Source organism: Pelecanus crispus, chromosome 5 (assembly GCF_030463565.1).
Source record: "Pelecanus crispus isolate bPelCri1 chromosome 5, bPelCri1.pri, whole genome shotgun sequence".
Classification (NCBI taxonomy): Eukaryota; Metazoa; Chordata; class Aves; order Pelecaniformes; family Pelecanidae; genus Pelecanus; species Pelecanus crispus.
Window position 1 is genome coordinate 25289891 of NC_134647.1, and position 71839 is coordinate 25361729.

Below are 71839 nucleotides of genomic sequence, written 5' to 3' on the forward strand. Positions count from 1 at the left end.
AGTCTACCAGTAATGAAAGTGTCTCTTTCTGGCAATGAAATGCCACTGAGCAGCAGCTCAGAAGTGCTAAGTATGGAGCCTTACATTTTATTATCCCTGCTCTTTCCCAGCAGGGACTGATTCCTGTCTGTGAAACTTTCAGAGGCTGGCCAGGTTTTGATGGTTAAGATACTTTCAGATGTTGACCAGGGTAACAAATACTTTCCAGTTGATGTTCATCCTTGCTGATTTAATTCAATAAGGCGACCAGCAAATACAGCTAATGTTCCTATAATACAAACTAGCATAAATATTCCAAGGAGAAGGTGATCAACCACCATCGCAACAAACTTCCATTCTTCTGCAGCCTGGGAAAGAAACAAAGGAGATGGTAAAATCTCTGCAGAGCCATGTTTGTTATGGGCATTCTTGTAATTTACTGTCTTGAACAACGGAAAGGCTCAGAAGTTCCACTATTATTATGCAAAAAATACTCATTTTCTTCTCAAAAGCAGGTCAGTGGTTCAGAAAGGCTAAGCAACCTAGAAATGCAAGTTTCAAGACTGAACTGTTTAGAAACCCTGGCAATTTAGTGAACAATTTCATTAAAAGAAATGTTTAAAAGCTTAATTTTTAGGCAAATCATTGCTTTTGAAAGAGAGTTTGAAAACACTGAAAGCAAAATGCTTAGTTTGACACAACTGGCTTTTGTTTTTCTGTTGCTTTTGCATTCTCATGGGGTATCTAAGCAATTTCCATTAATTTAGCTCTAGTCCCTGCTTTCAATGCCTCGTATATACTCTAAAGTCTGGCAAAACCTTCTTGGTAGCTCCCTTAGTCTTTTTTCCAGTTGTGGGACACCACGAACCACTTGCTCTGCGACTGCCTTTTCACTGGATGCTTTTGGTGGGAACCCAGCACTATAAGAGCCAGCAGAGTGCGAGGTGCTCAGATTTCCACCCTGTAACTCTGCCTTATGGAGTGACACATACTGGCCTAAGGCACCCTCTACTTTTGCTTTAGTTGCCCTAGAAGGAGAAGAGGCTGTTGTATTTTATCTAGAGGACACTGATAATCAATACTGTTTTGAGGTGGTTCATAAGTAAATGCAATGAAGTGGCAGCCTTCAGAAGCCACAACGTTCAGTTCATTTGGGGAACTTGACTTTCAAAACCCCCTGGAAGTGATATCAACAGTGCCCAGATGACACAAGCAGCTGGGCTCCAGTTCCGAAGGGAGCACTTGCCAGTAACCTGAAGACCCTCCTTGTAAGTCCAGAGGGAAGTGAAGGCCAGAGATGCTGAAGCCACGCCAGCCCTGCTGAGGGTAACGCTTTATCTGGAGAGAGGCACGGGAGTCATGGGGAACATGAGACTACAGCCAGAGCCGTTCCACATGCTCCAGGAATTTGGTCACAGGAACAAACACCATGGTGTAAATTCTGCCCATGGGAAGGAGGCGCCTCCTTTTCAAGAGCACGGGCCAAATTATTGTCCTAGAGAACTCTTTCCCCATCTTCAGGCTAGCCTGCAGCTCAGCAGGAAAAGTATAGATCATTTAGACAGGTGAAGTACCGGTACTGAATTATCCGTGCAAAAGCTGATAACTGAAATAAAAAAAGAGGGGTTAATTGCAGCGAATGTGCTAGAAGGAGGCAGAGCTAGGTTTTCCTGGGGAACACTGCCGTATGTGACTCTACACGCATTTATCCTTCCTTTGGCTTGCAATGTGGAAAAAGTCAGTAATCGGAGTAGCTCGTGACGTGCTTCACTTGCAGGGACTACTTGTAGCATTCAGGAATAACCCAAAACCTTATTGAAATTGGAATTATCATTTTTAAGTTACATTTAACACTTTTCAGATAAAACTGCTGGCCTTTTGGAGTCCGGCTTGCTTCCTGGCTGTTTAAAAGCAACAGGAGATTGCTTACTGCAGGGGGAAGATGCCCAAGTGGGAGACAGGAGGAATGTGTTTTGGAACTTGCTTACAGCTCTTGAAACTGCTTTGCTACTCACAGACACTCCATCTCTATGGCTTCACATACCACATTTAGAAAACCTTGGCACTGCCACATTTTTTTCTCTTTTCTCTCTCTCTCTTTTTTTTTTTTTTTTGGACCAAGATTCAATTGCCATCTGCAACTATTATCTGTCGGTCCTTGTTGACTGCATCAAGGGGAAAAGACTGTCCCCTCCTAAAGCCAAAACAGGGTTTGGAGTGTTTTTGTGAGGCGTGGATATTTTACCCACCCCCCCTGCCCCCCAAAATATGTAGCAATTTGAAAGCGAGAAATGAATCATGCACAAAAAATGCCTTACATTACTGGCTTCTTGCTCTGATTTCATGGTTTCTGCAATGTATTTTATTCCCTCTATAGCATTTCTCACATCTGGATTTTTGGTAAGCGGGGAGTAGAAGTTGACAGGCACAGAACCTGGCTTCCCAGAAATTTCAGAAATATCAATGTCTTCTGCAAAAATATTTTTGTCTTGTTTATCCCTGGACGGTCGTTTCATTGTAGAGAAAAACATGATGTTTGGGATTGTGTCAATAAAGATCTGAAAACAAAGAGGAAGAAGACGACAGTTGCTGGTTGGCGGGGCTGTGTTACAGATGCAGCTGTGTACTGAACAAAGGCAAGCCTCTCTGGTCCCAAATCGCTTCCCGCACTGGATCAGCTACAGACTCCCCCTCGGAGTATGTCACAGCCTGCACCTTAGTCACACTGGGGCTTTTGTCAGCCTTATGGCCTGGGGCAGATGGAGTCACCCACAGGCCTGTCACACATTTTCTGGAAACCATTTCCCCCTGCCATGTAGCCAACGTCTATACATGAAGGGGGGGTGCTACGTCATGGAGCAGACCCTCATCTAATTCGGAATATATTGCTTACGAATCTGGCTTGAAGAATGGACTACAAAGGATCTCTTTTGGCTACTTATGTTTGACTCAGCTATTACAAATGTTTGTTATACATGCATATAAGGTTTACAATAATTTCCTTTGGAATAACAGAGACTTGCTGCCAGAGCAATTTTAAGGGCATGCAGTGTTTGCCTGTTGAAATCTCTCTTCTGCAGGGATTGTTCATGCTGCAGTGAATCTGATGTAAGCTATAGCCTTAAAAGTATAATTAGAAATACACAGAACAATCTCCTATTCATGTCATGGTTTAATATGAACCCAGGCAGGCTTAAAGAAGGCAAGAATAACTGAATGGATCCCCTTTGGTACTGTCTCCCTGGCAAAGAACTTGTAATGACAGACATCCAATTTTTTTCTACATCTCGTGGTTACCATTTAGACTGCTGTGCAACTATCTCCTTGCTTCCCAAGGACTGCAGAGTAACTGTATTTGTTGGGAAAATACAGAGAAGATCATGCTTTTGCTAAACTCTCCTTTTGAAAATGGGATGCTGAATGCAGGTATCCCCAATGGCACTTGTGCTCTGCACTCACACGGGGTGGTGAACTTGGCCACTGGCAGGCAGCAGTGTTTTGCAGTCAGATGTAGAATTAGACCAGGAAATGTAATTTGAGTCCAACTGGCCCATTTTCTTTTCCCTGCACCTTCAGCTGCCAGTGTTTTGCCTCACCTGTTCCCTGCAAGACACTACCCCAGTGGACAGTTTTGTTACTTAAAGAGGCACCTTAGCAGTCTGGCTGACTTTATGCACAACTAAATAGTAAACACTGGCTCTTGTGCCTAGAGAGATTTAACGTGATGCATTTACTTCCCCAATTCTTGTTGACTTTTATTAGAAAACCTGCCAATAAAATAGGGAGTGCTCAGTGGAAACCAAGAAACATGCAAAGCTGTATAGCTCACCTTCCTGACCCACTGCGGCATGGTGTGAGTGCTTGGGGAGCGGTGGTGAGTGTTGATGACGATGACCGTGATGATGATTGAAGCGATGACAAACACCATTGTAAACAACATGTATTTGCCTATCAGAGGCACCGCACTGGAGGTGGAGGGAATCAGCTCCACAATGACCAGAAGGAACACAGTCAAAGACAGCAGGACAGAGATGCTGAGAGTCATTTTCTCACCTGCCGTGAGAAAAAAAACCAAAAAACCAAAAAACCCCCCCCCCCCAAAAAAACCCACAATAATACCATTGTTGCTCCGACCATTCAGCACGGAGAGTATTTATTTGAGAAGACAGGATGTGGATGATGGCTATTCACACATGTACATTTGTGTGCATCTGGAGTGCTGTCATCTCTCCCAGCATCCAAACCAGTTACTAGGCTGGCCAAACCTGAGAGCCTAAGAGCATCAGCTCCAGCATTAAGGTGGGAATCACCAGGTATGACTGGGCTGAGGTATGGGTGATGGATATGGAAAGCTTACTCGCCAGGAGCACTTCATGGGCTGTGCATTTTGAATGATGAAGTAATATGCACCTGATTAATGCTTACTCCACAGCCTCCTGGGGGGTTCGCTTGCCTTACTCTCTGGCAGGCTCATGCTGGGCTGAGTAGGCAGACAAAAATCACATCTGACACCAGAGGCCAGTTGCTATTTGAGATCTTCCAGTATGTAGGATGTCAAAACCAAACCACAAAACATGATTCACACATCTTTTTTCTATCCAGTTCAACTTTCTATAAAGCTTTCCACTGGAAAAAAAATACATCGAGTATTTCATGGAAGGGGCGTAATGAAATTAAGCAGTATGAAAAGCTGACACAAAGTAAAATGAATGAAGCAGAGGAAATGGTTGCAGGGAGCAAGAGATGCTCAGCAGGGACAAACGAGGCCAGAAGAGTCCAGGATTACTCTTTGTGTCACATGAGGTAATTTCTGTGAACAGACAACAAGCTCTCTGCTCTAACACCGTGCCAAAGGGCCTCACTCACCCCTTGTGTGCTCACTTACTGCGTGATGTACTGACATATTAACTACCTACCCATGGCAAAACATAACAAACAACTAGCTAAATCTTTGTTTTGCAGAAGTTAACTGGACAGTTAAGCAGCGACTTCTGCGGGAAATCAGCCCAATTTATTTATATCAGTAGTTTCAGCTTTCAGCACTTACTATTTATTTGCAGAATATTTTGAGCAATTATTTTAAGCAGAAATGTCCAGTTTTAGTAAGTGCTGCCCTTTAAGTTGACTGGTGATTTCAAATACTCAGAATTTCTCAGAAATTTATTAGAAGAGCAATTTCTATGGCGGTAGAATGAATAAATTCACGTACCTGAATCTGTGGGTAGATAAAAAACTAATCCAGTTAAAAAGGAGAAGAGCAGGCAGGGAATGATGACATTCACGATGAAGTAGAGAGGCAGGCGCTGCATGAGGAAGTGGTAGGTGATATCCAGGTAGGGGGTGTCAGGGCAGCAAGCGTAGTAAACCCAGTGCTTCCAGCCACGGTAGTCCTTCATCACCCACTCCCCACTCTCCATGAAGTTACTCAGATCTGGACGATCACTCTCCTGACAGCAAAACCCCCCCAGATTCTTAGTATTAGATGTTCTGAACAAAATCAAAACTTGGCAGTTGCTCAGGAACAGGTTTCCCAATAACTCAGGCACTTCATGAATTTTGGGAGCCAACTACTCTTGTCTATGTTATTTTGCCTTAGAATATCATCCTCTACACAGCATCCAACTAAATATTTTACAGAAACAGTCAGGGATAGTTGACTAAAGAGAAAGACTGATTAAATATTTACAGATAGGAGACATACCTGAGGGGATGGGGAAAGAGCCCTTGGAAATGGAAAATCATGAGCAGAGAAAAAGCACACATCCCCCGCCCCCCCCCCCCAAAAAAAAAAAAAAAATCCCACCCCAAAACCCAAACAAAAGCAGAACAGGCAGCACCATAAGGAGTGGTGTGAAGCTGATGGAGGACAGACAGGTAGGAGACCATTAGGGCACAGGAATTATGCATAAGCAGAATTTTAGAAGCCAAACCAGGAAATTTTGTGCTAGATCTACAGATACGGCACTTATATTTTACAGGTAGTACCTGCTTGTTTTTCAGTCAAAAGAAGGTTATATTCCTTTCTAAATCTGAGATGTCCCTAAAAACATATCCACATCTTTACTGCTTTTCCCAATTACAAACTCCTTGCTTACCGGGTTAATAACAACCACTGTACCATCATACGTCCAAGTTCCCAACTTCACACTGCAGTTCTGCTGGTCAAATGGGAAGTGCGTGACTATAATTTCACAGTAACTTTTAAAAATAGCTGGTGGTGTCCAGGTGATCAGGCCTGTGTGCTCCAGAAGGACTTTGGTGTATTTAACGATGGCGAAATCACCATCTGCGCTGCAAAAGGAACAGGGACATTAGCAGCAATATGGGTAGCATAATTAACATAGTCACAAAAGGATTTCTCTGGCTGCAGAATGGCTGGTCCCCTCAGTGCCATCACACCTGCTCCTGGAGAAGCTTGCTCTGAAGCATGCTACCCACTGGCCCAGATGTCGTGGAAAAGCAGCCCCACCACAGTGGTGCCACGGGGCAGAGCTACCCCTCCCTCCCCAGGCAGCTCGCACCCCTTACTTGTTGTAAAGAACAAGGTCTGGCCGCCAGATATCATCTGAGGGGATGCGGATTTTTTTCACGCCACCGTAGTCGTCTGGATTCCACTTGAGGTTGACGTCCGTCCATTGCTAAAGAGAGGGGATTTCGGCCACTGAGAGCCTCTTCCAGCACTTACGGGGGTAGTTTTGGTACTTCCTAGAAACATCCACCTCCCTTGCTTTGGGACAGGCAGGTAAGCATAAACATATGCTAGTGGCATCCCCAGCCAATTTTTTACATTATCTTGAATATTGGTTTAAGAAGCTTATTAAAAAAATAGGAAATAATATTAAAGATAAATATACCAGAAGTCTACTGTTTGAAATACAATGCAAAATGCTTTTCTTAAGGCTTTTGGTGTCTAGCGCATTTTGTTCTTGAGATCCCAGAAAGAAGAAAGGCTCTGCTAGCTCACCCACCTGTCCAAGTTGCCCCTGAAATTATAACAGAGTAGTTCATTCCTGGCTGCATCCAGTGCATTTATTTGAATTGGATGAAATGGTTAGCAATATTTAAAGTTACCTGTTTCAGGCGTACGTTGGTTGTTACAATCTGATTTACTTCATCCTTAAAAGAAAAAGAAAGAAAAGGAGGCAATAGCAGCCAACATCACCATTAAAGGAGAAAAATTGTTTCCTCAGAAAAATGACACCATTTGGCACTATCACATAAGCCAGCGGTTCAACATGTACCACGTGTTCATACCATACCACGTTAATAAGCTGAATGAGCTGCAGCCCGACGGTGACGACAACGGCGTCCCGATGGTCCTCCACTGGGCGCACCACCTTGTTGTAGTCCCTGAACAAGTCCTCGACAAGGCGAGTCTCGTGTTCATAGCACAGGGCCAGCCCAGCTGCAGAACAGCAGGGGTGGCATCAGTGAGATGGGACAGGGGACACGCTACAGCGCCGTTGGTCTGAGGTAGGCATGAAGGAAATACTGTCAACAGCAAGCTGCTGGCGGAGGGTGAACACCGAGACCTCTGTGTGACCACTCATTTCAGGTGTGCATTATGTGCATTGCAAATACCGTCAGCAGGTGTAACTATCTATCTGATCTGGAGTTCAGCTTAGGAGTAAGGCAACAACAGACTCCAACCAGGAGATGAACAAAAAGAAATAGCCATAATTGCGGACATCAGACTGAGCATTAGGAATCTTCTCCATGCTCTCCCAACCTGCAACTGTGCTTACATGTAATACTTGTGGACAGTTAAGCACAGAGAATACCCATAATCAGGGATTTCTGATGTTGTCTCCTCCACCTTCAATTCCACAGACTTGCTTGTAACAGTGACATTAAAGGACAGGGCCAAGCACAACCGTCCTTGAGGTGAAAGCACCATCCAGACTCCGTGCATCTAAGCAGAGCAGGAGCTCCTCTCCACAACAGGAGTTTCTGGGGTTGTGTTTGTGGGGAGAGAGAAGGAAACCGTTCACAATGTCGTCTCATATTTCCCTCTCCTCAGGGAAGGTCTCAACCTGTCCTTGGAGAGCTCTGCCCACAGACTGCTCAGCGTGACTCGGCAGCGCTACATGAAAGAGCCCTCGTAAGAAAAGCATCATGAGTGAAAATGGCAGGTAGCAGCTCTGTTTCAGTGCAGCTTTAGCAGTGCATGTGCATGGCATTGTGCTCCCAAGGGACGAGGGCTCAGATTCCCATCTCAAAGAAAAACAGACGAACCCCATTTCCAGATTGCCTGTTGCAGAACAAGCAGCTGCATCACGTACCCAGACTGTAGCTGCTTCACTGTTGCAGGGGAGTAAAGCAAATGGAATGGGGACTTAGGGATGTTTTTGTATGTACCCTCTTTTAAAGATAGTGAGAGGGAACAGAACAGCTGAGCCTCGCCACAAGCATTTTTGGCAGATCCCATCCTTGCCTTCCCCTCTCAGTTTGAATCCTGGGCCACTGAAGTCAACAGGAATTTTGCTGCTGACTCCAGCCTAAGCCAGGATTTCCCCTTGTTACCTAACTGACTTTTCATCAGCTCCCTTTATATAGTTGAGCTGAGATGCCAAGGATTCTGTCTCGGCCTTGTCCTGCCACGAGATGTTATTAAAATATTTGGATGCCATCGAGAAAAGCTGCCTGCCGTAGACAAGCAGTGCTTGCTTCCCCTGCCAGAAGGCTGGGCTGGGGTGGGCAGGAGTCATCTTTCAATTTTTAAGTTATGATCACAGCATCTTATCTAAGTCAAGCTCCTTTCTATGCTTTATTAATCCAATTCCAATCCTTCACATTGCTACCTTCTGGTGTGGGTTGGTAAGAATTTAGTATATTGTTTGAATTTGGTGAAATGTTTTTAGGATCACAAAATACTTATTCTTTTAAGGGACAGTTTAAAAAGAATTATCCTGGTACAACACATGCAGGTACAAATCAATTCTGCTTCCTTGTCAATAGTCCCACAACTTAATGAAATTTCTTATAATGAATTTTTACATTTCAAGCCATGTTCACTAGATCCTTTCACACATTTTGAAATACATGTAGCACTAGAGTAAATGGGAGCATGGCAAAAAGATGTCGGAGAGAAAAACAATTAAACACAAAAACCTCTCACTTCAAAATACCTGATGTCTGAAATTACAAATATCCGAGCTGTTACCAATGCACTCCAAAGCTCTCATTTAAACAATCCGAGGTGTTCATAAAACCTTATCAGCAGGACAGGCTTCTCCCAGAACACACCGATGTATATGCAAAGCCCTGCTCCTTCACACTCAGGAAGGAGCCGACCCCTGTTCAAAGCAATGGCTGTAACACCTTTACCTGCGGAGATGAGGAGGAGTACGCAATGGACCTTCATCATCCCGGCTCCTTCTTACTGCAGTCATACAGATGGAGGCACGGACAAAGCGCCTTTACAGTCTCTTCAGAGGAGGGCTGTGCTGCCTCCTGCCAGGGTGCTGGCAAAATATAATCACCAAGGTATTGATTTACAGCACCTGTTTTTGGGAATGACAGCTGAGGGCCACTGTGCCGCCGGGTTGGAAATGGGAGCACAATGTGTTTCACCAGTCAAGAATCTTCTGCAGCTTACAGGTCATTTTTTCTATGTGGCAATGTGATCTGTGACTTAATAAACAAATAAATATATAAATAAAGATAAGAAAGGATTAGCTGTAGAGTAACTGAACATCTCGGTGAGATCTCAGAAACTTCCCGAGCTGGAGACCTAAAGCTGTACGTCATCCTTTTTGACCAGAGCAACCTGCCAGATTTGGGATTTTGTTTCCCTGAGGGAAAACAGATCGCAGTCATTTATTTCTGAAGCACCCTCACCAGCGTACAGACTGCGTGCTGAGATGAGGCTGCTCCCTATGCTTCACAGATGGATGAGAAGTCTTTGAAGAAGTGAACAAACACCTTCAAGAGAGATCCATCTCCTTGAATCTACTGGGATTTTCAGAAGGTACTTGGTAGAGTCCCCCGCCTTGAAAGCTGTTAACTAACCTAAGGAGCCTGAAGTAAGAGGGAAAACCCTCTCATAGATACCTATAGGCTTACTGAACTATGAAAGGCAAATGGTAGGAATATATGTTTGGTTTCTATAGCAGGGCAGGTCCAGAGGATTCCTGCAGAGAATGCTAGTGCTTGCTCATCATTGTCATAAATCACCTGGAGAAGGGGTGAAAAGTGAGGTGTTTGGTAATAATACTCAGTTACTCAGGCTAGCAAAGAAAACAACCAACTGTGAAGAATTTTTTATATATATATATATATATATATATAGATGCACACACACACACATATGAGAGTTCCTCTGAGCTCACTGATACCACTCAGGAACAAAATCTTGAGACAGATAGTTCTGCAGAGTGCTCAGCAGTGTGAGAAAAGCAAGCCCATCGGTTCTTAGGTAAAGAGATGAAGCAAACAGGAAAGATGTCGCTATAAATCCATGGTGTCCCGAGTACTCTTTACAGTTCTGGTCCTCTGCTTTCAAAAGAAGACTTGGAAATGGCCCAGGAGAAAGTGACAATGACGTCCACAGTACAGACTGGCTTTTGTACCTGGAACAGGTAGATAGTATGAATCTTCAGTCTGGAAGAGAAGCCAGAGAGAGAAACAGCTTTGGTAGGGTCTGTAAAATCACAAGTGGTCTGGAGAAGGCAGATTTGGATTCACTCACTGTTCCAGTGCAAAAAAAAAGTAGAGGGCATCGAGGGAAACTCGCGTTGGCAGGCTTAAACAAGATGCTTCTTCACACCGTATGGCCGCAGTGGAACTCAGTGCCACAGAAATTTCTGGTTGCCAGAAGTTTGTGTGTATTCAGAAAAAATCAGTGTGACATTCATTTCATGCTATTAAATTTAGAAAAAAAACAAACCAAACCCCAAAACCAAAAAGACAAACGACAATACAAAACCAAGAAGTCTGTCACAGAAGTCCCAGAGTCACAAGTCACAGGAGGCTGGGGCAGTGTCCTGGAGAAACACTGCTAAATGCTTGCCCTGTTCTTGCACTTTTCCCTAGGCACCTGCTGTTTGGAGACATTGGACTAGGTGACCTGCCACAACCATTCTTACACACCACTCCCAATTTCCTTTTCCAGAAAACGTTCCCCACAAAAACCTTTCTTAGCTTTGCCTCTGGGTGACAGCAGACGTGCTTTCTATTTCTTATGGATAACCTTCGTGCTGTGTGCCAGCTGGTTGGGTGTTTCATGCTGGATGCCTTTATTATTCTTATTTTAATTTTTTTTTTTTTTTTTTTAAAATCACTCTTCCTCACCCACCCCCCTCCACTAACTCAGCATTCAGCCTCTGCATTTACATTTATCCTCCAGTAAAAACTCTCCATCTACATAACTCTGGCCTTGTTCCTGGCCTGTGCCTCGGCCGGCAGCTCCCACTGTTGCAGCTATCTTATTTCAAACAAGCGAGCAGCTGGCTGCTTCCAGCCTTTATCCTGGGCCAGGCAGCTGCCGTGCCCAGCGGAGATCCAATTGCACGGAGGCATTGTGGGAATGCTGATGATGGCCCTGTGGATCGTCTCAGGGTCTCTCAAAGCATTCCTGCCTACCCAAGGCAGGGCTGGCAGGTTCGCTCCGGAACAGATGGAGGAGAGTGTCACCACGCTCTTTGGCAAATTGTAGCTCTTGGGTAACATAAGTTTCTGTCCCCCCCACCAAAAAAGGTCTAGCTGCTTGGAACCAGCAGGATGCAGAATCCGTACGAGCCCTAGAAAGTCTGCAGCCTTTGCATGGATAATTTCTCCTGCAGCTGGGCTGACCTGAGAACAGCCCCTGACCTGAGCGCCAGCTCCACCTCACTGGCTGGAAGTCAGAGCTCACGCTGGAAGAGGCAGGAACAGGTATTTGCAGAAGGCCTTTGGGGAGCGACAGCTTGCCTGCAAGGAATGTTCACTGGCAGAGACACAAGACTCTTTCCCTCCCCCAAAAATCCAGGCAACCTGAGCTGCTGTTAAATATGGACAGAGAAGTGAACGCAGATTGTTGTTAGCAGGGGAATGCGACCAGTCATGACTGAGGTGAAAAAGCAAGGAGAGGGGACGAGTTATACTGAGTGCCTGAATTTGATCCATTGCTAAGACGGGTATTTTTTTTTTTTGCCTTCAGAGTATTCAGAGGGTTTTTTTGACAAATGTGTTATTCCTACACAGAAAACCCCTTTTCACATCTATTTCAACTCCAAGCTTTCTGGCTTGGTTTGTGAGGCCCCCCCAGAGCTCAGACGAACCCACTTCCCACCATGCTAACCTGGCAGACCAGGTCTCATTCGTATCGACCGGAAAGAAGCAGAACTCGCCGCTAGCTGAATTTAGGGCATCGCTGCTTCCATTCATGTACCAGGAACGAACGAGTGGTGCGGGGGCTTCTGCCCACTCCAGCCTGAAGGAAGTCAGCTGTGAACAAATGCTACTGCAGGTAAGTCTTTTTGGCAGGGTAACATCACACAGCCATGTTACAAGTGAGCAGAATACCTAATCCTTTTGACAGGGTGAGGAATACAAGATTTTCTGAAATCTTTGTCACAGAATTGTGTGCATAAATGCAATGCCCGACTGGAAAGAGCAGATGCAGGAGGCTCCAAGGGCTGCAGGGCCTGCACGGGGGAAGCAGAAGTGGAATTAATAGAATGAATAGAGAAAAAGTAGATATTACATCAGGGAAATTAAGGGCACAAAAGCTGAAAAACAACAGCAGTGTTCATTTGGGGGTTTTAAGCTTCCAAATACAGTATATGCACTTTTTAATGCATTTTGGTATCAGAAAAATGGCGTTGTTGGTGACAGCAGATTATGGCAGCACTGGATTAAAAAAGGCAGATGGTTAGACAAGTAAATTGTGAATTTGCCATGTGTTTGTTACCAGATTGCCCCTAGTTATAGACAGTATGGCACACATTTCCCGCTGGAAGCCATCTCACAGGAGTCTGGCGGCTCAACGCTATTGCCACCAGATGGCAACAGATGGCTAAAAAAGATGCAGTGGGCACACGACGGGCATTTGAGAGAGAACGATCGCAAACGATCCCTAGCAAGAGCAAAACAGAAGGAGTAAATATTTTCAAGAAGAAATGCGTTCAAGGAATTAAGACAATCTTGAGATGCTAATGGGCTGTACTTCCCCTGTTTATTCCAGTGCCCATAAGAACACGCTGAGCATTAATATACACATCACTACGTATTGACACGCAGGATTTAATTCCACAAACTGAAAAATCCAGAGTTGCAGTTTTCCATACTGAGACACACCTCAGCCATCCTGCAAATATATTTTATCCCCATGGACGTTGGTAGCAAATTTGTTTTCAGCATATCTTTTCTTTGTTTTCTCTTACACAGGTCAAACGAATTAAAAATACCAAAAACTCACTCAAAAGTGGTGATCTTAACCTCTGCAGTTACAGAGTTTAGGTATTATAGCACAGACATGGTGCACATTTATCTCATCAGAAGGATGATTCTGAAAAAAAGGACTTGAGTGTGGAAAGAAAGAGAAGAGCAAGGAAAAGGTCCACAATCAGAGAAACCACAATCACAAAATACATAGTTAAATCAGTGGCACAAGTGTTAACCTATTGCAGGTGAGGAGAAACACCACTCCTCTTTAAACAGGCATCAACCCTCACAGTCACGCTGCTCAGACAAAAATGACAGTGGCAACAGAGACTCATTTACCCAGCTTGAGCAAGGCATGTGCAGCAGTGAGAGCAGAGACCAGCAATAACTGAAAACAATCAGGTGAGACGACAGGCACGAGCTGACCAGCCACAGAGTGTCAGAGGAATTAGTCAGAAGGTTGCAGCTTCACATTGCCTTTCTGTTACGGAAACTCCAGGAAACCAGTCCTGGAACTGAATAAAGTTGCTGGATAAAGCAGTGGTAAATTCAACTCCAGCTATCATCCCTGACAAAGTTGCTGCCAGGGCTCCTATCTGAGTACTAGGGCCTATCTCTGGCACCTAGGTGAGTCACGCTAGAGAGAGAAACAAGACCACAAAAGAAGACAAGTCCATTAGATGTGAGGTTTCTCTGCCCTGCTCCTGCGGACCACTCTGTTAGCACAGCAGCTTGCATGAGCCATGCTAGAGTGACGAGGACAGCAAAGGAACGGCTTTGCTGGTCCATCCCCTCATGAAGACTTTCCTGCACAGCAGGACTCCTCAGATACTCTGCTTCTGTGGTCAGGAACATCTCATTCATACTTGGATGCAGCTAGGTGACACCTGTATTTATTAAAAACTCTGCCTTTCCCAGCAGCAAAAGTCACCAGCTGGAAAATGCACTCAGCCTGGTACAGACCACTACTATTACTACCTGTTCTGAACTTCATCTGCAACCATCAGGCATGAGTTCTCTCTCTGCAGATGCAGAAAAACTCCACAAAGCACAGAAGTCTGGCAGCTGATAGTAAAACTGGGCAGAGAGGGTGGGCTGTTGTCAAAGCTGGCATCTGGGTGGGCACTGCCAGCTCTGCCACATCCTGACAGCGGAGACATCCAAGGCAATGTTTAAACAAGTGTTGGCCACCCGAGTGCTCTCCAGGAAGTGTCTGCCTCTGGAGATGGCATTATATCATATATTTTGGGTACATATTTTGATGCTGATTTGCTTTTGTAAGTATATAGTTGAGTTACTACCAGTGCAGAAAGTAGAGCCTGGCATCGCCTGACTTCTGGAAATGTATGTATATCATATCATATCATATCATACCCCCACCCCATTTCATACAGTGGCTTTCATGAGTGGGACCACAGACAGCATTTAGCTTGAATTATATCTCTGGATGCTCACACTGACATGTTTAAATACACATATCTGGTTTTAAATACAGATGATTCTCCATTGGAGTAACTCGCAGTGCAGACTATTCAAGTGTAGCTTTACATAAAAGCAAACTGCTTGATCAGCTCCTACGAGATCTGACACATCTTGGCCAGTATTCTGTAGTTCAGAGTTTTCCTGTAGACATCTGGGGGGAGCTCCACTACACAGCCAGTGGAAAGAAGAACTGCCAATGTGGGAAGTATCTTTTAATGCTTAAAAGCTGCTGCACTGGTTAGCTGCTTCTCTTACCCAGTTACAGGGTGGGGAAAAAAAAAAAGATAAAAATCACATTTTAGCTCTTAACTCACACAGGTTCTTCTCTGATTGCTGTCCCATAAGGATATAATCGACTACAACCCTTTTGCAATGTCATGACTCCCAAATACAAAAGCAGTTAACTCCTGGAACATGGAGCACCCCACAGCACATTCCCCACATAGCCCTGGCTACGGGATGACAGCACAGACATCCATCTGGATGTTATCTGCTTCCTGTGGCATGCCTGCATCCCGGCAAGAGGCAGGCATACTAAACCATCCCACATCACACCTGTGGTAAGTGCAACTAGAATAAACTTTTGCAATCCTGAGAACGCCTCTGTAACCCTGCAAGAGCCCTGGGATATCTAGCTTTGAGGTGCAGATTCTCTCATTGCTAGTATTAGCTAGATAAACACGTAGAAACAAGTTTATTTTACTTTTAATTCTTCAAGTAGACAAGAGTGGCAGAGCACTTTCTCCCTTCGCACACAGTGCTTCCCCTCCATAAGTCCTCACTGATCCCAGAAAACACTGAATGGACATCTCTGCAAAGCATCCCTCTCACCTAGAGCTGCAGTGGTTGCCTTTAAAAAGTCAACATTTACCTCCCTGTGTTATCTGAGCCATCACAGCATTTTAAAGCAGGAAACACCATCCTCTACCAGTGCTGTCCATTAGCTCCCAGGGACGGCTTTCTGCTCCTGCACATGACACACTTGGATTTGTTGATGTGTGCATTACCTGGGACCGACATCATGCCAAAATACACACTTTTATTGCTTATGTTGGGATCTTTGCCAGTACATGCACACCATTTTGTTGGCAATTAGTGGAAAATACCGGCTTCTGTGGTTCCTGGCGTGTAGCTCTCACCTGTCACACAAAGTTTATTTTGCCTCGTTGGCAGGCTGCAAGTTCTTTGTCACGTTCCACTTGTGTTGGTCAACAGGGAACTTAAAAGCTTGTGTTTATAACTGATAAAACAGCAAACCAAAAACATACCCTCAACTCAAGAAACACCTTCAAAGTGATAACTAAAGTATTAAAAACCCCCCACTTTTGGAATATATTTTGCAGCACGTAATGACTCTGGTTCCCACAGGAGGGGTGGGGGCTCACAGCGGCAAGGCATGTTTGGGTGGAACCGAAGGCCAGGCAGAAGTCAGGAGGTGGTTCCCACTCCTCTGACAGCCCACACTAACTTTGTCCTCAGGATAGCACATGAAGCCAAATTCCAGATTTCCCTGCTCACCACTATTTGGGATTTGACAGGAGTTCAAAAGACCATGCTCAAGACAGTTGGGGGAATATCTTGGTAAACACACAACACAGCAAGGGGAACAATGTAAATGTAGCAAAAGCCGTGCAGGAGCAAAAGCCGCATAAGAGAAACTGGCATTGAAACCCAGAGTGGAGTTCCAGCTTAACCATTCTTAACAAAGTCTAGTTTTCAGATTAGCCTAATTGTAAAATTCATCCTCCTAGCAGACAAAGTCCATGTCTACACTGACTTGTCACACAGCCCTCGAGCTTGCATTTTGTTTTCAAGCAAACAGTCTGCATTCACAGCTAAAAGCTTACAGCACGCTGAAGTGCGGCTTGGCAAGTGGCTTTGTGGTGCTAGCAGCCTTTCGTGTCCAGATGATACGTGCCGTTCTGTACAGCATCCAGCCAATCCATGCTGCCTTCACTAAGAAAAAAGAGAATACTCCATGTGACCATTTTCCTTGGTCAGTTTTCCTGGCTACTTTAGGTAATCAGTTCTGAAAACTTTATGATATCTTTCCTTTCTTCTCTTTCTATGCCCCCTGCACTTGCAGGTCACGGGTGAGGTACTGGGATGGGTCTTGGGAGGGATGCTACACTGATCACTGGCTTTCCAGGAAAGTTATGACAGCAGCAAGAGCCTCATTTCTCTGACTGCTTCTGGTGTACTCATGTGCCAGAGTAGTGACGAAAAAAGAAAAAAAAATATTCAACATGTCACTTTTTGGTACACAGACCATTGGTGCCATCCAGCAGAGATCAGCTGAGAGAAGATAACATTTGCACTCCTAGGTTCTTGTTAGTATCTCTAAGTAAATATAAGCAGACTAAAAAGAACCAAAGAAATGAAGAAGGAGGTTTGGGCCATTTAAATCTTTTTACGATGCGGAGGATACAATTTCCATGTACATTGCAAACATTCACCAGCAGACAGATTAGCTACCTTCCATCCCGTTACAATATTAACATACCTACAAGAATTGGGCAGGTGTAGGGTGGGATGCCCCACTGACACCATGCTGGCCTCTTTCAGACTACTAAGGGAGACAGCAATGAATGGTGCCAGTACACCCACACTGCTTCTGATCCCTACCTACCAGCAGCCATAGTCACTTGGGAAGCTCTCAGCCAGCACTGTTAGGTGAAGCAAAGCGTTCCGTTTGTTACCTTCACCTTCCAAAGCATATTTGCCTCTTCATTTCCGACACTGAAAGGAGTCCTTGACTGGAGCCTAAGGAAGCTTTGGTGGTGGGGGGGGGGTTAGCTACGTCAAAGCTCACTGTTGAAGTTACTCGTAACAGAAGGCTTGGGTGTAGGTGTACTGGCAGATTAGTTTTCTGTTCTTAATTAACACTATTAGCAAACTGCCATGATGGCTTAGGAGCAAGGCTAAACCTGATATTAGAGCTGCAGATGGAAAAGGGAACATTAGTGGGGGTTTTCCTCCCACCAGTGCAAGAGGAGAATGTCAGATTCCTCCTCATGCTGGGAGAGATTTCCAACCCAAGGATGGACACAGACCATGGAACAAGCCAGCCCACACTTTCTATGGTAGTACCTCCAACTCCTTCTTTAGCCTCCTCCACTGCCAATATCCTCACCAGGCAACGCCAAGTCGCTTCTTAGCTGTAACTTCAGACCAGCCCTTCTTGATCTACATTACAGAGAGAGAACTTCAAAGTAAGCCGTGGGCAGACCACAACTCTTCCTCCAATGAGTGGGCATGAAGGAGCTGGAGACACTCAGCATTGCACCGTATTTGAAATGATGAAGAAGGGTGAGCATCTGGGTTGCCACACATGGACTACTGGTTTGTTTGGGTTGGGGTTTTTTTTATTTGGTTTTTATGAACAAGATTGAAAACCAGTGTATCCACTGTATTGTAACACATTTGGAAATAATGCCTTTTCCCTGAAAGGCAAGATTTTGGCTGGGTTGGAGAACTACTTCCAGAAGTTCAGAGTTTTCTGTGAGGAACCGATTTGCAAGTGTCATTGCAACTCACCTAGGGAACAGCTTGCGACAGATGCTATGACTCCTCCACATGTATTTGGTTATTGGCCTCTGCCTGCTTTTAATAAAGGTGCTTAGCTGGGCTTTGAACCTCTTTTTTGTGAGGTATCTTGTATTGCACCATGTTGATGGTGTCTAACCCACCTTGCAGCAATCTTAGTGTACATGAATTCCAGTAGTTTACTGGAAGATGTCATGTGAGAGTTATCGCATGGTACAGACAACATATGTCCAGCATCATGATCCTGGAGAACATGAAAGGGGATAAAAGAACAGGAAGCAATGAAAGGAATCTCTCCCCTTCTCCTTTTGAGAACAGAGTGGATGCTGGAGATGAGCAGTGACCAACAGCACCGTGCTATCCTAAGTTCTTCTGAGTTTAGTGAGTGATCTTTCAAGTAAGCTTTAGGATACACCACCTTATGAATATTAATCTGCAAAATGGTTTGGACAATCCTGTTTGCATTACTGACACAGTAATAAGGCATGAAAATGAAAGAGGCAAAGAGAAAAAGCTTAGCATTCAAACTCTAGGCTCAATAGCAAGAAACAAAAATTACAGGCAACTTAGTGCTTGAAAATGAATCCTGGTTGGCTGCCAAATTTATTTTTCAAAACAATGCCTAATTGCCTCAGGAAATACATTAATCAAAGGCTCCCAGAGGCCTAAGAACTGTTTTCTCCAATCCACCGAGGCAGAGTAGCAATAAAGACCTGAGTAATACAAGGAGCTACATATGTCCTTGAGAGAAAATACTTACATGACAAATAGGAAAGGATACCTAACTAAAAGCTCTTAAACAAATTCCTTGAGCAGCTTATTGACATCACTCTTGGGAGAGATCAAATAAGAAAAAAAACGGTACTCTGACCATGAAACCAGCAACAGACATTAGAGAAGTTCATGAATCGTGCTGTCCAAATTGAGATATAGCAGGTGGCATCAAGAAGAGTGTCTCTGCGGTGTGGCCCAGATCACGTAGAGAGCAAATCAGGCCAGCATGAAGAAATGATCAGTCTATGCAAGGGCTCTGGAGAACAGTGTAACCTGAAATGCCCATGACCAGAGGCAGAGGAAGAGTGTGCTGAAGAAGTGAAGAAGAGTTAGATCACTTGATGTGTATGTAAGGCTTCCTCCTCTCGGCACATCAGCCCGGGGTCCTCGGATTCTGCTGGAGGCAGAGCTCACCACGCTAACCAGCCCAGCGCGGCAGAGAGGGGACCCTGGGGAGGTTTGCTGGAGGTGCAGTAACAAGCCCTGCACCCAGCTTCTCACACCCTGCTCTCGGGCACGTGTCCTCTGCTGCGTACTGACACCCCTGCTAGCACGCGACCAAGGCAGAAGGCACTCTTGCCTTACATGGTTTGCTCAGCAATCACTTTAATCCACAATGCAGTTCCTAGCCCTCCTTCCCTCGCATTACATAAGCCTTCTAGGGTGGATGTGCAGTTGCTAAGCAGTAATTTTGCATGACTAAAAAAGAAATCCGTGATTGCTGGGTTCACTGAATGTTTTTTTTTTTTCCCTTATTGCAATATAATTATAGCTATAATAGAAACATTGCAGAACATTCATCAGCATGCAAAAATTAGGTCAGGAACAGAGCGAGTATATGATATATGCCTTTTAGAAGCCTTTACTTCTTCCTTTGCCATTGGAGGGGGAAGGGCAGGAAAAGTTTGGTATTGCATAAAATCATAACTAACAGGTTTTTCCATCCTGTCAGCTAATCTGGCATAAACAGAAGAGCGCATTCTTATTTCAGAAGGCAGCTTGCTTCCCTCACCGCAGAGCTCTCCTAAAGCCGTGTCACAGGCTCCCTGCGTACAGCCTCAGCACGCAGCGTTTTTCCCTCTGCCCTGCAGTCTGAACGGGGACAGCAACGCATCCCTCCGGCAGGGAGCTGGAGGCAGACGCAGCCCCCATCCAGGGAAGGAGCCTTGCACGCAGGCCAGACGCGGGGAGCACACGTGCTGCTCTCTCGAGGGGTGCAGCCATCCCACACGCCGCACGCAGCAGGTCCAATGCGCCGTGCATCGCTGCGGGGCTGCCGTGCATCGCTGCGGGGCTGCCGTGCATCGCTGCGGGGCTGCCGTGCATCGCTGCGGGGCTGCCGTGCATCGCTGCGGGGCTGCCGTGCATCGCTGCGGGGCTGCCGTGCATCGCTGCGGGTCCGCTGGGATGGAAGCCTGCACCAAGGGCTGCTGTGCCCAGCCGGCCTCCCGCTGGGACACCTTTCCCACTGAGTTGCAGAGGCCTGGCCCAGCTGATAAGAGGTCAAGCAACCCTGTGCTAAACTGCTGAGTTAATTCACTGCTGGGATGTTTTCCTGAAATTGCCACAAGATTTTTTTTCCCTTTTTTCCATTTTCATCCTAAAGCTGCTAATTATGTCCCCAAGCACTGTCCTAAATACCTTTTTTCCTCAATAGTTCTGACATTTAACTTCCACTAGACATACATTTTCAATGGTTATTCACTACCTCCATAATTTTTAATAATTTTGCCTTCCTTTATCCATGTTGAAGACTTGCATTCCCTCATACTCTGTGGAAGTTCCTTGACTGCTACGAACTCATACTTCTTGCCAGTGCCCCTCATTTCTTCCTCGGAAGTCCAAGGAAGAAGTTTTTCTCAGTTTAATGCCTTCTTCCCCATCTTTCTGACTGTGGCCAACTGCCTTTCGATAAGATGTTGCCAGTGAGGTGGCTCCAGTGTCTGCCCAGTCCCACGTTGTGCTGCAGACATGTACCCCACGGTGCTGGAGACAATAAGGTCAACTCCTGAACTAGAGATAACATGCATTCATCACAGAAATCAATTAATTTAGAGAAGAAATCAACTTAGTGATAACATTTACTTTTTCTAGACCTATTTATTGTATTGTCATTTAGCTAACACAAATACTGGAAGTACTAGTTTTCTGCATTTAATTAAAAATTTGAGTAAATGTAACTTAAATCATGTAATCATTTATATGCCCATGCAAAGCATCCTCCTAGTTAGCAAAAAGTATCAAATTTACTGCAAAGACAACATTTATTTCTGCACTACCTACTTTAATGGTTACCACTTAGGAAAGACCAGCGTTTCATTAGCATTGTAACAAAACCGAAAACAAGATTAAAATGGAGGCTTTGCCTAAACACTTAATGGAAAATTAATTACAATCAATTTTAAATAACAATTAAAGAGATTTAAAAAAAATAGTTACCGGATACAGATTTCCGCTTTGGGTGAGCAGCATGGTTATCAGACACTGTCAGCCTTAATTATTTGATTATTGAGATTATTTGGTGTTAAACATATTCTGAAGTTTTATCATCACTTGGCATGCATATCTCATCAGAATTTGAGACTCGGGGAAAATAAAGTGTGCTTATTATGGCAGGGACTCAGCTGCCTGACCTCTAAGCTCCCGTGCCTCCTAGCTGCAGTAACTCCTCATTAGGGAGCTCTCAGGGGAGGGGGTGTACAGGCATTAAGAAAAAGCTGTGCTTCTTGAGCTAGGTTTTTGGAGGGGGGTGTTTAGGGGGGTTGGAGTTTTTTGTTTGTTTGCTTGCTTGTTCTGGCTTTTGGTGGGTTTTGGGGGGGGTGGGGGTGTGTTGGGTTTTTTGGGGGGTTGGTTTTTTTTTTTTAAGTTGGTCAGCAAACTGACTGCTCTTCTCTCAGCAGTGAGTCCCCATTTAGGTTTTCTCCTTTCCTACAGGAACTTCCATGATCATAAGTCACTTATTAAACTCTGCCAGGAAAAAAAGGCATCTCCAGCAGGAGACCAGCACTTGGTAGTAGCTAACAAACCGTGTTTGCCCTACATGCATTGGAGAGGTTGACCATCCCCAGAGCGAATCCAGGCTTGCTGGTTTGGGTGTTTTTTCTCTGACTCTGATCCAGCTTTGCACCCGTCATCCTTGCTTCTAGGGGCAGTCGAAAGCATCTGTAAAGCGAGGGGGGCAGACATTACTGCCAGCAGCACCCACCTGCGTTCCACTGAGGCAGAGGAGCTGGGTATTTCACACAAGGAGAAAACATAGTTATCCTAACTACTCCTATTTACTACACGCTTCCTGCTATACACTCGAGAAGTGGGACATCAACTACCCGGTTCAGGTTTGCTTGCACAGCAATGAGGGACAGCAGATGCCTTTTGCTCAGGTAAGCCGAGTGCTCCTCTGGCTCACCGGGGCTGCCGAAGGACCCGGGGTGCCACCACCACCGCCGGAGCTGCTAAGGCAGAGCCAGGCCCTTCTCTGGCCATGCCCAGCAACAACTACTGCTGCGTGCTTTCAAAAAAGGATTCTTTTGTCACAGCTGGCTGTGGTGGCATTAGGTGTCAGGAACAAGCGCCTAACAAGTAAGACATTAAGACATTGAGGTGCTGGAGCGTGTCCAGAGAAGGGCAACAAGGCTGGTGAAGGGTCTGGAGCACAGGCCTTATGAGGAGCGGCTGAGGGAACTGGGGTTGTTTAGTCTGGAGAAGAGGAGGCTGAGGGGAGACCTTATCGCTCTCTACAACTACCTGAAAGGAGGTTGTAGTGAGGTGGGTGTTGGTCTCTTCTCCCAAGTAGTTAGCGATAGAACGAGAGGAAATGGGCTCAGGCTGCGGCAGGGGAGGTTTAGGCTGGAAATTAGGAAAAATTTCTTCACAGAAAGGGTAGTCAAGCATTGGAACAGGCTGCCCAGAGAGGTGGTGGAGTCACCATCCCTGGAAGTGTTCAAAAAACGGGTAGACGTGGCACTTGGGGACATGGTTTAGTCTAGTCTACCCTTGATTGGCTTAGAGTAGACTTGGTAGTGTAGGTTAATGGTTGGACTGGATGATCTTAAAGGTCTTTTCCAACCTAAACAATTCTATGATTCTAAGTAATGCAAACACAGCAGTGCAACAAGTGGGTCAAGCGTGTGCATGCAAAAACCTTGCCAGCATTATTTAGGAAAAAATCCTGTCTCCTGATGACAAACCCGATGATGTGAGGAATAGAACCACAGGAAAGCGCCACACCAGGGAGCCGACGGCAGAGATAGGGGCAGCCAGAGTTACAGTCCCTGCGAGGTACCCTGGAAGGGAAGGCAGGAGTGATGAATGGTCTGAGGACTGGGATACACAGGGCCATTAGGCAACACAGGAGTGAGGAAATGCATTGCATGCTGTCGAGGCAGCGGGGGGAAGTGCAGTATGTTTAGGAATTGGCTTGGAACAAGGTAGCAGTGAACATATGTGGCTGCTGGAGAGCGCAAGGCAGATGTGACTGGGGAGCATATGGGCCATTGCCCTTGGGTGGGGCGGGGGGTTAGGGGGAGGCCAAGACTGTGGTCAAAGACATAAGGTTCCCCAGCTGTCAGTTCATTGGGATAAATAAAGTGATAATGTGTACTAATTAATACATGAATTATAGCAGCAAGTCATTTTTAGTGCTACAGAAGATGTAAAAAACAAAACAAAAACCAGAAGAAAAGGCTGCTAATTCAGATTCTCTGAAAACCTCCCCCTGCTCTGCCTCTCCATCACCCCCAGCAGCCTCCCAGGCCAGAGCAGTGCTCCCCACATACTTACAAGCATGCACACCTGGCTTCACCCTTTCCTTCCTGGGATCCTTTGTTCCCCACTTCCAGGGGAACTGTAGGAGAGAGCTGCCTTCTCCCCTCTCCTGGCTAAGCACACAAAGGAAGGGGTGGGGTACAGGGAGGCACCTTATTGCTGACAGGAAGGGAGCACAGCTGGTTGCAATTGCTAGGGGATTATTCCTCCTCCTCCGGATGGTGTTGGCTGCCCGAGAGGCAGGAAAGGGTGACACCCCCAAACTGCCCAAGCAGCCTCACCTGGCTGCTCTCCTTTGGGGCTAGCCTTAGGGAAGGTGCCCAACCAAAGCATCTCGCTAACCCTAGCATCTCATTACGTCTGTCTTCCCTGCAGGTCCCACGCTCACCCACTCCTTTCTCCTTTTTCCCTTCTTTTATTACCAGCCCTTCAAGCTGGGCCTTTTGCCAGTCCTTGCTTCCCCGAGGGCAGCTACGTCACTTTTCCGGGACCTGCTGTTTTGTTCTCACGCCTCTTTTCTACCCCTGTTTACCCCAATTCCTCCATTCTGTCTTGTGCCATGGGGTTCTGCTTTCCTTGATACTTGGACATTTCCACTGTTTGTCAAAATAATTAGGCTCCAAAGTATTCCTTGAAAGGTTTGAATTGAATCAATGTGCCATTCGCCATTGATCATCTCTGATGTTAGTGTTTTCCCATGCACAGGGCAATGAAGAGCGAGAGCCAGGTGGGTGACATGGAGACGCCGTTTGGTCACCAGCAACGCCACTGCCGGCTGCAGCAGTGCTGCCAGAAACCCTAGCAGGAGAGGGAGTGTTTAAAGAGGATTACAGCACAGAGAATTCTAATAAAGTCAAACCAAACTCACTGGCAATACAGGGTTTTTTTTTGGTCAGAAATGGTAGAAACAGAGAAATGGACACTTGTTAAGGACTGCAAACCATCCCAGTGTGAAACTCCATGTGCACCCACCCAGGGATAGCTACTCACTGGGGCAGATGCTTCTGCCACGCTCAGAAGCGCTCCTGGGGACAGACCATCAACGGAGGGAGTGTCTCCATCAGAGGGGCTGCAGCAAGGCTGATGACAAGTGATTTTTTCACTTTATCAGAGCGAACAGAGAAATTGTTTATAAGTCTTGGTTGTTTTCCTTTCACATGGTGTCATGGTTGAACCCTGGTAGGCAGCTTAAGAAACATCTGCAGGGCAGGCCACAGTGCTTGTACCAGCGCTGAACAATTTCAGCACAAAGCAAGTATTCTGTGATGTATTCACATTCGAAATTCAGTGGTGTATCCATCTACTCTGGGCAGCTACAACTGTGTAATGGTAAACTGCAATTCCCGTTCATATATAGGTAATTATAACTATATATATATATATATATAAAAAATATGCAGTAGTAGATGGCTTGACAGTAATTTTTTGGTTTATGAGTTCTGAAGCATTCTTGAGAAGCATCTTGGACAATGAAGAAAGGAATTTCCAAACTAAAGAGGAATTTGTGGGAACCTTAGCAAAGTGTCAGGCTCCAAAGTACTGAGATCAGAATGGTCTTGTCAAAACTGGTAAAACTCTTAACTCATTTAAGTCAGAGGTTGTTCAGGGTTAAAATGCCAATGTAAAAAATGAAAAAAACTATTTTTGAGACCTGTTCATTAAGTAAAAATAAAAAGCTTAATGTTAGAGTTCTAAAAGCAAAATTTAATAAATTAATATATGCATGCCAGATAAAAATACAAAATTACAATTGAAATAGCAATAATAATAAAGGAACACTGCTCAGCATTGCAGATTTCACTGCAACCACCATAAACATCATGGAGAATTACTTAAAAGTAACATTTAAAGTACACATTTTGTTTCTGTTAAAAACAAATTACTATATGATGAAAAAACTGAAAGAAACCCAAGAAGAAATCAGCCCCAAAAGTGGCAGAGAATGATATGAAATATCAATAAACTGCCAGAGGCTCCATTTCACGTAAGTCGGCCTTCTTCTTAGTATCAGAAACCAATTACATAGAACATAAAAGCAAATTCACAACAGGTTTACACGGAGAAACATGCTGAATTACAATCACAAACTATCCAGAACAAAGATGCTGCACCAGTTCAGTTGTTTTCTTCATGGAATGAGTCTCACCAGAACAGGGAGAACAGGGAGCAAATCATGCAATAGCTTTAGGCTTTTTGTTTTTTATTTTAACATGATAAACACCCAGGATTACTAGTACTGGAAAGTATGTGTTAACCTTTTTCAACATCAGCTGAATGGCACTACAGAAACGACAAAGAGTTCCTTCATTTTTATCCTGAATACATCAAAAGCTCTAGCAAATATGGAATTCAGCGACAAGAGCCATTAAATTACTTTAAAATATTCCTTCATCCATAGAACACTGTTGCTTCCTTTTTTATTACAAAACCCCCAAAATATTCAAAATAAAATGTCTTCATTTTTTATAAGCATCTCCACCACAAGTCTCTGATAACGGATGTCATTCAACGCAGCCATCGCATCCAGTTCTGGCGCTCTCATAAGAGTTGGTCCAAAAACTATGCCCAGATTCTCTGCACTCATCAGATTTTCCTTTTCATGGAGCGTTACTCTGTTAAAAAAAAAAACCAACAGTGTTTCTCACATTCCCGCGGTGCCAAACCATGCCTGCATATGCTTGAAAACCAGGGAAACCGGACAGAAATGTTTGCCTCTCCCCAAAGCCTAGGAGAGGCTGCCGTTTCCAGCAGGATATATTTGGAGGCGTCGGGTGAAACCCTCCGAAGCTAGCGAGTGCAAACGCCGTGCGCGTTTACGGCCAGGCAGATGTCTCTGTCCTCCTAGCACGCACACAGACCACGTTTACTTGCAGGAGGGGTTGGTACTCCGTGACGAGGGAGGGGGCTGAAGGGTGAATTCAGACAAATCAGAACAATTTTGCTTTCGCTCTTTACTGCGGCACCATTCGCGGGCCATTCCTATGGGGAGCAGACCGTGTTTGTTATTACGTTAGCAGTTTTATGGTCACTAGAGACGTGCTGTTGTGCCCCCCCAGGTGGGATGCTGCCCAGGTTCGCCTGGTAGCATGGCTCCACGTGGTCACCCTGCTCCTCTCCCGTGCATACGATGGCAACGGGGGTGAAGCACATCGCATGGGAATTCCCTGCCTTTAGGCACTACAGGCTAACCGTGCTAAGCTGGACGCCTGGTTCCTCTTCAAAACAGATTATGTCCTGTGGCGTGTACTAAAAAAAATGAATCATTGCTTTGGGGCAGCTCTGAAAGCGCGAGGGTCTTGCTGTAACCTCATTTGCACGGCAGCCTGAGCAGGTCATTAAACCTGGGCTCCGACAGGCCCGCTTCCACCCTTCCCTCTTCTGGGTCCTTCACAGCTGCCAAACAGCCGACCCCCAGCTCAGGGAAGCCTCCCGCCACCTGGTTCCCATCTGCAGAGGAGGAGGCGGCGGGGAGGCCACGTTTTGCTGCTCCACAGGAATGCGACCTGTTCAAAGCTGTGGGCTGAGGCCCTGCTGTGGGGCAGGATTGCAGGCACCTCCAAAAATCTAATTTGCCCAAGAATTATACCTACAGGAGAGGCATCCTCTGCCGGGGCTATTGCAGAAACACGCTGCCCAGGTTTCAGCTGGGATAGAGTTAATTTTCTTCCTAGTAGCTGGCATAGTGCTGTGGTTTGGATTTAGTATGAGAATAATGCTGATAACACACTGATGGTTTAGTTGTTGCTGAGTACTGCTTATGCTAGTCAAGGACTTGTTCAGCTTCCCATGCTCTGCCAGGTGCACAAGAAACTGGGAGAGGGCACAGCCAGGACAGCTGACCCAAACTGGCCTAAGGGCTATTCCATACCATACGACGTCATGCCCGGTATATAAACTGGGGGGGGCTGGCTGGGGGGCAGCGATCGCTGCTCGGGAACTGTCTGGGTATCGGTCGGCGGGTGGTGAGCAATTGCATTGTGCATCACTTGCTGTGTATATTCTATTATCATTATTATTATTTTCTCTTCCTCTGCTGTCCTATTAAACTGCCTTTATCTCAACCCACGGGCTTTACTTTTTTTTTTTCCGATTCTCTCCCCCATCCCAGCGGGGCAGGGGAGGGTGAGCAAGCGGCTGTGCTGCTTAGTGGCCGACTGGGGTTAAACCACGACACGGACCTGCTCAGCAAATGCCAGAAGGGTCACTGCTGCCCAACCACGATGGGATGGGATGGTATTTCTGACATCCCAGGGTCATGGGATGGTATTTCTTAATGTGGGCTCAGAGGCAGCTTGCGCTCTCCCGTGCTGCTCTGCCTCCGCATGGAGAACACAGGGTCCCGCCTGGGGAGGGTGGGAAGAGGACAGCCTGCCTGGGCTATCCTGACACCGAGTGCGCCCATCGCTACTGCCCACTGCAACGGATGCAGTAGACACAAATGTGTCTTGAAGCCTAAGACATTGAGGTGCTGGAGCGTGTCCAGAGAAGGGCAACAAAGCTGGTGAAGGGTCTGGAGCACAGGCCTTATGAGGAGCGGCTGAGGGAACTGGGGTTGTTTAGTCTGGAGAAGAGGAGGCTGAGGGGAGACCTTATCGCTCTCTACAACTACCTGAAAGGAGGTTGTAGTGAGGTGGGTGTTGGTCTCTTCTCCCAAGTAGTTAGCGATAGAACGAGAGGAAATGGGCTCAGGCTGCGGCAGGGGAGGTTTAGGCTGGAAATTAGGAAAAATTTCTTCACGGAAAGGGTAGTCAAGCATTGGAACAGGCTGCCCAGAGAGGTGGTGGAGTCCCCATCCCTGGAAGTGTTCAAAAAATGGGTAGATGTGGCACTTGGGGACATGGTTTAGTCTAGTCTACCCTTGATTGGCTTAGAGTGGACTTGGTAGTGTAGGCTAGTGGTTGGACTGGATGATCTTAAAGGTCTTTTCCAACCTAAACTATTCTATGATTCTAAGCTTCTGCCTTGGTTTATCCTGGTGCATTGCCTCGCTCAAGGAAACAAATTCAGATAATGCAAATGTTTTAATACACACTATGGTTTAAAGAATCCATAAGGATTCTCAGATACACCTAAGAATCCAGGGACAGCAACTGAGAGTCTGGCTAAACTATTTCTCTTTTTACCACTGTGGCATCTTGCGTTGCGTGAAGAAATCCTTTGCTCTATATAAAAATATTTCAAGATTTTTCTTCCTTTTTTTCCCTTCTGTCTTTTTACTTTGAAACAAGTCAGACTGATGTTTCCAAGCTGCTATGTCTTCAATTTGTAATTATTCCAGATAAAGGAGCTGTGTCTGATTACCTGAATTCAGCAGCAAGACAACAGCCTGTCGAGCACCATGGCTCTTTTTAGCAAATGTATTAAAAGGAAGTTTAAAAATGAGTGAATTTTGTCACCCTTCTACCTTATCATTCACCTATACCAGAAATACAATGTGCAAAAGCAACTTGCTAACTAGAGCAGCAACAGCTACTCTTGAACAGGGTAAGGAAAAATTAACTTCACACTTCACAAGCAGTAAGGTGAGGGTTTTTCTGTTCCCAAGTCTCTCATCCCCGTGTCTGTTCTAAAGCATCCATTAGAAATGTCATTGAAATAAATCGACAAATCAGGCAGAAACCCTGTAGCTGAATTTTGCCTGAGGCACACAGCAGAGTCGACATATTCCTACTTGTAGAATTATAAAAGGAAAATAAAAATAAAAGAGCTTAAAAGAAAGTCTTTTTCTAAGGAAAGGGAATGATTCTTATATATTGACAGTAAGTTCATGTTCCTTGAGAAACTAAAATGGATACCCTAACATGCCACATGGACTTTTTTCCCCTACGTTCCTGAAAGAAATAGAACCTGTGCTGTTGCACTGGATATTCATCCACCAGTCCCTCTCTAAAAATTTTTCAGCCTACTGGCCAAATTCAGTCATTTCTTGGGGAGAAGGAGAAACCTCAGACAGAATTTTTGCTCCTACGTTTTTGCGAAGGTGGCAGGTGGAACGAGGGGCTCCACGCTGATGAGGAATGTGGCAGACCTCACCAGACATGTGGCTGGATGGCCAATTAACACTGTGCCTAATCGGTGTCCGCTCAAGCCTAGGGTGTGTCGTCTTTTTTAGGGTGTCAGGGATGACAAGGTTAGACAAGACTTAGCAGAAAAAAGACACCGATCGATAGCCATCAAGCTGTATTAGTTCCTTGCCCAGAGAGCGACTTATTACTCCTAGGTGTAATAAAGGCTGGGCTTTTTTTCCGTAAATATTCACTGTAACCTTAAATACAGTGCAAATTTGTTAGGCAGGTGACTTTTGTGCTTCAAAACTCTGTTTTTTCAACTTACGTCTCTCAAGTACTCGTGAGTGCTTTAAGTGGGATAAAAACCAGTGTTTGGGTATTCGCTGTTGTGCAGACTACCATCCCCTGCTGCAGTCCATCCCCAGGATTTGGTGGGCCTTGTCCAGATTTTTGTGGAGGTCCAAACATGGTCTTTGCTAAAAATGAGCTTGGCTTAGAGTTCTCTCCAGCTAGTCCACCTACCTCTTCAGATGCGCCATGAGATACCGTAATGTTTCACAGTGTGCAGGCGGCAGCAGTTTCAGCGCCTCATGGAGAATTTCCAGCTGTTCATCCGGATCGGTGGTTTCTGAAACACAGAAGTTCAACTGTCACCACATGTACAGCCAGAATTCATGCACAGAAGGACAAGAATGGTGGCCTGCAGAGGAGATAGGGTCTCACAGCTCTGCTGGATTACTATTGCCAGAATTTACCCAAGCCTCATAGTGGAAGATTTGCCTGTCCAAAAAGGTGCTCAGAGCACAGTCAGATCGTGATTAGTTTTGGACAAAGAAAACTCCCCAAAGCAGACTGCAATCCACTGAAAGATTCCCTGCAGCCTACTAAAAAAATTTCCCCTGGCAATCCTTGCTGACTGGACTAGTTTTGCACAAATAATCTACAGGTGCAACCCTGGGACAGCAGAAGGTACTGGGAACTTTGCCATCAGCGTCTTTGGCTGTGTCCATACTATTTGGAAAGAGCCTTCTCCAGAGGAGCAGTAAGCCCAGCATCCAGCCCTTGTTTTCTACCCATGGCTACCTCACACCTTTCCAGGTGTGGCTGGTGTGACTGCTACATTGCAGAGATGCTTCAGGCAGCCAGGATGCTTGGGAGAGATGTTCCAGCTGGGCTTACCACTGCGCTTGCAGACTCGCTGTCTGCCAGGCCAGCCTTGAAAGTGGCCTTAGGATGACTGCCTATTAGCTTGTAAAAACACTCAAAACGGACACCTCTAGAAACAAATTACTTCGTATTTCTAAACATTTTCATAAATCACCGTCTTTCTGGCAACACAAAACCAACAGACTTTAAATGTCATTCTCAAGTACTAGGTATTCATGCAAGACATAAAAAGCGATGTCATCCATAATGTGTGATGAAAAGGAAGCATTCCTGGTGACAAAGGCGAAGAAAAATGTAACCATGATCACGTAGCATCACGTGGTCATGTTGTTAATGTGCAGTGCATGTTTAATCCTGCAATCCTTACTAAATAGAGCATGCAGGGTAAGAGCTGATGGGACAGCTATTAAACCAATAGGCAAGTACTGCACAAAAACGAGGAGAATGAAAACTAGGAGGAAAATGCGTTATACTTACTTGCAGACTCTATAAACTTTGGGTAGGCATCATACGTGATGAGTGGAATTGGCAAATCCCTGAAGTACAGTTTAAGTGCACCAGTGATAATATTGATATCTTCATACATATTCACAGAAATATCAGCTTTTTCCCCATCTGTGTGGAGAAGGCACTGACATTAAAGCCTTGGAAATGTAAACAGATGTGAAACAGCATTCAAAAGAAAAACAGTAACTGGCTTAAGCAAACATTATTAAAAGCGACACAACCACAGATTTTGGCTTTTATAAGCAAAACAGAGAGTTACTGGGCTGTGAAGTTCATCATTTCAGGGTGAAAACCTCAATCATTTTATAAAGAAACCTATCCTGTCTTCGTTTCAAATGACTTCAAAAAATGCAGGGATTTTGGGGAGAAAAAACCTGCCTGCCTGATCTAGCAGTATCTATCTTGTAGAAATGTGTGGAAGTTTAGCTATTTCTGAACACGCTGCGTTGCCAAACAACACATTTGTCAGCACTGAATGAGAAATCAAGGGAGTCTGGGAAAAAAAGTAAAAGAAAGAAAGAAAACCAACTTAGTCCACAGCCTCCTCATTTTATAGGAAAAACATGTGTTCACCATTTAGCTACAGCATACTACCTACTCCTGACCGCAGTGGACACAGATCCAGAACTTGGCTTCTCCAGCGCATCCCCACCCTGCTAACACTGCTGAGGAGGCAGATGGTGCCTGAATAGGTCCAGTCCTCCGGAAAAACAGGAGAAAGGTTCCAGCATGAATTTTGGCCTTCATTTCTACTGGGATAGGGAGACTGCAGCTGGAAAGCCTTTAATTTTCCCACTGCCTTTTCTCAGAGAGAAGAGTTTGTTCTCACTGACCTTCTTTTAGACTGTAATAATACAAACTTTGTTTGCACTATTGTATTCATCTTATTATTTTGGAGCTTTCATCCAGAAAGATGCATTTAAGTTGCACAGGCCTCTTAAGGCATTTCGCCACTTGCCCTCTATCCCTCCCCCACGCCCCTGAGCGTAGTTTTACTTGCAAACTAGGGCAATAGTTCAGAAAGCTTTGTCCTTTCCTACGCACATCAATATGCACAGATACTGATGGAAGGAAAAAAGTAGATTTTGGTAATAAAAGTCAAAGTGAAGCTGATAACGCTTTTCTGATGGGGAGACCCCCCTTCTGCTAGCACAGCCGCCAGAGTCCTTCAGCCCACTGGTGCAGTGGAGCATGAGACAGACAGGGGGTCCGCAGAAAAATCGTGTATATCTAACACATCAGCACAAAGTTCCAGCATGCAGTAAAGATTGTACCTCTGTCAAATGCCATTTTGACATCTTCGATAAGATCACTAAATCCTGAGACTCTGTATAGTCCTTCGGAATTAAGACCTGCAATGAACATTTGAACAAGATTAAAATGAGCCTTAATTTTACAGGTTCCTTCCACTCAGTTCTTCCCTTGCCAGGTTCTTCATTTAAGGCAGAAAAAGCAGGCATGTTTTAAAAGCCTTATCAGGCTTTTCTTTCAGAATGAAATCTTATCCTGGCCTTTTAACCCTGACCCTTGCATTAGCTGCCTTGTTATATCAGCACTAAATTATGTTTATACAAATGACTTCAGAGCTGAAGAAACATATTAAACCAATTACAAGTGATTTAAAAATAACCAAGATTAGCATACTTGATGTTCAGTCATTATTTCAAAACAAAAACAAATACTCTAAATCTAGAAAAGGATACTCAGTGTGGGCTGTGGGAACTAGCAAGAGGAAACTCATCAATACTAACAGCCTTTTTTAGCACATTCACTTAATTTTTTAAATAAATATATTACTGGAAAGATAGGTGCCAATATATAACTATAAAGCAGTAATTGGCCATTAAGCAATTCCTAGCAGAATCTATAAAAATTATAAATGGGTATGAACCATGAAATAATGCAAAGTATAATATTAGCTGTGCAGGGTAATTGGCAGTCATAAATGTCCTGTGCAAATCTGTTTTGAGCAATCATACATTCAGCAGAAACCCAGATGACCCAGATCAATCTAAACGGATTATCAGTAAAGCAACGAAAGTCCATTAACTATGCCTTACCTCTAGATTCAATTTCCCTAATGCACATGTCTACTACCATTGGTCTCTTAGTGAAGTGTGCTTTTACTAGCGTTGTAAGGTCACAGCTGTACACTTTTTTGACATGCTTCAGGTCTGGCTTGCAGTCATTTGGGACCATCTTGGAACATTGCTTGTGCACATTTAAACCACAATCTGAGAGAAAAATGGAAAGACGATTAGGCTGGTGTTTGGTGAAAACATGCATCCCGAGGTCAGTACTGCAGAGTACGTACGGCTCCTGCAGGATCTGACCTGATCTCGCAACTACTACTTCTGTTGAGACCTCTTAACCATCAAATGCACGAGGCAGGGACAGCCTGAAGACAGACAGATTTTCTACCCAAGACATTTCTTCTATCCCTAGAAGATTTAACACAAAGTGACAAACTTTCCATATGTTTTTTTGAATCAGGATCTAAGGATCAATTATGTTCCCCACCACTATTGCATACGTTGCTATCGCGATCTAAACCTCCTTCCCAAGTTGCTCCGCGTTTGCTAACACTTACAGTCTTAATGTAGTGCTGGACTGTGGCACTTATACACCTCCTCGGGGAGATGGAGGTAGGGACCGGGTCTCAGAAGGCTACAACCCCCCTGCAGCACACGCTGGCAAGGCAGCCCCGAGATCTGAAGCACCTCAGGGACCCCTACGCTCTTGCCAGGTGTGGCAGCCCATGCACGGCGTTGCCCGTGACAGGGCCCGCTCCCCAGCTTCGAGGGAAGCGGAAAAGCAAACGCAGGGGTCACCGAGCTGGCTGGTGGTTTCTTGCTACTGAGCAGTTTACAAAGGACTTTGCTAAGTCACGGCGGCTGCAATCCTGATGCCGTTTCACAGGGTGTTTCTGAAACAAAGTGTTGGCAGGCACCACAACAATTCCATTTACTTTAAAAATGACTTAGGGAAAATTTGTTGTGTTTTTTTAAAAAACACAAACAAACAACTCCACAGCTTTATCGTAAACATACTGAGAATGAGATTTAGTTTAAGCCAAACTTAACTGAAATCAGGTTACAGAAAAACGTTTGTTCTGCCCAAAACCATCCAAAAACATATTACTCATGGTATGGGGGAAAAAAATCTTGGAAAACACCACCAATTATAGAGTGAAGATGGGAAGAACAATAGAGTCCCCTTTAAGCTATGCACACACTGCAGTCAACACTATCAGGCAGCCTCCTGTGCTGCCCAGGGCAGCCCCCAGTGACTCCAGTTTCACTGCCATTCCTCCTGTTTTGCAACGGGGACTCGCAGGTGCTTGTGAAGAAACAGCAACCAGCAAGAAAGGCGGCGTTTCACAGTCAGGGCGTTTGCCATGCTCTGACGTGCACTCAGTACACACTGAGACTCCAGTTCTGCAAGCATTTCTCTAAATCGCTGCATTGCCATACGGAGTCCCCTGGATTTCTGCAGAATTAAGGGATGTTGGAGCTTGAAGGATCAACGCCTTAATGAAAATCTGTACTTTCCTCTCCCACTGCAGTGCTGAGTGTCTGTCTATATAGATTCCTTCCGTATTTCATCCCTGCTGATTTTGCCAATACTTGTATTTTCATCAATGCTCCATAGATTATTTGACTTTGTTCTTTCCAGAACAGTAAACCCCAGAATTCATCGCTAAGTTTAATTTCCACTAAGTCAGCTGCAGCCTGCTGCTAAAAGCACTTTGTTTACTTAACAGGCCTGTAAAGCAACCAGCTTTGTCACCTAGAATCCTCTGTAAAACATCCAGACTCTGGTTGCAATTAAAGTTCGGCATGTCACCTTCAATAAGTCAAAACTCGCTCAGATTTCGATCCAGATGAAACGGTTGATTAAAATTCTCTTTAGCTATTTCTGTGCAGGAGCGACTCCCTTCCTTGTGAGGAGCGGTTAACGCGCAAGACGGCGAGCTGCGAATGCTGCACTTCCCAGCTGGCTGTGATTTTGCGTTGCAAACGCCGCCTCGGGCAAAGCCGTGCAACGCAACACGCGGCCCCCTGCAAACGAGCGGTACCGCCGGGGGGTACCGTGGGGGCCCACCCTGCTCAGCCTCGGTGGCTTGCTTTGACCCACAGCCCTCTCCTGGGCTCGCCCCAGGAGCTGCTGGTCACAGCTGGCTGTCCCGGAGCCCCAGGCGGCGGCAGGCTCAACCGCTGTCCCTCCAGGCATGGAGAAGTTCAGTTTGGTCACTCGGGTTCCTTCAGTCTTTGCTCAGTTGCCTCATTCGTGACAGAGAGGAAATAGTAACAGCCAAAGCACTTGCCTTCCCCGACCATTTATTTAAATCCCACGTTCAGTCAAGTGCTCCAAGACCCCTAGTTGGAAGGCGCATAACCACACCACCTCTTCATGCACAGCACCTACCCTACCCGCGGTTCTGGGCTGTGGAACGACGAAAATCTGAGCACACCAGCCAGTGCAGGCAAGGGGAGCTCCACCGGCGCTTTAAATATCTATCACCAGTGCTACATTTTGTCTGAGCTTGGAGAAATCAGGTCCCTCTCTGCTTTAAATAGGGAACCCAAATTCATTGGAAACGTGATCTGAATGTCTTAGTGTCGCAGTGCTTCAGCTGTAACATGGGAAGGAGAAGCTGTTCTTGCCTCCTCTGGGTCTTGCAGAAACAAATTCATTAAATGTTCATGGAAATACAGAGGAGGAATTACTCATCTTTGGTGTAAGGTTTGAATACTGTGCCATTAGTAAGACCAACGGCTACACTTTTAACAAGACGACGACAAAACACTGCATAGGTGCTATTAAGCAAGTGCCATCCATTCCGCTTTCAGAATAAGGATGAAGTTGTGGAGTAAAAATAATTAGTGAAATAATCAGAGGCAACATCTTAATGCACACATAGAAGGGAAGCAAATTAAGACCACATAGGAAATCTTAATTCTTGATTTCCTTTATTTCGAAACCCTAACTTTGCAATAATAGTATTTACGAATGCAAATATAATTATTATACGTAGAATTCCTACAGTTGCTGCAAGAAGCACCTATTCCAACATGTGTGAAATGGTCTAGTACGTCTCAAAAATTATGTCTACAAAACTGGAATGGCAGCATCTTGCTCATGAGGACTCGCCAGCGATTCTGTGAGTGCAAATTAGGTGCTTCACACAGATAGCTCAGAGTTACGTTTCTGGGAATCCAAGGATAATTAAGACTAAAATGTACAAAAAAAGGAAAAACTGCTTCCAAGTATCTTATACTTTGACTTAAAACAATTATCACATTCACTGATATCATCCTAATTATATACAAGAAAGTTTCATTTCACTAAAATATCTAACTTAACAGAGATGTTTTCAATGTGAAAACCTTGCTTCTGAAAATAACTGTGTTATTGCTAATCCCATAGATTCATATGGGCTTATGGATCTGACCTCATTAATACCAGAATAATAACTACAAATGCAAAAGTCAATTTTCCTCCTCTCTCGCTTGTTCTTCCTTTGCATTTGATCAGACTTTATGTACCAGCCTACTGCTTAAGGGCTTACAAACACTCCTGAGAAACATTTAAAACCTAGAAATATTTCAGCTACTTAATGCTTAGAAAATGCATGAGCACTAGGTTCAACGTTATTGGGCTGCATGGTATCCTCCTAACAATCAAGGCTCTTCACCTCTTAAGTAAGCGTAGGAGAGCGCCTCACTTCAGCAATTCTGCATCAATATATACTTCTAGAAGATTTCAGTGAATTTGCAACAGAAAAATTGTATTTTTTCCAATAAGGAAGCTGAAACTCACCAGCACTGTGCTTCCTACCAGGTGGGCCCCTCTCCTGAGCTAACAATCCTTCGTGAAAGGCAGCACAGGCATGTCTCAGTCACTAGTCTCTGGTTCAGCTGAGAACCAGAGCCACGCATGGATGAAGGATGACCATCTCTCTTGCTAACTCCAACAAGGTAAAAGGCACACGGGCAGGTCAGCCCTCCTCTCCACTGAGCACTGGGGAAGTGCCAACCTTCTGCTCTATACTCAGCTTACTTGTTAGTACTAAAAGACAGGAATTATGCTGCAAATTGCACATTATTAAATAAAAATGCCCTCTGTTCTCATTGCAGATGCTTCATGAAAGCTTCAAAACCCATTATTTTAGAATCAACTAGGAAGGAACAAGAAAGCCAAGTCCTGAATCTCTCTGCGTGCTGCCACGTGGTGAAGCTTTAATCCTAAAGCTTGCCTTGTTCACACATGAGCTTCATGATTTGGCTGGGTTCGTTAAAACCAAGAGGATTCACTTGATTTCAAATTTAGGGTCTATTTACTTTTGGTTATTTCAAAATAAATCCAGAATAGCTAAGTTGGCATTAGCAGCTTTACTCTGGATCTAAAGGAACCAGGAGCCTTATCCGTTTCTTACAGTAGTTCACCAGAGCTTATCTGCCAGCTGGCTATACAAATTGGAGAGGAGCTAAACAAAAATCCCCCTAAAGCATCGTATCTGCTGATAAATCCTATAATAATACAGGACAGATTTAAAAGATGCAGTCATGAACCCTTGCAGGTCAATACGAAAACTTCTGCTGACTTCAGTTAATCAGAATTTCACCTTATACAGAGATGATTTGTCAGGACTAGAATTGTAAGTCACGCATACTATTCCTTTTTACAGTGCTATCAAACTACCTTTCAAATATACCAAATGTGACCCAAAAAAATGCAGTCATAAATTCAAGAGTTTATAGGAAGTTTGGAAATTTGGGGGGGGGGGGAAGAGTAATTTTAGATGACAGGTTTAAAAGTCTGTGATAAGTTGCCCTGACTACAAGAGCATATTGATCTAGGAGTTCAGGTGGGCTGTGACATTACTTCTATGAGCGGTATTAAATTTAAAACCAGCTTGACAATACTTTCCTATGATACCTAGAAAAAGGTTTGGTAATGTTTTAGAAACAGCTAATACTGATGTTAGGCCACTGGGCTGAAAAACAAGTAACGTGTTCATATTAATGCATGAGCAGAGCCAAAAGATATATGTGCATTAATACCACCCCATGAGCACACATTATAAATATTTGCAGAGACTAAAATATACTTAGCTGTCACTTTTTGTTATCCTGCTGATTTGATTTTAGTCAGTTTTAAATTTCCTTTGGTTTGTGATTTACTGGCTAACATGGCTGCTGATCACACTCCATTGGAACGATACCATATGCTATATGCATCACTCTAATTATATTTTTGAATTATCCCAAAGAAAAATTACGCATTTTGTCACTCTGAGAAGCAGCTTTAAGAGCTGCAAGGTAGATTTACATCGTCTGCAAAAAGTTCTGAAAGACTCTTCAGAGGTTTATGGTAAGCATGGGAAGGTGGGAAGCGCAGAGCCGGGGTGCTGGTACCGTGCGTTGCTTTGGGCAGGTCCACTGCGGTACCTGCCAGACGGGGTAACACCGCCGCCTTTGGTAAGCTGACGTACGAAGACGACGGGTTCTACACAAGCATGAAGTATTGGCATCATTACTTTTGCGAAGGTGAAAAGGTTAGAAAGGAATTTGCTCTCATAAATCAATCATGGGCTAGTAGCTTTCCTTCAATAATTTAATGCTCTTTTCTGTAGCAGAGGAAGCAACGTTTTCTGTTCCCTCAGATGCAGTGTGTGAACAAGCACGTGAACGCAGCAACCCCACTGGCCCCACGTGCTGCAATTTGTGCTTCCAGGCGTAAGGCAGGGCGGTGCCATGAAGGTCTGCTCTCTTCCTCCTCCTCGGCAGAGCTGTTCCAGCTCCAGTGGCAACGCTGGAGCTGCTACACTGCCTTATGTACATGCCATTTGTTCACGTGCAAGGCACATCTGGAAGCAACCTGGGTCCCACCAGAGTCTTAAGCCACTTTATTAAGCAGCACCATGGCAAAAATTACTTCCAAACATAGGTGTATGCTCCCCCAAACCTGCTACCATCCATACTACTATATCATATACTATAGGGTACATTGTTCTTTAGGAAGGAATTTCTAGTGGGCAGCTAGTTACTTGGCAACACAATTACCTAATAGTACAGAAAAATCGGGGCTTATGAAATAAAAAGAAAAAAAGCCCATCCAACAAGCCAATCTCCCCTTATCCCAAATCAAAAGAATACATATGTCTGTGCCTCCAAAAACTGGCTGGAAAACACAGGTGAAATGTTCTTTCAGCAGAACACGTTCGGTGGCGATGGTTTGATTTTATGGAAGTTCTGAAAGATCACAGATAGTTTGTTCAAAAACTTCCCTGGCTTCCTGCCATGACACCTGCCTACCTCCTCGACAGCTCCCCTCATGGGCTGCTGGCTTGCTCAAGGCTTCCAGTTCTGTGTGGGCTTGGAAATAAAGCCGCTTTTAGGACTTACAGTTTCAAGAATATATAGCTTCCCCATGGGAACAGCTCTGAAGCAAGGCTCCGCTGCCTGATTAGCATTTCAAAATTTTGGAGCTCATTCCTCACAGGACCACCACTGGGTCCTGAGCTGGTGGAACAGGCTGCCAGGCAGCACGCATCTCCAACAGCATCACTACCATCACCTCTCCAAACAGTCCCCTTCCCACAGCCCTGACCTCTATGGCTTTGCTTTGCTCTTGTTCCCTTTTCGGGCTGACCGTCCGTGCCCTACACGGACAGCGAAACCAGCAGAATCTGGGTACACATCTCAGAAGAAACTAGGATGTGTTTTTAAGGTGCAGGTGTGGGCAGAATGGGAATTTATCATGACCAAGGCATGCAAAATACCTTGAGAGTGGGCGCCACGATGAGCACACCTTGCCTTCCCCTTTGCTGAGTTACTGTCACCAGGGCATCAGTCGTTCTTCCAGGCACTAAAAGCACAAGCATTGTGCCTGCACAACGAATGCCTGAGGATGGGCAGGCTCCTTTGTGGGGTCCTTTGTCCTTACACACCAGTGGAGCAACACAGGGCTGTCCAACACAAGGGATTTAATAGCAAGGCAAAACAAAACAGCAAAGGAAAAGGGGCAGTTGTATGTTTTTCAATTGCTGGAGAAAGAAATGGATGAAATGGGGAAATTTAACGCTTGAGCAGTAATTCACAAAACAATCCTGCTTGGGCTTAGCCAGTGGCAGCTGGCTGCCCCCACACTGAGTCCAGCTGCAAGTTTATTTCTATCAGTTCTTCAGAGAGAAGTTACCTACTCCAAGGGAAACAAAAGATAGGCAACTGCTACATGGGTGGCAGGCTGAGACAGTTCAGAGCAAATCTCTCAAGGCAGCAACCCAAAACACTATCAAAAGCATCTAGCGAAATACAGTCAAAAAATTATGTTGCCTTTAAGATAAGCTAATTAATGCTCTCAAACCAGCCTGTTCCAAAAAATCTTCTGATTAAATCACTTATTCACTAAGAACAACAAGCAAAAGGGTACGGAGGAAGGAGCAGATTATACAGTTAACTTAAACAGTTCTGATGGGCTGGGGAAGGGGACAGGACACACGCAGCAGCTTGACAAGTCTACTGGTCTGCTTGTCTACAAGTCTACTCAGATAGTGCACTAACAGCATCATTAATGCCATGCTCTAGTCTCTGATAACACACACTATTCTCCATTAATGCTACCAGGTGTTATCTGTTTGTGTCGCTCATGAAATGAACTCCCTAGTGCTTATCTGCAATTTTTCTTTGGATATTGCTATAGTTTCTCTCCTGAACTCATTCTGGGCAATGGGATGAGCCCTGTGAGCACAGGGGAGCCTTACATAGGAGGAATGTAATTAGGAATACATTTTTTTAAGTTCATGCATTGGATTTTGAGCTGGGGTAAACTCTTATATCTTCATTAGCTTCTGCTGAGCTTTAATGTTTACACAATCTGGTGGCATTATAATTTCAAACACTTCTTCAGTCATTTCTACTTATGGCAAAAGCCTGCAGGAAAGCACACTGGAGATGGAGCATGCAGTCAGAAAAGGCAAATTCCTTCCATACAGATGAGTCCTCATCTCACAAACATTTTAAGGGCCTGAGGCTAGGATGCAAAAATTGGAAGCACGACCTTCCAGGCAGTAGGGCAGATGTCTATTATAAGGATTCACTCTAAGGAAGCAAATCTGTTTTTAAAGAAGTTGTTGAAATAAAGATCAAATTTCAGAGAATAAAATTTAAGGAAAAATAAATTATTCCTGTTTTGCTCTGGATATACCACCAGCAGAAGTCAGACTAAGCCCACCAATTCATTTCCTGCGGGATTCAAATGCTGGACATCATGCTAGCTCTTCATTTTGCAAGACAATAAAGTTTTCCCATATTTGGTGGCTTGCATTAATCCTGAAACCTTTGTAGTCAAGATGACAGACAATATCTTACTTCAACCAATAACCACCCTTCAGGTGGCAAACAACAGTGCCTACATTTACCTCTCATCTTTATGGAAGGGAAAAGATGCACTCCTCCTTCTTTGTCTGCCATGAAACCTGAACAAGCATAAGCTAGGGAGAACCCACCTTCCAGGGGTTAATCATACATGAGTGTACCTGACAAGATACTGAGCACACTCAAGGCTGGGTTTTGGTGGAGAGGGACATGTTCAGTCATGCCAGACTGCACCAAAGCATGAGTTGAGGCAGTTCAAGTTGCTAAGGCATCCTCGCTGGTTGCTATGGCATACGTACTGTTATGAATGTTTGTTTCTGGTTTATTATTTTTCAAAGGATTGGCTTGTTTGTGTAACAAAACTTAATCTATCAGCCATTAGAAATAAGCTCCACTTTTTCCTCCTGCTCCTCCTGCTCTTTTCTGAAATGGATGACATTTATCTTGTTGTCCAGTCTTGGACTGTCCCACACTTCTCTTCTTGCATGTTTTTGTGCTTCTGCAGAGCAGAGGATTTAAGATGGTTGAGAGTAGCCCATACAGTAATCCATTTGTATTTGTAAAACTTATCACTTCTGTACAGCAAACAGAGTCCTCTTGAGATGTGCAACTATTTGCTATAAAAAGCAAATGCTTTAAAAAGTATAAAATTACATACGATCAGTGCAGTTTTGCTCATAGGTATTTTCAATAAAATGATTATACAGACCACAAAACAGATTTTGTGGATTTCCCTGGAGTGGCATTGAACCCCATTTGAATGCAAGTGGGCTGCCTCCTGCTAAAAGCTGTAATTTTTTTTGAAGTACAAACCTACTCTGAAAAGCAATGGTCTCATGTGGCTCCTTGTTTACTGTGCCTTATTGTTTCCATATTAAAATAGCTCAGTTCAGAAGCAAAATGATCACTTTAAAAAAAAAAAAACCACAACCAAACCCAAAACACTAAGACACCCCCCCACGGTATCTGTGCACCTCCGACTTGCCTCTGATATGCCTAGATCTGTACAGCTTCTGGCTCTGATGGCTTGTACAGCCTCAGCTGATGGGAGCAGGTAGACACTGCTGCAGAAGAAGCACAGAAAGAAACCGAGAAGCTCAACTGTTTCGATGAAACAACGCAGGACTGAAACAAATTTAAAAATCCAGCCAAACGAATCCTCACCAAACAAACAACGTTCAAACCCCACAGCACAGGCTAAGCCACGCAGATGAGCCAGCCCTCCTCCCCTGATGTGCAAAAAGACAAAACAAAACCCAAAGAAAAAAATCCTACTGTGAATAGCTGTTGCTCACCTAGTTCCCATTTTTATTCTTGCTGGTGTCCTATACATCCCTCCACCACAGCAGCTCCAGCTCCCCCGCTGCCTGAGGACATGAACCCATAGTTTAAGTCAGCACAAGGCAAACCGGGGAACTGCTGAGCCTGTCCTGCCACGTCCACCCCCATGGGGCTCTGCCTGGAGTCCCTCTCCTCTACCCAGCCACTGATTTCTATGAAATTTATGAGAATAAAATCATGTGGGAAGCCTCTAGTTCTCTGTCAGCTTCTGCTGAGGTTGGCTGGTGGCTAAATGCTAGCCTCGCGGTGAGGTGAGGGCAAGCGAGGTGGGTCGGCTGCATCCCATGCCCTTGGGAAAGCCCAGCTCTCCTGCTCCTCAACCCCAAGCAAGCCACGCAGGGGACACTGCGGCGGCCAGACCTGCCAGGCTGAGGAGCCACCGCACGGCTCCTCACCTGCTCCTCCTTGCACCCCGGCTGACGATGCCGCACATCGGCAGCTCGCCTGGTCATGCCCAATGACCCTGAGCGTGGCCCGAGAAACCTCAGCCTCCCCATGCCCCAACCTCTCGCTGATGCTTCAGCAAGCAAGTGCAGTCATATAACATGGGATTTTAAAATATAAGACCATCGAAATTACTGGAAGCTACTGACACCGATATGAAACCTTACACAAGACAGAAAGCCCTAATTATAGTTTCTGAACCTATGAAGTCATCTAATACGCATATGTTCCTCTATACTGCAAGGAGGGGAAAAAAAAAAAAAAAAAAAAAGACATTGAGTACTTATTACCATCCCCGTAAGGAGGAAAGAAAACCAGACTTTGGAAGTTTTTGGAACTCGTAATTCAGAAAAATCTGTGTAAAACCAGAAAAATCAGCTCTACTTCAGTTACCAAAAAAAAAAAAAAAAAAGCAGTACAAAATCATAAGCACTTTGGGTTTAATTCTAAAAGCAGTATTATCTGTTCATTCCACAGTGCATGTAGCACTGCAAGCCCTCATACTGTTCGTTTTTATTGATTTTCTGGATCAAAGCTACTTAACATAAATCTGAAAATACTTGGTATTTCTCCTAAATGCCAAAACTGAGGAATCTACTTCACGCAAGGAAGGAAGACGGCACGCTTACTGGCTCACGTGTCATCAAAAAATGAATACTGTAATCAGAAAACAATTCGAAACCAAAACTGGCTTCCTTTTCTCTAGCACTGTAGACCCTGTGCAAAATCAACAGCAGTAAAAAGTACTAACAATCTTCATTCATAAGCAAAGGAGATGGCTGCAACCCTCAATACTTAGTATGGGGAAAATACTGAGAAAGCAAGCACCATTTTCACATAATCATTACACAGAGCCGCACTCTCTAATACATCCTGGACAGTGCAGAGTCTATTGATAATGACAGAATATTGCATTCAAATAATTATGGGGGAAGGGTTTAAAAATACTTCATTCACATTTGGCTATAAATTATTTTAAGTTTTACATTATTTTGCAGTACTGTGATAAAAAGCCCTCTTATTTGCTTGAGACAAGATTTCAGAAGGCTTTAGACAGAGCAGATTTTCTTAAATTAGCTTGAAAATTCAGTTTCCAGGGCAACATATGCAGGTCTTCATACATCAACATGTCTTTGCACCATTTTTATAACGTGGTTGCCTGCTAGAATGTCATAAAATACTTCTTAAGTACAGTAAACTATTTTGATCACTTTGATCCTTTTTGCCTTTGAAAAAAGCTGACTGTCCATTCTTTTCAGAAGAATCACATCAATAAACTGTCAAATTGTTTTACTTCAGAGAGGCTTTATCCCAGAAACGCCTGCAGTGACACCCGTGCGTGTAACACATTTCTACAAGCACCTGAATGTTTAGGTAACATTTCAGTATGCATCCCTTATTCATCATCCCTTCCTTTGCAAGCAAGATATGTGACTTAGGGTCTACGGCACACTGGGAGGCTGCTGGCTTATACGTAAAATTAACCCGAATGCCGGTTTCATAGCAGCAGCGTGAAATTTGCTGATCGCCAACCTTGCACATCGAGACCCTCAGCGACTTTCCCACACCTACCAATACATTCAAGCGTTATAAAAGAAACAAAGCTAACAACGCATCTATTTATTTTCTCCTCCATTCTGAAGGGGGGGGGGGGGGGGGGGGAAATCCCTGAATTATCATTTGCCTTCAGTGAGCGCTTTAGAGGCGCCCTGCGGCGCCGTCAGTGACACAGGTACCTGAAACCATCAGCAGGAGAGGGGACACGTTTCCTTCTTCCATTTTAACAGGGGTCAGATCGGAGCCTTGCCACGCGGCGTTAGGGTGGAGCAGGCAGCACATTCAACAGTTACAGCATTAGGACCGTCTTAGGAAAAGAAGACCGAATGACTGTTACCTGCACATTTTACTCCCTGAGCAATGAGGCCCCACATAAAGTTGGCGCAGTATTCACACCAGTGCGGGCCCCTGAACGTGTGCACCTGGAAGACAGCAGCAGAAAGGAAAATTACAGCAAACGACCCAACTATTTCACAGGCATCAATATCAATGTGTCTAAACAAGGCAGAACTCCTCTTCTTCGAAGGCGCCACATGCAGTTGCTGGAAGCTTCCCTTTATCACCGCGGGAAAAGAAGAAAGAAACGTAAGAAAGATTTCACTGCCAAGACCCTCGCAGACCTATGGCAAACGGGAGCCCTCCATCCCAAGCCGTCCGGAGCAGCAGAACCAGGCCTGGGGGTCTGCTCCCAGAGCGTGCGGGGCAGAGGGGCGATGGCAGGCTGCAGCCCTCCTCCCGCCTCTCGGCGTCCCTCCGTCTGGGCAGGGTTTCAGCCACGAGGCAAGGCTTTTGCAGTGGCTGTGCAAGAGCTCACCTCTCAACTTCAAATGTCTTCTGCCTTGCCCTCCCCTCCGTAAGGTACTGTGGGAAATGCGTAGGGGGCTGCAAGATTTCGCCGCGGGCGGAGGGAGTCCTGCCAGGCAAAAATACCAGTGCTACACAGGAATACTACAAACGCACTTAGGTGCCTTCCAGTTTAGAGTAACTCTAAAAGGAAATTACTCTCTTCAGACTAATGCCACATATTGAAAATCCAAATTCATCTAGTAAATGGAAACAAGAATCCACTGAACCAGGAAAATAATTCAAAGCTAAGGAAGAAAAAAACCAATGCTGCTTTCAATCCCGGCTCACATGCTTGTTACAAATCCTGCAGCCACCATTTGCTGCTTCTGATTTTATTCTGATAAAGTTCCTGCTGTAGGAAACCACAGGATTCTTTGCAGAGAAAGTCATTACTTCCTTAGCCAGTGTAAAAGGCTTCGAGCCTCTACATAGAATAGACAGGCTGACAAAAAAAAAAAAATCAGTAACTGGTGATCATAAAGAAATGAAATTTGTAATGAAATGTAACAAAAGCGCTTTAGGCTTAAGTCGTTTGGTTGTCCAGAGAAGGAGTGGGTTGAAATGGGTGTGCCTGGCACCCACACAGGGCTCTGGTTATCAACAGCAAAACGCGAAGCCGCCTGATGGAGGTGGCGAGCGTCCCCTGTGCCGCTGACTGAACTAGCGGCTGGATGCTGGGTGACACTTACCTCGAACAAGTGACAACCCAGAGCAGCACCCAGCAATTCAGACCCTGTTTCAGTTTTGGCTACAGGAAGGTCTGCAGCCTCCTGGGCGCTTGCTGCCCCCGCAGCAGCGGTAAGGCAGATTGCTGCATTAGTCTGGAAACTTACCCTTGCATTCACCAAGTAACTCACATGCGCGCCCGTGCTAAGCTAGGCTTATAAAATTATGATAAAATCGCCTCTAGCCCTACGCGGCCGAGCATCTCTGGAGGAAGCGTCATGGTGCGAAGCGTCGTGTTCTCCCGGCGCCTCCCCCCAGCCACGCCAGGCGCCGTCCGCACCCGCTCCCACGCACCTTTTGAAGGTGCGATGTGCTCCACGAGCCCCCTTCTCCTTACAGCTCCAGCTGACTTCTACAAAGCAAATGATGACAAGACTGTCAGCAGCTGTAATCTCCATTTTCTTTTTTCCTCTCACCACAAAGAGATTTTTCACACCTTCTTCTCGGTTACCCACCTGCACTACCCACATCCTCTTGGCTTTCTTCCTCAGCCTTCTGTTTTTTTCCAGGTCTCTGGCAGACTTCCCTTCCCAGAATAAGCACATTCTAATATCCTCAAGCAGAACGCTGTGCTTTAATGCCTGCAGGACTAACAGAACTTTTTCAGGGGGAAAAAAAAAGCTTCCTTTCAGTCACCTTTTTTTTTTTTTTGTGTCAAAGGAACATTTCCCCCCAAACACTTATTTAATATATTTGTCAAAATTTCTGTTGAAGAAAACTGGGGAGGAGGGGGGGAAAGACAGTTCAAAAGTTTGAGCAAAAAATAATCTTTTTTCAGAATCCTTTTCAGTTTTGTAAGAGTTTTGGTTTTGTTTTTTTTTTTAGTATTTCTGATTGTAAAGGAGGGGTAATTTTGTCTTGTTCCTTGAAATGCTGACATTTTAACTTCTTTCTTTAGGCAGAACAAGAACAAATTCTGACACATTATATTTCTTGCTAAATAAAAAGAACAATACTATCCTGTGCTTCTCCACTTGCTGATTTCAATTAATCAAATTTCACTGAACGTGCCATTTGCTGAAGTGTTCCTAATGCCCTCCCCGGACTGTGGGGTCCTATCCCGGCCTCTCCAGAGACGTCGCCAGTGCTGATCCTCACCAAACCTCAGGTGCCCAATCGCTGACTGGCTGTAGTTTTAGCGGTGAACGTCTCTCCTTGGCATCTTGCTCCCTCCCCACCACGGTGTGCATGTTTCCACCTCCGCCTGACTCTCCCTAGGAACTCTTCTGCAGGGTCTATCACAACCCAAATCTGCCATTGCCACCGTTTGCCTCCCTTCATTTTTATTTTTATTATTATGAATTTTTGTTATGAGCTCAGTTTCTCTTACGTTTCTAATAACAATTACACACCTAGATAGAAAAAAATTGCCTTTCTACTACAGCCAGTTCCCCTGACATTATCCTGGCTCTCAGCTCACCCCTCAGAGAAGTTTACATGACTCATCAACTTAAAACCAACAAGGACAAAACAGACTTTCCTCTTTCCTACCAACACTGCATGTATCCATCACCCTTCACAAGATGAAGATTGATTTTGCCCTTCGGGATCATTGTCTCAGCGTCATTAGCACTGTTCTCTCGTCCCATACATCCAGGCTTCATCCAAATACTGAAATGCCTTTCCATATCATCAGTTAAGAAATTAACTTCTCCGTTAGAAGATTTATCCAGAGCCTGCTCAGCTTTACACTGCCCCGTCCAAATTACTCTTTCTTATCCATTATTCTGATTGCAAACTGAAAACAAATTAAAAGCTGAGGGTGGGTTTTGTTACGTTCCATAATGCTCTGCCTTGCTTCGTCCTTTATCTGACACGCAACAGGGAGGTTCTCTTGCAATATTAATTAGGAGGCCCAAAGGCCATCATGTCCCTCCGTCCCCGGCGCACACAACCCCACAGGATCAGCTCTGAAGCCTCTTTTGGGGTTTCTCAGCGGTGCTGTCCTTTCCCAGAGCTCAGTGGTGCCGGGGCGTTAATCTTCCCGCTGCCATGGAGCGGAACTGGATGTCTAACCCTGTGCTGGTCTGAATACACACCATCTCTGGAAATGAAATCAGACACAGTAAGTGATGCCAGAAAATAGCGAAAAATTGGTCTTCTGAGGTCCAACAGCCTCTAATCCTGTTTCATCCTGCAGAGCGGGACCTGGCAGCATGCTAAAAAGAAACACGTTTGCATCCCTTTGCCGGTTCAAGAGCCAGCACCTGCAAACAATACTGCATTTATTACATGACACTGTTTAATATAGCATTCTGATTTTTATATTTAATTCCCCATTCTAAAAATCTGCCAACTGACTTGCTTGTTTTCAAAACTAAAACATGCTTTCCAGAAAAATTTCTGAAAACACACCCAGCAGAATCCCAGAGATCCTGACTTAAATTACAAGGGGTTTCTTTCCCCTTATAAAAAGAGCATCTGCCATATGCAGATTTTACTGTCTTATAAAAAGTGAGAGAGCAGGATTGCCAACTGTGGCTTTATATCTCCCAACCCTTCCATTCTCACTCCCGCCCCAAAAATCTTTTTCTCTCTCTTTCCATAAGGCTTCAACTGTGAGTGATTTTTTTAAGAATGTGGAAAACGGGTGAGCGGGAGAGCAAGATAAACTGGTTTTAATCTTGATTTGTAAAATTCCAGGAGAAATACTCAATTTAAAAGAAAAATCTAGATAATTTTAAAGGAAAACACCTGCTTCAAAAGCTAGATAAAATCCTATTACCAAGCTGTCCTGCAAGTCTGAGGTAAGAGGAGAGCCTCATGTTGGGCTTACACCTAGGCATTTCTATTTTGAACTCTCCCACAACATCAGCAAGGTGTAATAAACATTTAACCACTGTGATCTTACATAGGAGGACAGTTCTTTGCTTAGGCTTGAAAGACATTTTCTTATACGTAGGGAAAAATAGCTTAACTCCTCTGATTAATAAGTGCTGTAGAATTTAATTTATTTTTCTTTTGCATTTAATTAAAATATTTCTTAGAAAAAAAGACAAAATTTGAGGAGAACCAATTAAAAAATGATCCGGTGGCTCTGACAACAGATTATATCACAAGCTCTGAACTCCTCAAGCAGATCTCCCACCGTTATTTCTCAGGATCTATAAAGGTCACTGTTGTAGTTAGTTACCCATGTATCTCGTAACTCCACTTATTTTTTACGCTTTTGGTTTTTACTAGGCAGTTGTTCAGCTAGCCTTGATTGCTATCTGAAAACCAAGAATGAGCCAGCAGATAATTAGTATTCATAACTGGGAGACTTACATTATATCACTTGTCAAGGCAGGGAGGAAGAGAATGAGGAAGTATCAGCAAAGTGCTGTGCAAACATGATGGGAAAGAACACGGTGGATCAGCAGAGCTTTAGCAAAGCCACCCCTGGGAAGAAAGCAAGGCTGGATCTGACAAACTATGGATATGCAAAATCAACACCAACCACAGAAAACCAAAGTTTTTGTGACAGTGTACAAAAAAGCCTTCCCTGTTGAGAGGCTGCTGCCATGGTCTCCCTGAACGCCCACTCCATCAGAACCCTTGCTCCGTACAGAGCAGCACGGCTTCTTCCATGGCCCTCCACACGGAACTGCTGGTGAGAGTAACAGGTTTAGGAAAATCCAAGCACTACCATCTGTGTTGGGATGAAATACATCAACTTGAAAAAGAATGGAAAAAAACCATTGCTGATCTACCCTCCCGGGCTACTGGAGTCCTACGCTCTGGGTAGAAGCCTTGTTTGTGCTTGGGGAGGAGATGAAGCCGACCAGGGACTGAATAAACGGCACACATCCAGCATTTGTACCGCGTGGTGCTCCAAAGGTACAGTTCTGCTGGCTACACTGTCTTTCAGACAAATTCCCAAGGATGACGGGATACTGCTGATGAAGGCTGTCAGCTCAGTGGTCCTAGCTGATCTGCAGTTCCATCAACTGCATTCTGCCTGTTGGAACTCTACCAAGCTTTTAACTGGACATGGGAGACATCGTAAGACTCAATTAAAATGATGAACTCAGCCTGTATTATTAACGTCTGTCTTCCCTGTCACAGCTGATTTTATCAGGCACTGAGCGTGCCCATGCTGGCACCCAACAGGCATGCCCTTTTCATCCATCCCTGGTCCAGGCAGAGATTGCCTGGGCGTGAAAGGTACAGAAGAGGTATCAGTGAGAAATCGACTCAGCTAACAGTTGGGGCAATGCTTCAATGTAGTCATCGCATATCTTACAATGATGAGATAGTGCCTCTAGAACAAGGGTCTCAAGCACTCCCAAGATTCCAGCACGTGATACTCCTCCCATGAGGCAAACGTTGCTGCTGCTGAGTAATGTGAGAAGCAAAAAGACTGCCACGACAACCCACACGGCAGAGCCGTATCTGCAAGGTAATCGCTTTCATGCAAAGATGTAACAGAAGTGACAGTAACGGAGACCCTTGGAAGATACCTTCTCCAAAACGAGAGCTGACTTTGCCTAGACCAGCTGGGGTGTTAATGTGGGGAGCTGGTCTAGGACCACCCCAACGACTCTGTCCACCCGCTCTCGAGAGGAGAGATGCTGGCTGAACGCTGCATGGTTCAGAGCGTGGAGTATAAATAGCATCGTTATCACCAGCGGGTACACTGGCACGAATGTTGAGCAGGCAAACCTTCCTCCAGGGCCTCACCCACGCGGAGCCAGAAGCGCTGTCATGTCTTGTTTACTCTCTGGCTTGTGCTGATCATGTCAGCGGAGATGGGAACAACTGGAAATGGCGGTTAGGTCGTGCTCTACGAGAGTCAAAGCGAAAAACTGGAGAGTAGCAGGTTGCTGGCTTTTTTTGCTTGAAAATGGTCACCTTTCTTTCAGGATGGAATACCAGATTTTCTTTCAATTGACATCTAGAAACTGGAACATTGTCCATTTTTCCAGGCCCAAGTTACTCAGTACCTGTGTCCATGCAAACAATTCTGAAACTAGAGGTGAAAACTAAATAAAATCCTTAGAATTCAAATTGTATATATATACATACTATATACACTATATGTAATGATGTAAATATAACGTACATAATGATATAAATAGACTATAAAACCCTAAGAGATTCCTAAAGAAACACTTTTGCAATGATGCTAAGGCTAATTTGGGGGAAAAGCTGTTGATGATGAGAGAGCATGACATGTGCTACGTGCTCCCAGTCCTCCCCAGCAGAGCATTTCTAAGCTTCACCACAGACACCAGCTGGTCTGTTCTTGGGGCTGTCCACATGGAAGACTTGCAGGATCCGTATCTGGGGACTAATAAAACTACTGGTGTGGTGGAAAGGAATTACAGCTTCAATAAATTAAGGATTTAGAAAAAAGGCGCTTTTTTTTTTTTTTTTTTTAAACCAAGGCAAAGCTTGAATTCAGGGACTAGCCCTAAGAAACCAGAAAGGGTTAAATAACATTGTGCTATTTGGAATCTGCTTTGGAAAAGCCCTGGCTTTTCCAAAAAAAGTAAACAAGTAAAAGTAACATTGAGTAAATACCTTAGGAGACTAAAATCCATCTGTGCCTAAAAGCTTTTCTAGCTTGAACTGTCTTATAATACACTATGAGTTTCATAAGCAACAACACAGAGCTGATGAGATCGTCTCAGAAATTTCGTGGAAGTTTTTCTCCAGTTTCGTTCTCCAGATATTTTCCCTGCCTTTGAAGATTTTTTTTCCCTCAAGTACTAGGAGTCTAAAAGAAACATCAAATTTCCTCAGGTTTTCTTATCCGTGAGAACACGCAGAGACTCTCCCTGGGGACTGTGCTAGAGGCACCCAGCTCTCTTTCTGAATATTCATTTGAGTGCAGCGACTCACTTAAAAATGTTTTGAAAATACGTTCAGTGCCAGGTCTGTACCTAATAAAAAAGCAGCATCCTCTTTTCAGCGGAGCTAGACCAATTTACCCCAAATCAGCATCTGCCCCAGTTTTCAAAAGATCAGAAATAGAAATGAGTTCATCTTAGAAGTGACAGAAAAATGGCTCTGCTTAATATAGTAAGAGTTTGTTAATAGTTTCTGGTCTTTTTGCAGCATTTCTTCTGTACTTTCCATCTCCCTGTTTCACAGTGTTTAGGCACGGCTTTGCTGAGCAGCTCTTGTCAGAATAGTAAGATTTGGCATGGAAGCGATTTGCTATGACTTTTTACACTAGCAAAGCACCTAGCACAGATGCAGTTACACCGATAAAATCTGGGCTAGGGCCAGGTTAGCTTATTTTTTTCAAAGAAGCCATACAAATTTCACCGGCAGAGTAACTCTTGTTAAAAGCAGCAGTCTCTCCATTAAAGTGATGCTTGAGTCTGTCTATACCGGCCAAGCCTTTCCAGTAGAGACTGGTCCTCACCCGAGCCTTCGCTTTTTGTGCACATTTAAGGCTATATTCTACCCCCGGTTATTTCTGGAAAAGCATGTTGCCTCTGCTCTGGAGGTCCCGTTTGCCCTTTCAAATGGGTCCCCTCAAAGAGAAAGCCAGGATGTTGCTTCAGTCGAGGAGGGAGATGAGGAATCTCAACAAACAAGACTCATCAGCATCTCTGCTGACTTGGCTTAAGCAACCGTGGAAAAACATCTCTCCCCTCTGTAAGAAGTGTTGGCTTGAAAGGGAATTGTGTTCTGAATGTTCACCGATTCACCAAGCAGCCTTGCAACTCTTATTTATTACAATTAATTGACTGTGCCGTCTCAGGCATTAGTAATACAGTGACTAAGAAACGGCATGACAGTACCAAATACTGCACAGAAAGATAGCGAAAAACAGTCTTCTGGAGACGTATCTATGTTGTGAAGAGCAAGAGAGAGAAACGAGACAATATCCTAGGGAAAATGATGCCTGGAAACACAGATTTCAATCCAGCTCTGACAGGCACAGACACCTTCTTGCTTCAGTGAAGCACCACAGCACTAATCCAGGCAGAAAAGTGGTTTTATGCCTTGGACTGTCGGCAGTTACGAAACACCTGCAGAGCGCTCTGCCCGCTCAAGTCATCAGGAGCCAGAGGCGTCTGAAGGAATACCCGTAACCAGCCAAGGGAGCTAAAAATTCCCCAGGGCCCATGAGTCACACAAGCTGGAGGGGAGTAAAGACCTTTAAGGTGTTTTGTCCAGGCTCATTTTAAATTTGCCAAGTGAAAGGGAGGTTACTGCACTGACTAATGAGTTTCACTACCCAGGAGATTTCTTGCTGTTAATCTCCAATTTTCCCTTTCCTCTTCCTTTTAAGCTATCATCCCATAACTCCCAGCTAACGCTCCTCTTCCATGACTGCCCTCCTTGCCATTAACACTCTACAAGCATAGTTTTGCTGCTTTCTCCAACCCCACACAAAGAGCAGGCAAAGGAGCGCGGTCAGTGCCCAAGTCCAAAGCACGGCACCACATGGGGAGGAGGTGCAGAAGATGTTTCATGTCAGGCAGGGATGGTCTCGGGGCGGAAGGTACCTCATTGGGCGTACCTTTTTTTTTTTAACAGCAAAAAGCTATGGGATGTCGGGGGGAGATGGAGATGCAAAGAGGGAAAGTCCGGAGGACTGAGCGAGGGGAATCCTGTGTGTTTAGTACCCTAACAAAAACTGCCTCACTGGAGAGAGAAGAGATGGGGTAACCTTAAACCCCACTCGGATTCCCCTGCTGGGTAAGTCCTTTGGCCCAAAGCCCACTTCACACACCCCAACCTAGAGCTCCCCCCGGTCCTCCTCTCGATAACCAACCCAGAATGTTTCATTCCCCGTGGCACCTTGCCACAGGCCACTTTTCCCCTCCAGTCTGAGGTTCCTGCTGTTGCCTGAAGCTCCTCCTTCACCGGCCTGCCCAGGAGGTGCCCAGCTGCTTCCTCCACTTAAAATTATTGAATGGATCAGTATCAGCCAGGTAAGAAATTGTACTTTAATTTACAAGCTATCATAGCTGCTACATTTTGGGGACAAGATAAGCAAATACAAGATTTATAAGGGACAGAACAAAGGACTCCTATTGGTAGAGTCCAGCTGTAGAATAAATTTATGGGAACGATTAGGTATAAATCTACTCTGTCCACTTCTATGAAATGTTACAGAACTTTCCCCTATGATACAGCTTCTTTTTGTAAGAAAATACACCACTGGCTTCAGCTATGCTCCTTGTCAGCACTTCAAAGAACACCCCACATATCTCTCGGGTTTCCAAATAGAAGATGCTACTGTTCATCTACATTGGGTGGAAGAACAAACTTGATATCCATCATACACACGCATGTCCATATAGATATGTATGTTCCAGACAGCGTAGGGAGATTTCTTCCCCATAATGGGTAAGAAACAGAGAGAGGAAAAGCCTTTCTGTGAAAGAAGATGGGGCTGAAATTTTGAGGATGGTGAAATGACTGTCCTGATTTGGTCTGATGATTCATTTTACAAGAGATCTCATTTGATGTGCTGGATTTCAGAAAAGCAGAGTATACGGAGAGAAAGCAGAAGAAATCAAATATGCAAACAGACTGACCCAATCAAGTCACACTCCCAGTCCTAGCTCACCTTCAAATCCCATTATTCAATTAGAGGTAAATAAAATGCTGTGTCAAACAATGTAATCTCTTTTAGCTGATATAGTTGAATTAATAGAAAATGAATCCTTTATATTAGATTTATAGAGGAGAACACACAAATATTAATTGAACACTTTTTATAAATCAGAAAAAGCCCAAATACGCTTAAAAAAATAAAAATATTTTTAATACCTAGCTCTCATCCTGAGGAATAGGCATTAAAAACTCAGTCAGATCTGACATTTATAAATCATCAATCCCTTTCTTTACTTATGGAGATGAATTTAAGAGAATTCAGCCACTCTGTATTTGCATTTGAGATGTGCTTGTGAGACACCAGACCTTCCCAGTCAGGAGAATATTATGGAGCTGGAGGAGATCATTACCGGCCAACTCTGCCTGCAGAGCTCCCCGTCACCCCGGCTAGCCAGCCTGCTCACTTCAGGCAGGAGACAACTCACATTCCAGCAGATTTAAATAAGATTAAAACCTTTCATAAACCCAGCCGTGTCAGCACTCCTAGCAGAACTGTCTTTACATTCTTCTTTCAAGCAACCCTCGGAGCAAAACATAGATTAATGGATTTATTCAGGAGACCTCTTGACAATTTAAGAGTTAAAAGCAGCTTTTATGTTCACCCCTTCCCTAGGCACCTGCACTCCTGTGAGGACCATCGCTACGCTGCTGCTCTGCCACTGTGTTCCTCTACCTGAGCTTTGCTGGAGGCAATAGAGTCTGAGGGTCCAAACTCCACCTGCGTCCCCACCTACCCACCCCACGGGGACAGGAGGTGCGGGGGCGAAGGCAGAATTGGGGTCTCCTAACCTGTGGCCAAGCCTCTCGGGCATTTGCTAACCCCAGCCCGCCTCCGGAATGGCTGCTGCTGCCTTCTTCCCTTCTCCAAGACAACAGCGCTTGTGCCGTTGTGCATTAACGATTCTCCACTTCTCCTCCCTCTGCTGGGATGTTACAGCATTTCCAGTACAAAAGGCTTTCTGAGACCCCTTCATTTCTGCGACCAGCGGTGTGACTGATCAAAGAAGCTGTTGGGAACGGGTCAGGGGTCCCTATCTGTTTTCTCGTGCCTGTATAACGAAGAGCAGGTTAGCCGCAGAAGTACAAAGCAGCGTGCGTCCTCCTTTTTGCTGGTGGAGCCTCTGGGGACAGCAGTCACCATTGGTTAACTGAACTATATAAATTTATTTCATTTCTGGGTTGTTCTTTCTTGTTTTGTTTCAAAAGTCCAGGTTCAAGACTCTGGGACTGACAGTTCCTTTCTTCCCACATGGGTGGCACATTTGCTGCTTGGCAGGCAACCTAGGAGACTTCTGCAGACATTTTAAATGATGACGTCTATACATGTGAGAAGAAAAATTTGACAAGACGCAAGGAATGATAAAAGAGAGGAGCGCACGAGCTAACGATGGCCATTCATTTCAGATCTGTAACGCATATAATTATGAAGACCTTATGGTTATTTTTTTAAAAATGGGACAGTGGCCACGTTCAGAGCTCGTGAACGCCAGCAGCATTCCTTCAGCGGGTAGGTTGGTTGCTGCACACCCTTTAAGGGGTAAGGGGTTTGTCCCCTTCTACTTTTGTATAGCAAAAATTATCTGTGTAAGGTGACTCCATTTCACTGACTTGACAAAAGAGTTACTTCTCAAGGTATATTTTTCGGGCAGCTGTATGTATAAAGGAACTACAGTACAACTATTATAAAGAAAACAATCTGTGTGGAAAGTTTGTGCTGTAGCTATGACCTTGGATCAGACATACAGTTTGTTTTTGAAAAAAGACTGGAAAACTCACAGCTTCCAAACTTTCCAGAAAGAGTTTCTGGAAGAAAAACAAATAAACAAACCCAAAGAATGAATATCAGGTTATATGTTTTCAAAACAGATGTGTTTCAGGCTGTTAAAGGAAAGCAACTAAGGAATACAGATGTGCGCAAAATTAAATACATATTATCCTACATACACTGTAGTACATGGAAAATTACCATCTGCTGGCATCTGCAAGAATTATCTTCAAACTCTAAGGAACAAATATAAGTTGCAAGACATTTCAGATCTCTAGGACACCTCAGGAGCCTGTGAAGAAGTGCTCTGCATTTAACTGACAGCCAGTAGGATTATTTTACACGAAGCGTTCATATTAAACACTTTTTTATATAACATTTTGTACGTGGTTTTCAAATTTGTGCTTTATGGAAGACCTCAAGTCAAACAAAATATCCTGATCATATAAAGTTTCCAATTTTAGCGATTATCTGAACTCAAAAGCCAGAAGGTGGTTTAAATAAAATCAGATGGTCTATAGGTAAATGTACATATGTGCACGCACGTGTACATTCACACATGCACATGTGTGTGATGGAAATCAAAACTGAAAAATAAGAGACAATTAACAGATGCTTGTATCATCAGATGCCTGTATTACATTAATGATTTCCCCTTCTCCTAAAATAAGTAAAAGCAAAAGCTACACGGGGGAAAAAACCCACACATTAAAGATAAAACCTGGGCTTCAGGTACTACATATGAAGTTTGTACCGTCATCTACAGGAATTCAGTATAACATCAATTTGCTTAGTCTTAAAAATAAAGACTGCTTGTTATGCAATGCATTTGACCGCCAAAAGGTTAAATTACTAAATCCTTACTGGACACTTATTACAGATACAGACTCAAAACACGCATATGTTGTATTGACATGTGGGTCTCTTACCAAAGAGCACTGTTTATTTAAAATAATTAAAACAATAATGAGAAGCGACATAGAAGACCAAGTAAATTTTATTAAAACACAAGGCAGTTACTAATGCCAGCAGCTCCAATAGCCCCATGGTATAAGCCATGCTGCTTTCAACACACTCAATTCATTAACACAGGAGAAAAGCCAGAAACCAAGGGAAATGCAGACCATCTGCTCCATCCAGATGCAGTAGAACATGCTTCTTACCTCCAAAGCTATTTACCAGCGACAAACTGAGATAAGATCAGTTTAATCCTCTGACCACAGATCTAAAAGATTTTTCGGCATCACATCATCGTGAGTAAAACTGAACTACGTTCATCTGAACTGAAAGGAAACTTTGCCAGTTTTTCTCACCTTTAGCATCTCTCTCGGTATAAAACAGTTCTAAATACAAGAGAGAATCTAGAAACAGCACATATTATTGAAACAAATACATGCACACAAGCAGTCAATGACAAAATCCTCGTCCTTCTGCCGATACGTTCTACAGATGTCGAATTGATTTAACCGGCAATGAGATTTAATTGAAGCATTTAAGTTCCCAGAAAGTCACAGTCTGCATATGTATTATTTCCTTGCAATTCTGGACCCGTTTTAAAATAAAAACGATAGCCCCCGTGCCTTCAAAACAAGTAAGTGGCGTGATTTCTTACCTTGAAGTTATGAATCTTCTCGTATTTTGGAATATGTTCATTTTCTTTCAGAGTTGCTCTTCTGACGAGCGATGTCAACTGTGAATAAGCAAAGAGTTTAAGAGGTTGCCAGATCGTCACAGATGCCTTCTGAGTACCCAGTTTCATCCCCAAGGCTGCTATCAGTAAATCTTGTTGCCGGCCCTCCTGCTTGGAGTTGCGCAGGGCGGACCTGTTCGCCCTGTGCCCGGGCCAGGACTCTCTGGACGGCATCTTGGAGAGGCGGGAAGGAGGCGCAGCCCCCGGACCGACCCGCGCCCTGCGCCTATCAGGCTCGATCCGAACAGCCGAGAAGCACCATCCCGGCAGCCTAAGCTGCTCGGAAGGCCATGGCGGGGCACTCGCTCACGGCGCGGCTAACTCAGCGGGGCGGGCTGCCCGTCGAGGCGGGCTCGGGGGCTCAGGCCTGCCGGTGGGCGGCCGGCGGGCCGGGCATGGGCGGCAGCGGCAGCCAGCGGCGGGGGGGCGCAGCCCGCAGCCTCTCCCTCCATCAGCGGCCGGCGGCGGGGACGCACGCCTCGGCGCTCGGCGCCCTCCTCCTCCTCCTCCTCCTCCCTCCCTCCCCGGCGCCCCGCTGCCCGTTTCGGGGGGCGACGCGGCGGCGCGGCACGGAGCGGCACCGCCCCCGGGGCGGGGGTGGGCGGGGGCGGCCCCGCGGCCCCCGGCGGCCGCAGCCAATGGAGCCCCGGCGAGCGGGGCCCCGCCGCCGCGGGAGGGGGTCCCGGCGGGAGGGGGTCCCGGCGGGAGGGGGTCCCGGCGGGAGGGGGTCCCGGCGGGAGGGGGTGGCAGCCAGGGGCGAGGCGCGCAGCGCTGCCAAATGGCACCTCTGCGCCCTTTGGGGGCGCGGGGGGTGCCAGGGCACCCTCGGGCGCGCAGCGTGGACAGCGGCCCCAGGGGACGCGACAGCCAGCGGCTCCCCCCGACCCCCCCCCGGCGTGGGCTGGGCACCGGGAGGCGAGGCTGGGAGCGCTCAATGCAAGCGTTGGTGCTCATCACTCTCCCTTTAAAATTACATTTTTCAATGCCTTTCCTATAAAAAGAGGCTCGTCAAACTCGCATCACTTATCAGCCTCTTCTAGTAGCGATGCGAACACAAATGCCACCAACAGTTCACCACGCCACCCCTTCCACCAAAGACCTAAACCCTGAATTGCTGTGGTGCCTCTCATTAGCGATTTATGAACATTAACAGGTCGACGACACGTAGTTTTAAACCAGCCTGAAACCTGCTGCTTGGACTGATGCGACTGATGATGAAACGTGCACAGGGCAATCTGGTCCTCGCTACCCCTCACACAAGCCAAAAGAAGCAGCATTTTACAGCAGCATCGCTGAAGCGTTGCCACGGGATGCAGCAGAGGCAAAGTGTACCGGGCTCACAAAGGGCTAGGGCAGGCCATGCCGTATCCACCCGGAGCTGCTCACCAGGGCGGCCCAGCTCGGGGAGGCTGTCCTCAGCAGCACGCTGACAGTCGGGAGCGGACGCCACGACAGCCGCTCGACTTCTGCCCTTTTTCCTCTAGCGCTCTTCCAAGCATTTGTGAAGTGTTTGTCAGAGACTGCAAAACGGGAGCTTCGGCCTGACTACGGCAGTGATTTACGCCGCGGTGCTGACCACCATCCCGACGTTTAGGGCGCAAGAGGACCTCTCCCTGTGCGCAGCCTGCCTGCGCAGCTAGCCAGAGCGCAGCCCTCCCTTCCCTTGCCACAGGCTGCAGCACCACAACCGCTCGCCCTTCTGCAGCAAAGGTATTTTTATCTCTCATGACTCAGTACCAACCAAAGACAGGCACAGCTTGTTGCAGTCTTCTGGGTGGAATCGGTGCGTGTTTTGCAGCTGGATCACACTGTTACCATTTAGCTCAATCCTGCCAATACAGCTGACAGTAACGCTCACCGTGAGCCCCTCCTCCGTCCCCTTGCACAGCCACCAGTACCTTCTCTACAGGTTTTAAAAATCCGCTGGGTTTCAGCATAGGGTCAGGTTGCAGAGATTAAGGATCAACATACGTGCTTCACCAACCCCTAATCTGCAATGCAAGTTAATAGCTAATGATCGAAACGCTGGCTGTAGATTATACAGGATGAAGCTGTCGGGCATTAGTGGCTCATACAGGGGCTTTAGGAGTATCTGGCTCAGTTCCCAGCTTCAATACAAACAGGAGGCCGGCTGATCCATCCTATTGAGAAATACTTTTCCAACGGCTACCTCAATCAATCTACCTGTCTTGCTTTTAACCACTCATTTCTGCTGCAGATGAATAAATGCCCCTCTCGCATTTTTCTGCACATCCTCCTAAGTGTAGCACTCCACGGCAATAGGAGATCAAGAAAAATGAGGTGGGGAGTGAGATGGCAACAACTGACCACCTCATTGATGTGAAGTCTGAGAATAGCAGGGACCCAGGGGAGGAGGAAGCAGACAGGCTTTCGAGCTTGTACTCTTTTTCCAGCTAAAGCCACTTCACGGTTTCATTCCCAAGGACTACATCAGGTAAAAGTCCTCATGGAACAAGGTGGACCTAGACCTGCCCCAGAAGAGTCCTCCTCTCCAAACAGCTTTGAGTGACAACAGGCTCAGGAAGCAAATTGTGGAGTTCTGGAAACGTCATTACGTTACACGCTTCCTCGGAAACCAAAATTCCTCTTTTTTTAAAAGGGAAAAAATAAATCACTAAAACATCTTATTAGGAAATAAACTCTTTGAAAATTGAGTTTGTTGTAAATAAATAACCCAGCGATTTTCAAGAGGACATTTCCTATCAGAATCAACCCTTATTAGTTTTTGTATAATTCCACTTAAGAAGCAAGATAAAGCATTCTGAATTTTCCTTTCAGTTGTTGGTAGAGTGCATATTTGTTTCCTGACATACTTATTCCTTAATTGTCAGCTTCCTTTTTTCCTAATTCTGAAGAACTGATTTATTTTCAAGTTGCACTTTAGAGGCACGTTAGTAGAAACCAATCTCTGGATCCTGGAAAATTAAATCTTAAGAATACCAATAAAAAGGTAAGCAAAACTACCCAACACGGAAAGGTCCTATTTCATGGCTGTAATTACAAAAATGCATTATAATCTAGAAAGTAGTCATAAGATTATGCATTTTAATTATAACCTTACTCTGTGTTACAGTAATCTAACTCAGAGCGCTTATTGGTTTTACATAAATCAGCTTCCCATTGTTCAGTGCAAAGCATTTTCTGCTGTTTACAGATATAGGAATATTGGGCTCGCCTACACTTACAGCCCTTCACATGTGCTATATGCACTGTAGTTGTGCGCATCAGAAACCTAGACTGAAAGAAAGTTAAAGCCATAAAGCTAGCAACTGAAAAATTATCAAAAATATGTATTTGTTATCTATTTCTTACATATATTGCCCCAACATAAAGTTGTGTTGTAATTAAAATTTCCTCAACTGCTTTCAGATTACATAATCCTGTAATGCATACGCTCATTCTTCTGCCATTGCCTAACTGTGGAAGCTTGGCATTGCAAGCTAGTGGTGCTCTTAACACTGCCCTCTTCCTTTCTTTTGAAAACCAAAAAGAAGAATGAAACTTGTGTTGTACACACCTTCCTGGCCACAGTTTGGTAGATTCAGATCTTTAGCTTACCAGTACGTGAGATAATAAAGTAAGAAAGAGCAAGCCACTGTCCTCAGGTAGCCCTTGTCATTGCAGAGATGAGTCACCATCCCTGAGAGCAAACAAATGAAATCACGGACCTGGGGGCTCAACTCAAATCCTGCAGGAAGCTCTTCTCTCCTGATGTGCTCTCCTGCTCCAGGCACTCTATGCTGTCCCTGTTCCCAAGCCTGCAGGTCCTGCTCTTCTTACACCCTTGGCTGGCTCTTGATTCAATGCCTGCTCCCCACCAGTGGCTCCTGCACTCCCACCCGCCAGCAAAGTCTCCTCTCCACAGCCCTTTCATTTTCCAACAGTTACCTTTGTAACTTGCTCTCTCTGAAGTCTACCTTAATGGGGACAATTATTAGCTACTGTCTGCTGCATACTGGATGAAGAAGAGGTAGAAATCTGAGGAGGAAAGTCTTCTCCCTTACACTTTTCTAAGTAAAGTCTTGATTTTATTTTTTTATTAATTGTTTGCGACAGACATTTGCAATCACTGCATGCGCAGGGAGCAGTATGTCGTGCAGACTCCAGGAGGAAGGAAACTGTAGGGCTGTCTTTTTTAAATTTAATTTAAGGATGTGATTTCACAAGATTGAGGTGAACTGAAAATGGAACGACTGGAAGTAACAGACAAGCAGCCTCTCAGTCCTGTACATTTTAGTGACTTAAACAAGCACTAAAAAACCCAAACCCAGCAACACAACAACCTTTAAAACAAGACATGTGTTTAGAGGTTCTATATTGTACATATGGACAAAAGGAGAAAAAGAAAAAAAAGACTGTAACCTGCTATTTCAAATGTTTTCATTTATTCTAAAACCTCAACCATGAGAGTGGTTCAGCCTAGGTCCTACCAGGATTCTGCTTTCCTTACTTCCCCCTGGAGCAGTCCTTCAGGGTGCGGGAAGAACAGCTGTTTTCTTGAGCACTACTTGCTCTCGGTGTTAGCGGGATAATGTATGCGTGTTTTCTGGTACTAATCTCACAATCAGTAAGTCTTATTATGAAGACTCCACAGAATTGATTTTAAAGTCATCCATGGCTTGCAGTAAATTCCAATTAGTCACTCTCTGAAAGACACATTATGTAAGTTTAATCCAGTCACACAATTCAGTCAACATCGAACAAATTATCTTTCTAAAAAGGCAAATCGATGCATTTCCTATTCCTGAGTAATAAACCAAAATCACTTCACAAAAAACCCCAAACAAAACAGAAAATTCAAGAGTCAGGTTAAGCTCAACAAGTCCTAAAACGCCCAGATTAGACTTGATTAGACCTCCTGAAGCCCACATGCATTTCCAATGCAATGTAGTGTTTAGTTTCACGACCACCTGGCTCCTCTCTCAAACACAGTATCGTGTTTTCTTAAGTCTCGGGATTGCACTACAGGCTTTTCATTCTCATATGGTATTTTCATGTTGTTATGACTAAATATGCCTTTATTGTTTCAGACTTCATATATAATATGATCCCTTCCCTCTAAGGAATGTATTCTAATAATAATAATAACCAGCAGTTATATTGCATGCATTTTTTTAAAAATCAAAGATGATGCCCTGTTGTACATACCTCAAGAAACAAGGTATTTGGGTTGCTATGCGGTATATTTTCTCGTGTTCTGTTTCACTGTATAGTTAAACTTAGCCAAATGTATAGGCTCAGAAAATCCTTCCTTGCCTGAATACTTTATGAGTGTATTTTATGGGCTCAGTACACGATTTTCAAAAGCTAATCAGTCAGATTGTGAAACTGAGCCCAATTTCCTCAACGCAGTTCTCGGTGGAGGCTTGTTCCATGCTAAATATAATTTTCCCAGTCATATCTTTCACAGAATTGCTCCAAGGGGGGAAGGGGAGCCCAAAATTTTACTTTTTATTTAAAATTGGTGATAAGCTGTTTTAATTTCATTTTTTTCACTTGTAGACATGCTGATGCCAGGCATAGCCTCTGCCCACAGATCGACAGTGTGAGCAGAGGGTAGGAATGCTATTCAAAGAAAAGTTGAACCTGAAAGTTGACATCTCAGGAGCTGGATGGCAAGGACCATCACATGGTCTCAGCCACCAGGGTAAGACTTCTCTTGCTGCCATTCCAACACGGCCACATTTACCTGGCACGTGGACAGCATCAGGCTCACACAATGCTCAAAGTATACTGGGATCCTCAGGCAACACACAACCCCGCTTTGAGTCCGCAGTTACCCACAGGGGAGCTGCGGTTTAAGACATGGTTGAATGATGAATTACTGCTGAGAAAAGTTGTATGTTTTATAACAAAATCTTCCAAAGGGACTGGCTTCTAATTAAATCAGACCTCCCCCCCCCCCCCCCCCCCCGTGAAATACTTACATCAAAATTTAAAGAAATGGCTGTTTTGTATTTTTGAATTTTGATTTCTGATAAAAGCGTATGCGATTTCCACAGCAGGTAATGAACACTAGCATTTAAAAAGAAGTTTTTAAAAAATGTTTTAATTAAAACCTTAAACAAACAAATTCAGCCGAAGTGTTGTCTTGGTTTAAAAGTATCATTGTTAAATTAAAAGAAATAAATACTCTAAACCAAAGTTTAAATTACGGAAAAAATGTTGCCCAAAATTGCTCCTAGAAAATACTGCATAAAAAGTGAGTTCATTTGGTACCATATTGTGCCATACAATCAGAGTGTATTAGCATTATTTGGGAAGATTTTATGTTTGCACTGATGTGCTTCCCACAAATACCCTGAAGTACCCTTGTTTTCATAACAAGGGAGCATACACATAAAAAAGCAGAGAGACCTTAGGGGAAGCCAACAGAAAAGGTGTTTTTCTGTAGCTTTAGTCCTATAACCTACCAGTCACTGCATCTGATTCGGATCTAGGTCAGCCGGCTTATTTTGTTCCTAGCGGCATGACAGGTTGTAGATTTGCTCACAGCAGTTACCGATATGGGCCTTTGGAAATGGCAAGTCAAAACTGCGCACTGGCAAAAAGCATCCACTGTGACTATTCCTCTCTTTCAATAACTGACAAGACAAAAACAATTAACATCTGCTGTTCTGGATAGTGGCACAAAAGCAAGGCACTTTTCAGCGGCAAATAATGCATTTCTTTTTTGAAGGAGAGGGCTATTTTGGTATATAACCACGGACCTAGCCATGGCAAAATAAAATAAAAATCTCACAGTACTTGCAGTAAGAAGCTCTGGTTTTGTTCTGGTTCTGGAGGACTTTGCTAACATCAAGCAACTTAGCTGTTAGCAAGGTCAGCAACTGGCCTGCTGTGTCCACTGAAGGAGGGGAGGTAATTCTGGGGATTTCCTTCGCACTCCGTAAGTACAAATACCACTACAGGGGCGTATGTCAGCATGTGAGAAGGTGCACAGGCAGGGACGTGGATGTTGCAGTCAATAACGGTGCTAAGCTGGCTTTTACAAGCAATAGCTACAACTTCATTTATGCTGTATAAATAGCAATACGCTTCCTCACAGGGTCATGAGTTCTGGGCAAGACGGCGCAGTCCTGCCCCTCTCCCGGGGCTCCTGCCTTGTCCTGGTTTGGTTCTCAGCTGGCCGAAGCCACAGGGCTCTTCCCTACAGACACCGACGCGAGACATCCCCACGGCCCCAGCTGCCTCTGTTAAAATACCCAACTGCTCCAGCCCTTCTCGTAAAGGCAGAGCCTACCAGCCTGCTCGCAAGGGGCAAGATACAACTGCTCGCCAAAAGCCGAGCTGCTACCAAGTTGTGTGACACTGAGGCAGGATATGCCAATCAAACACCATGATAAAAGCTACCCAGAAAGCTAAGAAACGAGCTTTTTTTCACTCCTAAATCTGACTGTGGTGAGGAAAGCAGTTCCCCATGACCATGACTTCAAGCTGAGATACCAGCCTCAGCAACCGTCTCCTTGCTTTGCAGCAGCTCGTTACCACAACCCCATTCTTTCCTTGGGAAAATAAGCTGCATTAAAAGGGGGCCAACCCCAGCCAAACGTGATAAGTACAGAAGGGGACCAAGAGCTGGTAGAGCACAGAAGCTCACCCCCTCCCTGCCTCAGGGGGCTGGCAGCGCCACTTCCCCAGGCAAAGCATGCAAGACAGTTCATGTGCAAGGAGAGAAGCATCACGGAACACCAGAATTTGTCTCCAGTAAATCCTTCAGACGAAGTCCGTCCTTTACAGCTTTGCTTTCAGTCCTTTCCATCCACCCTTCCATCCTTCATAGCTTTGGTTTTTTTCCATCCTGTCTTCCTCTTCTCCTGCCAGGAGCCTGGGCCATGCAGGTAGTAAGCTAAACAGTGAGTTAAAGCAGCCGTCTGTGCCAGGTACTCCTCTCCCTGGGAAAGGCAGAAGCAGAGAGACTGGGAGGACTACTCACATAGTTTAAGTATTACACCGTTACGTATTGCTAAATCAGGGCTAGAGGAGTCTGTCTTGCAGCTACGAGACCTGCAGGATGAGGAGTTGATGGACCAAGGAGCTCTGCCTAAGGGAGCAACCCTCACACGGGCCAGCAACACACCGAGGCTGCTCCTCAGCAGCTTCTCCATCTCGCTCCCATTTAATTGGCATTTTCTCTTTCAGCTAGCAGCATCGTGTGTTCTTCCCTTCCCTGGTCTGTGGCACGCCTCCTTGCTGGCCTGTGGGGAGTTGTGCTGTTGCGACCGAGGCGCGGCTGACGTTCATTGCAGCGAGGGGTCACTCCAGCAAAAGCCTCTTGACTTGTGACATGTCAAGGCAGACTGTATTCCAAGAAGACCTTAGAAGTCATTTATAAATGCCATGAGACAACGAGCTCTATAGAAGTGGTAACAGTCAAAATGTAATGCAAATTGGCAGCTGCATGAATGCTACTCTTTTGGCAAATGCTCTTTGTTCCTAATATACCACATTTAAGTATCATAAGAGAAGATGGGCTGTTAGACTAATCTTCTGAAACCACAAGGGACTGGCGATAGTTTATTTCTTATCTGACCCATACTGTTATAAGTATTTCCTCAAATAAAAGGAAAAAATAAAAACTAAAAAAAAAGGGAGTGCACATCAAAAAGCTTAACCATACCCTTTGATGAGGAACCTTACCTGGCTCCTAGCAAGGAAATGTTGACGGTGGCCAAACTTTATGAAATAAATAATTTACAACACTTCCTTTATGAGATCCATTTAAGAATGATATTGATAAAAGCAGTTTTTACAATAAACCTCTACATCTTTTTGTAACTGAAAATTTATACACTTATGGATAATGACAATCATGCAATCCACAAGGTCTTTCTATTATTATATTTATTAGTTTTTTTTTCGTTTATTCCTCAAGGAATAGGAGCTTTGGCTACCAGTATAACATGGGCAAGTGGTATGGAAATTTCTTTTTATGTCTCATTAATATTTTCTTACCTGATATATAATGTTCATTTCACATTAGTCTTGGCTGGCAGTCTAATGCGTCTAATATTAGCCTTTTTTGTTCTACACAGTAATTCAATTTAGCGTAATTCAATGTATGTTATAATTGAAAACTGCAGCTCATTAATTTCTAAACACTTTTTGTATTTCGGACTACACCTGCTCCTTTGGCACATCCTCTATTTTGAATCCATCCACTTCTTCCTGAATAAGCTATGTTGCTATGATACATGGGCTGTCACAGTTTCTTTCTTCCAACATACTTTCAGTCCATACTGATTTAGCATAAATAAGACTAAGAGTGCAAAGTCTCCTAATCCTTCCTTAATTATCACTTGATTCAACCCCATGAATCAAGGTGAAAACAAGTTTGAACCTGAAGGAACACTAGAGTTGTGACATGGACATGCAACATTCTAGCAAAATTTATAATGGTGAAAACCTGCTTATGGACCACCTCACTGCAGAAAAATTACAACACGGAGTAACCCCCAGTGTCCATCAGCACTCCTTGCAGACCCTGATTACCAGTTTTCTAGGTGCACGTGTGTCCATGAGCATAGCTGCACCAGCACTGTGGGTCAAGGTCTACATTAGTTTTATACAATGCAATTAGGCAGACTCAGAAAATGAGGTAGGCTGATAATCCTTCAAATGAGTCTGTCATGTAGGCTGCCGCTATCCTTGCATAAATCTCTATTCAAATATCAGGACTGATTTGAAACCTGCAATGAATGAAACCAGAGTGGAATTGGCAGTGGAATTATACTCTGCTCCCAAAGTCGAATTACCAGTTATTATCAAATTATCAGTTTATTGCCACCCATAAAACCTCCTAATCCCCGATCACATTCTCAGAAAAGGCTTGTTTTACATTCTGTTGACCAGTGTTCCAATTTTCTCATTTCTCCTTTTCCACATATGGTTAATCTTTCCTATTTATTCCCTCTTAGTTTCCTAATTAACATTTAAAAATGCCTCTGTCATGAAAATTTTCATATAAGGGCAGGAAGCATCCCATTTCCCTAGAGGAAGCTATAACTGCTAAAATTCTTACTTGAGACAGGCACTCAAGAAACCATCATCTCAAATGGTCAAACCCAGCATCTTTGAAACAAATTTAAATGATGTCTTGATTTGAAAACTGAATAATTTTGAATGAGTCAAAATGGGGCTGGCAATGCAACTCCCCATCACAAATTTAGGGTATGCAGATTATTTACCTTTTGGGGGAGAAGCAGGCATTCGCATGTGGACAGGTTATACAGCTTTTCTTATACAGGAGAGACTTGGGGTTTGTTGGGTTTGGTTTTTTTTGGTTTTTTTTTTTCCCCCGCAGAAAGTCTATGATTTCTTGCAACATAATGTTTAATTGATGTCTATTTTCAGTTGAAATACACTAATCCTAGGTCCCAATCAGTAACCCAAAGATCTGACATTTGGGATTTCAGAGGCATATGATCTTTGGACAGCAGCTGTTATTTTGAGTATAGGGCACATCGAAGCTAAAAGACTACGTTTGGGGTATAGTTCTATTTCTTAAATTCATTGGCAATGAACAAAAAGTTTATCCAACACAACTTAGTCACATCTTTCATCTCGTCTTACAGGGCATTTTTTTATTTGTACTGCCACCATCAGCTAGCACTTTAAGTGACACTGCTTGTAAGATTTCTAACACTGAGGTGGTTTGAATTTTCAACAGCAAAAATAGCCCAAGAGAAATAACCCATCAGGCTCATAAAAAAAATTATCCAGTAAGCTCTCAGCATTTTTGACTTGCTGAGCAGTGAGTCTGCCTTGTGAACTCCAGTGTGTGACAAAGGTGATTGGCAGCTTCCAGGCACCAGGCTGCAGCGCTGCGACAAATGCTAGGAAGGATTTGGAGGCTGGAGTGAATGAGAAGCTGTCACTTAAGAGACTGAGCACTTCAAATTCTGTGAAAGATAACAACACACGATACTTTTTGCAATTTTTGTACATTTGTACTAAACGCATCGTTACTCTAATTATCAGCCAATTCACAGAAATGCCTGAATACAAATGTAATTTGCTATCATGCAAAATGGAAATTGGGAATACAGCCTTTTGTATTTTCATAGTATTCCTCCACTCTTCTCTCAGGAAGGGGAAAAGCTGCTTGCCTCTAAGTGCTTCTAATCTAATTCACAAATTGGAAATCATAAAAAAATTTACTAAATCACATACACATATGACTAAGGTTTAACAGAGGACATTATACTTTGTGATACTAGTGCTAATGTTCCTTAGGCGAACTATTTCAAACTGCTTTAGCTCTAACCAAATGCAATAATAATCCCCACTAAAAAGCAATATAGTCTAAGTGCATTATAATATGAACTTCACTATTAGAAACACATAATCCTGTAGTTATCTTGGAAGTCATATGGATGGGAGGAATATCGATACTAAGATGACGAGGATTAGAGCAACAACTGTTCATCAACTGAGAATCAGATTTTTCAGGGTGATGATTCTTACCTTGCTTTAACATTAGGACTGAAGGAACAGTGAATGCCAGAAGCAACACTGTTTCTAACTGCTGATGCCATGCAGAAAAAAGGTTAAATATGGAAAAGTTTAATGTTCTAAAAGTTAATGATCAAAGGAAGACTTTGCAAAACTGTCAAGAATTGCTGTCTTTGCTGATGACGAGTGTGACAGGTTTGAAGTAATAAGAGCAAGCAGTTTATTGAGCTTAGTAACAAAACTGCTCTCCTTACTTTGTTCAAATTCAGAAAAGAAAAGCATTCAGCTAGAGACTAAAACTGAGCATGAAAAGTTTTATCTGAAAATATCTTTTTTCTTGTGAAAGATTAAAAGGAAAGAAACAAGGGCTAGAACAGATCAGCTTCTGCGGCATTAACCACAGGATAAATGGTTGTTCTTTTTTCTTTCACAGTCTAATACTTCATTAGGCACCTCTAACTACTTCTCTTTCTGCTACCACTTCAAAAACAAGTATTTCACTCTTCATGGGTCTTAAGGGTTTGGTAACCACTTATGAATGGGCAATTATTAGTGGAGCAGATGTGCCTGCCTATCAGGGGATTCTCGAACTGAACGGAGGGCAACACACCAGACCGCCACAGCTTCACGTCCTTTCCATCTTTGTACAGAAGCCAAAATGACATGTATTTGCACTTGTGAGCATGTAAACAGTGACCAATGTGAAATGCTTTCCCCCCTCACATCTAAATACACCCCCGTCCCCGCAAACAGTAAGGAGAAAAAGGAGCTTATCTGAATAATGATAGTGGAGAAAATCCCTGGTAGTCAGACTCTTAGCACAGATTTACGCAGGCTACACAGAGCTGCAGTGGGTATAAAACACAAGACATGTTGGGTATTAGTTCACAGCCAAAGGTACTACCAACCCCACTTCCCACAGCCCCGGTTTTTCCCTGTGCCTCTCGTGTTCAACTAGTGACCAGACCTGACCCTGCCTAATTTATGAGATTAGACACAACTGTAGCCCAAGGTGATTATCACCAGCTATACAGTGTCACGTTATAAAGTCTAAGTGATGTAAGAAACTTGTAAATAACAAAATTATCCTTTTATAGGGCTCTTAATTCAACAGTCCAGTCTGTTTCCTGTAGAAGTGATTAGTAATAGAAAATAATTAGGAGATGCCAGATGGGAGGAGGAGTTAAAAAAAAAAGACCCAAAACTCACACAGCTAAGGAAAGAGAACAACAAATGAGGGAGCTGCCAGCTAGCAACCCACCGCAGTCCCTCACCGTCCGGGAAGCTCTTTGCATAAGCAACACATGACAACCACATGCCTGCTTTAGACACTGCTCTTTCAGAGACCCACCTTCTCCTCTCTGTGGCCGCTGCATGGATTATTCAATTGTGAGAAGGCATAAAAAAATCAAGGGAAACCACAGTGTGTGTTGCTTTTTTTTTTTTAAAAAAAAGA

The 71839-nt window shown here is 44.5% G+C and overlaps 2 protein-coding genes across 2 annotated transcripts; both read right to left on the bottom strand.

Annotated features, from left to right (window-relative positions):
* Positions 1-215: 215 nt before the first annotated feature.
* On the bottom strand, positions 216-9346 carry CHRNA1 (cholinergic receptor nicotinic alpha 1 subunit). The gene is made up of 9 exons (XM_075710095.1): positions 9307-9346; positions 7239-7384; positions 7051-7095; positions 6508-6617; positions 6075-6270; positions 5189-5426; positions 3809-4032; positions 2298-2537; positions 216-347 (listed from the first exon to the last, which is right to left on the bottom strand). The coding sequence occupies exons 1-9, from the start codon at positions 9344-9346 to the stop codon at positions 216-218; spliced, it is 1371 nt and encodes a 456-aa protein (XP_075566210.1).
* A 17004-nt stretch (positions 9347-26350) lies between these two features.
* On the bottom strand, positions 26351-59082 carry CHN1 (chimerin 1). Its single transcript, XM_009480411.2, has 7 exons — positions 58831-59082; positions 45654-45738; positions 33653-33826; positions 32867-32944; positions 31563-31700; positions 30441-30546; positions 26351-26522 (listed from the first exon to the last, which is right to left on the bottom strand). The coding sequence occupies exons 1-7, from the start codon at positions 59080-59082 to the stop codon at positions 26351-26353; spliced, it is 1005 nt and encodes a 334-aa protein (XP_009478686.1).
* Between the last annotated feature and the right edge of the window lie 12757 nt (positions 59083-71839).

What these genes read in the sequence shown, in the direction of transcription:
- CHRNA1 (XM_075710095.1), bottom strand. Translation starts at nt 9,346, where the DNA reads ATGATGAAGGTCCATTGCGTACTCCTCCTCATCTCCGCAG. An exon ending in TTATCTACCCACAGATTCAG is followed by an intron (nt 4,033 to 5,188) that starts GTACGTGAATTT and finishes TTCTCACGGCAG; the next exon opens with GTGAGAAAATGACTCTCAGC. An exon ending in CAGAGCAAGAAGCCAGTAAT is followed by an intron (nt 348 to 2,297) that starts GTAAGGCATTTT and finishes TTTCTTTCCCAG; the next exon opens with GCTGCAGAAGAATGGAAGTT.
- CHN1 (XM_009480411.2), bottom strand. Translation starts at nt 59,082, where the DNA reads ATGCCGTCCAGAGAGTCCTGGCCCGGGCACAGGGCGAACAGGTCCGCC. An exon ending in CAAAATGGCATTTGACAGAG is followed by an intron (nt 31,701 to 32,866) that starts GTACAATCTTTA and finishes TTCTCCACACAG; the next exon opens with ATGGGGAAAAAGCTGATATT. An exon ending in CTCATGGCGCATCTGAAGAG is followed by an intron (nt 26,523 to 30,440) that starts GTAGGTGGACTA and finishes TTTTTTTAACAG; the next exon opens with AGTAACGCTCCATGAAAAGG.